Source organism: Anabrus simplex, chromosome 2, assembly GCF_040414725.1.
Source record: "Anabrus simplex isolate iqAnaSimp1 chromosome 2, ASM4041472v1, whole genome shotgun sequence".
NCBI classification, from domain to species: Eukaryota; Metazoa; Arthropoda; class Insecta; order Orthoptera; family Tettigoniidae; genus Anabrus; species Anabrus simplex.
In genome coordinates, this window is record NC_090266.1 from 580,834,444 (window position 1) to 580,906,532 (window position 72,089).

A 72,089-nucleotide genomic window follows, 5' to 3' on the forward strand; every position below is an offset into this window, starting at 1 on the left:
TAGCCATGGAGCCGAAGGTCGTAGTATTAAAACGCTACTACTTATGTTTCTGTTTATCACACCATTCATGTTACAGTATTGTTGGTGCTCATAATAGCAGTGAACGTAACCTGGGATCGAAATTCCAGAAAAGAGCTGGGATATACTGTATAGCGGAACATATTGCACGTTTCCACGGGTTCCTTCGCATGATATAAGGAAGGACGTAGGGAGATGGTACATAGCCGTATCACAATGATATGCGAATTTTATGACAAAAACGTGCACTGGAAAATTGTATAGTATGATTAAGCAGCCCCTTCCAATATCGTTTGCTGCAGCCCGACTGACGTGCACATGGTTGTATGGGTGCTATTCCTCTGCAGGTGTACGGTATGGTACTTATGTTCAGTGAGCACATTTCGCACACGATTCTGAACCCTAGTGAAATGTTATATAATCCGTTCGCAAAACATGACGCCTTGAAGTCATGTAGCAACGTCCTGTTGCAACGTAACTATGCCAATGTGTCGTGCCTCGTGACCGGGTATAACGAAAACGGGAATCAATGCATAAAACTAGGTAACAGTGGGGTAATTAATATTTTGAACACCGAACCGGTTGGAGTATGTACTCTTCTCTCGTCATACTACCACCATGCTTCCAGCAGTGTAGCGTAGAGAATGTGGTTAGGCGTTCGCCTAGCAATCGAAGGAATGTGCCAGCGGCAGTTCGAATCCTGCATCGTTCAAATATTATTGCATCAGCATGATGTTTGAATACGTAAACAGAGGCCCACGTTTGCCACATTCAAACAGTAGAATGACGCTGTTATTCATCCTGTGCCCTGCGCACACTAAGCTAGTTAGTGCCCGAATGTAGTGTAATCTCTGCTGTCATTCGGCATATTTCCACGGAGGAATGCGTTGACATGCTCTTCATTTTTGGGGAAGCAAGACAAAACGCGTGCGAAGCACTACGTCTGTACCAGGAACGGTATCCCGGCAGGCGACACCCGGATGCTACGATAATCCACCGTGTTGAATGTCGCCTAAGGACAACAGGCGTGATTTCCAACCAGGCCGCGATAGGCCCGTTACATCGGGTGAAACAGAAGAGGCCGTTCTGGGGGCAGCTCGCAATAATCCACACATCAGTACAAGGGCGAATTCACTTCAGATGAACACCAGCCAGCTGTCCGTCTATCGAATACTGCATGAACATAAATTTCACCCATACCATCTTGAGCTACAACAAGAGCTCCATGCGCAGGAATTTGAAGCTCGAATTGAGTTCTGTCGGTGGCTATTAGGCAGACTGGACAATGATGCAGCATTCGTATCACATAACTTGTTCTCGGGCGAATCGCGCTTCCAAAATAATGGGAACGTCAATCGCCACAACATGCACTTTTGAAGTCCGAACAATCCTCACTGGGTGCGACAGGCGGCCCATCAAGTACGGTGGGGAGTGAATGTGCGGTGTGGAACTTTGGGGGATCTCCTGATTGGACCTTATTTCTTTGAGGGCTATTGGACAAGCCCACGTTACCTGCACTTTCTGCGTAATGAACTCCCACTGCTGCTGGAAGATGTGCCGTTGCACGATCGTTTGACGACGTGGTTGCAACAGGATGGAGCTCCACCACATTCGACTTTGCCCGTTCGTAACCATCTGAACGATAAACTGCCAGGGAAATGGATAAGACGAGGATGCCCTGTTTCTTGGCCCGCCAGATCACCGGATTTAACGACGTTAGACTTCTTCTTGAAGAATGTCGTTTACACTCAAGCGCCGGGAAACCCCGATCAGCTCCGGCAGCTCATCACGGACGACTGTGGAGTAATTACACCCGGAATGCTTCAGCGCGCAAGACAATATATTGGACACCGGCCTCGTATGCGCATTAACCAAACCGGTCATCACATCGAGCATTTCCTGCGGTAAAACATTGTCAGGGCAGTTGTGTTTCTATTATTCCCGGTCTGTATGTGTCCGGCCTGCTAACTAATCGGTCCTTCTTAGGGCCACAAACACATTCATTCACATAAAATTTGCATGAAAGCGGGTATTGAACTGACATTGTGTGCGGTACGTATTAAACAAATATTTAAAAAATTAGCAATCTTCGCCGCGGACTCGAACCTCCCACCTGACATGCAAGCCTATTCCACCACGTCTTTACCAACTTCATTACGGTTCCTTACGGTAGATTGGGCAGTTTATAGCAAATACTAGGTTTACTGCATTCACAATATTACTTTTAGTCTTTCGCTGGCGAGTCAGGTTAATATGATCTGGAAGGCACACGCATGCCTTTCAGTGTTTAGTACGAGTATAACATTACGGTGTCCTATCATGGTGAGGCGGTAAATACCAAGATATCCGGTTATGTTGTCTGATCATCCCGGTAGGGCAGATGATTTCAAGACGTAATGAATATTGTGGTTTGCACCAAACTACATTGGAAGGGGCTCCTGAATCACGCTGTATTTCATACTAACATTAAGGTGACATCCATTCTCCTAGCAAGGATAAGTATAATAAATTGCATAAACATTATCTCTCAATGGCGGAGGAAAATTTGTCAAAAGAGGAACCCCTAAATCAATTTGAGAGGAGACAACTCCTCTGGGCCGTAGAGAGATAAACCCAAAGGCATTGTCCAACGAGGATAGGTTTTTATTTATGTGGATTAGTGTTTGAAAATGCTGGTTTGTGTCCAAGAACAAATGCAGAGGCTTTACTTTACAGAAGGCGCTCAGTTGTCAACAACTTGACAAGCATGAAAGAAGCAGGCATTCTTCCTTTCTTAATCTGTTTACCCTCGAGGGTTGATTTTCCCTCAGACTCAGAGAGGGATACCACCTCTACCGCCTCAAGGGCAGTGTCCTAGAGCGCGAGACTTTGGGTCAGGAGATACAAGTGGGGAGGATGACCAGTACCTCTCCCAAGCGGCCTCACGTGGTATGCTGAACTGGGTCCTTGCGGAGGCATGGGAAAATTGGAAAGGACAGGCAAGGAAGGGGGAAGGAAACGGCCGTGGCCTTAAGTTAGGTACCACCCCGGCATTTTCCCGGAGGAGAAGTGGGAAACAACGGAAAACCACTTCGAGGATGGCAGAGGTGGGAATCGAACACACCTCTACTCACTTGACCTCCCGAGGCAGAGTGAACACCGTTCCATCCCTCGTACCACTTTCCAAATTTCGTGGCATAGCCGGGAATCGAACCCGGGCCTCCAGGCGTGGCAGCTTATCACACTAACCACTACACCACAAAGGCGGTCAGCAGTCATTCTTATGGTGCATTAAGTGGTTGCTGGTCGTGGAGAAGTAGATGTATACGGTTATGAACGATGTGGAAGACGGGAAAGAATTGTTATTTATGTATGACACTTGTGGTGGCCAGAATGTAATATTTAGCGTAGCAGCGATGTTCTGGTCGACAGTATGGTTCTCAATGTCCCATAAATTGACCATCTCAGTTTTTGAACGCAGACACTCCCGAGTGGAATGTATTAGCGAACATGCACATCGCTGGCGCCATGTTCAAATAACGAATGCCAAGAGAAAGAAAATGCATTTTCCATTTCTGACAGTTTCCAGTGGTATTGTAGATCACACATTCCTTGGTGAAATGTTCAATCGCCAGCTGTTACTGAAGGGCTAAAATGAACTCTTGTACTTTGAGGAATATGAGGGTTTCCTAAACGTGACCATTTTAAAGTCATATTAGTAATTTTTCATCGCTATTTTAATTCTACTGTTAACCTTTGAAGCGTGACAAACTAACGAATGCGCCACACCCGCGTATTTTCAGTAGCTGGTTTGCATTTAATTACGATGTTCTTGCAGAAAACTAAACAATATGCCACATTCTATACTTTGTCTTTTTTTTTTACGTCGCACCGACACAGATAGGTCTTATGGCGACGATGGGATGGAAAGGCCTAGGATTTGGAAGGAAGCGGCCGTGACCTTAATTACGGTACAGCCCCAGCATTTGCCTGGTGTGCAAAATGGGAAACCTACCGAGCTCGATAGCTGCAGTCGCTTAAGTGCGGGCAGTATCCAGTATTCGGGAGATAGTAGGTTCGAACCCCACTGTCGGCAGCCCTTAAAATGGTTTTCCGTGGATTCCCATTTTCACACCAGGCAAATGCTGGGGCTGTACCTTAATTAAGGCCACGGCCGCTTCCTTCCCACTCCTAGCCCTTTCCTATCCCATCGTCGCCATGAGACCTATCTGTGTCGGTGCGACGTAAAGCAACTAGCAAAAAACCCTCTTCAGGGCTGCCGACAGTGGGGCTCGAACCCACGATCTCCCGGATGCAAGCTCACAGCCGCGCGCCTCTACGCGCATGGCCAACTCGCCCGGTATACTTTGTGTTAACAAGGGTAACTAACTAGCGCCGTGTCATTGAATTTAAGGGAAATTATACCTGCCGATGAGTATTGTTTTTGAAATCTCACTGTTGAATATTCAGAGGACTGTTTATCAAAACTAATCTCGAATATCAATATACAATTTCTTTTGAAGAAACCAAACTCATTGATATTGTTTGTTGCAATTGGAGATTGAACATTTTAATTTACTCACATTAGGCAGATTATGATCGATATCTATTTAAGCAGAGAGTATGGATACTATTCACTGAATATTTCTTGAAATATCCAATCTAATATGTTAATCTTCAGAACAGTATTGTACTGTAGTCTCACATTGTTTTACATGTTATGTTACACTGTTTGTTACGGTGCTGCGATATAGCGCAGTGGACAACACTCTGAGATTTTTCGAAACTATAACTAGAAAATGAAAGCCTCCAAATGATAAAATATTAAGCTACTCCCACAATTGGAAACGAGTCACTGCGGTGACGTTGACTGGTGGTGATACTGCATATGTTGGCAATGCTACAGCCAATCTGATTGGGATGCAATGCTGTTAAAGTGAAGTTCGTGGGAGTTAGTCTGTAGCATGCGAGACTTAGGATGCTTACTACAGAGTGTGAACGCTTCTATGGTGTGGGTTTTCCTGAAAGTAGACAAATACACGGATGCAGTGAACGGTTTCCCAACTAAATTTATCTTCTTCTTCTCCTTAATCAGTTTACCCTCCAGGGTTGGTTTTTCCCTCGGACTCAGCGAGGGATCCCACATGTAACGCGTCAAGGGCAGTGTTCTGGAGCTTCAGACTCTGGGTCGGGGATACAACTCTGGAGGATGAGCAGTACGTCGCCCAGGCGGCCTCCCTCACCTGTTATGCTGAACAGGGGCCTGGTGAGGGGGATGGGAAGGTTGGAAGGGATAGACAAGGAAGAGGGAAGGAAGCGGTTGTGGCCTTAAGTTAGGTACCATTCCGGCATTTGCCTGGAGGAGAATTGAGAAACCACGGAAAACCATTTCCAGGATGGCTGAGAAGGGAATCTAATCCCCCTACTCAGTTGACCTTCGGAGGCTGAGTGGACTCCGTTCCAGCCCTCGTATCACTTTTCAAATTTCGTTACAGAGCCGGGAATCGAACCCGGGCCTCTGGGGGTGGCAGCTAATCACACTAACCACTAAACCACAGAGGCGGACACGCAGTTTATCTGCGTAGTGATACTCTGCGAGATTAAATTACGTAGCTACGGTGCCGTATTCGATGCTCCGTAGAACCGTCGACTACCAATCTTAACGGAAGCCAAACGTTTGGATACCTTCGTTAGACTCCTTAAAAGTCGCCAACGGCAATAGCCGTGTTGAAACACCGGATCCCGTGAGATCTACGAAGTTAAGCAACATTGGGCGTTGTCAAGTTGGATGAGTTGGTGGGTGGTAAGGGAATGGAGGAGCGCACAGGAACTGGCCACCCTACCGTACGTAAACTCCGGCTCAGGCACACCTCTGTGTAAGTTAGGACCTGACTTCGGGCAGAATATACCCTTACCTTACCTTAAAAGTCCGCCTGAATCCATGGGGAAATTGGTACAGCAGACTGGCGTATAATTCCCGGTACCATCTTCAATGATCCATAGAATAGATAAATGAATAGATATATTGATGGATGATTTATTTTTCATAGCACTTGCCCCTATCTTACACTTTACCTGTACTGTAAATACACAAGACACATGAATCTACCCAATATGTATATTGAACCCTCGGGCCCCTATGAAGGATACCCACCTTCCTTACCTATTAGCAATTTTCATGGGATTTGTCTCTTGGGTCGTTTCGGGTTGTTCGTCACTTGCTGAGGTAAAAGGTAGGCTTCAGTAATCCTAATTTATCTGCTTAAATGAAAGGTCTATTCACCAAAATATCTGTATTTTTATTTTGGAAATTACGGAAGAAATATTAAATCAACATTTTGGATTCAATCTTGTCCACTTGACACCACAATAATTTAACACAGAGGAGAAGAATACTGGTTTGAGCCTTTGACTTAACTGCCTGATGGGCATCCTTAATTGAAACCATTGTCTCAATTATTAAATAAAGAAAAGAAAGTCTGGAGATCCTTAAATACGACTTCCATGTGAGACTGCATATACCATCATTATGATTCTTGATGGTCCAGCCCTCGTAACTCGAACTTTGTACTCTGGGTATAATTAAGGCAGTCCAATCGGTGTTGTGCCACACAGTGGTTGTACGGCATGGACCCTTAATTGAATCGATGGGACATGCGACTATGTCATGGACCGACATCTAAACTTCTAAGTTACTTTAGAGTCATTGTGGATGATGACCGCAAGGAGAATGATGCTACAGTGGTATGTGGCCCTAATCTAAGACACTGAGGTTGATGACCCATGACCATCCATGTTTATAAGCTGAAGACTAAACACAATTAAGTTATATCGGTTGATGACCAAAGATTCCACTTTACTAATCCCAGCACATTTAATGCTCAATCAATCAAATTCAAAAAATGCAACAACAACAAAAAACAACGCTCACAATACTTTGTGGCAGTAAAACAATCCATTACCTTCGGATATGTGCCCTTAAGCGTTACGATAATATTAGAACTCTCTCAGAAACGTAAACTAAGGTTTCCAGAATGCATCTTCAAGTTATTCACTTGGTTTAAAGTTATTTCACAAATACGGCTTCCACTGAATTTAATAATTAAATGATTTAATGAATCTTAATAAACAACAAATTCTATCTCCGCGGACGAATGGTTTCTTTCACAAGTCCCTACTCAAATTCTGACATAATTAAATTCAATTCATGTTTATCGTTTGTTATCGTGCAGCTGGAAGAAAATTTACATCATTTATTTCCAGTATTAAATCTTATCTCGTGACATCACACATTAAATCTAATCTAATACTAGCCATTATTAATACTTGGATAACCCGAATAATTAAGTACAAAGCAAAAATCTGTATAAGTAACTCGCCGTACAATGTCAGCCGATTACGATGTCATATCTTATCACAACATTTCCACAAAGCTTTGTACATCCCTCAAAAATATATCAGTCATCACTACCACCACTCTATATTTTGGACAACCTTGAAATTGGCTAACCTCGCTCATTATACTCTAACTTTGTGGTTTAAAATATACATTACGATCTCAATTAAGCAAATTCACAGTATCTAATAAACTACACGTTATTCCCGGATGAAAATTCAACTAGTTCACGCAATTAATGATCTCCGTTGCCAAGAAATGCAAATCTAATGTTCAACACGTAACACACTACACAACTCCCGTTATTCGAACTGCCCCCTCTCGATCAGCTGGCGGCATTGAAAAACACACGACCCTCCTAGCTGTCAGCTTTGATATGAAACACATGTTCAGGTTATGCTTGACTGGCCTCTAAGGATGAAATCTTTGACTTCGCAAATAGAATTAAAATACGATATTCCGGACCAAACAGATATGCACATAGCTTTTACTTTCAAATGTCCTTCAATAACTGAACACGTCACAAATTAATACCTGCGTGGATACTCTCGAAATTATCCATCCCAAACATTATACAAAATCTGCCTCGGGCTCACATAAAATCCCGGCATCATTACAGGCTTCCACTCACCTGATTTGCAAATCCTATCTCAACTCATACGGCAAATCTAATCAAACTCGACGACTCTCACTGACAAAAGAACTGGAATAAAATTCTTCGAATGCACGACGCATTACTACGCACAAATACTTTTATAATGAACAACCTCGCATAAAATGATCTCGTATTTAAAACTGGATTTTTACAAAATGACTCACAAACATTAATGTTATTTATTGTCACATAGACACAGTTTAAACGGACATAGAATAGCATTACACTTCGTGACAGATATTCCATGATCTACATTACTCTACACTACAGCGCGCTTCCACCCGACTGAAAATGGGTAACCACGGATCTCTTGTCACCAATTCCATCAAAATTCAAACAGAAAATTTTTACGTCTAATAAAACAACTTAATTTGACATCACAAAATATAGGCAATACATTCATGGAAATGACGATCTACTTTGGACGTTATATTACTTCGTAACCCTCACTAATAACTTTTTACTACATGTTACACGGCGCTCATAATACTTTAAAAATTTATCCAAGCATTAAATTAAACAAATGAACTTTCGTCATATTTCTGATATTCACAAAACATATGGGTGACCAACTGCGTCATAAATACCCATTACTAATACATATATGCTTCACATCATAAAACAAGGTATAGTAGGTGGTAGAATGGCAGTTTCATCTACCTTAATTGTACGTCAGCTTCCATTATTGGGCTCACCAGTAACCCTCCTATATTTATTTCTTCATTGTTACACTTCTGGTTTCAAATTTTGTTTTAGTCATATTTCCTGAAAAACAAAGCTTAAAAAAAAGAAATATCCTTCACTTGGTGTTTCGTTGATCGAACTCGACTGATTGTATTTGTTTCCCGCACACGAATTACTTCTCTTTACAACACAATATTGTAAATTTTACAAAAACTACTTCGGTATCTTGACCGTCTTTTATCACATTACTTCCGCTCTGAACACCTACCTCCACATGGAGTCAAAACCCAGCCACATCGGCAAAATCTAGGTTTGTAGTACTTAGTCTACTTTTTGACGATCGATTTACTGAACCGTTCAACCATCTCTCTCATGCTTCAATGATACAAATGCAGGGGTTTCAATATGGTGTCCCTTCTTATTTTATAGGCGTTATCCCCTCTCTCCAGGCATTCTCCCTTGTCGCCAAGAAATTTGCATACTTTTTCCGACTTAGTGGAACTGTATTTAAAAGAGTTTTCGCTGTAACCACGTACTTGCTAACTTGCTAGCGGCCGTGTTCATGAACATTTAAAATTTATTCTCACCAAATTAACTGGTTAAATTACCTCATTTGATAGGCACTATTTTCTGTCAACTCGGCGTGTGTAAAATAGACACGCGCGTCTCTTCTGAAATAATCCACAGAAATAGCTTAGCAGTCTCAAATCTGTCTTACTAAAGACCAATAGTCTTATAGATAAATACAGGACGCTCATTATACTGCGTTCACTACTCATTTATTTATTTAAATATACTTATTCAACTTAAACTTTCTTGTGTATCCCTCCACTTTCGATACGTGCGGTTGACGTCACATATCATAGCGCGGGAAGGAAGGTAGCCACGCCCTTGCCTCGTGTCGCCTCTGAGATATATAAAAAAAGATCGAGATTCTTATTACAATTGACATGGGGCTTCAGGTGGTAACATTAATACTTAAAATTCTTAGGGCACAAAGGTCATGGGTACAATATTGAGCCCTTTTCGTAGACTGCCAGCGAAATAAAAAATATCGCCGGACTAAGTCGATGGCATGTATGACCACTGTTACTTTATCAGGTGTTCTTCTGGTTCTTCTTCTTGGCTTGCTTACACGAGTACTAGAACAGTTAAGATTGAAACTGTGTGAAATCAAAGGTTTGTAGGAGGTATTGAAATCCAAAATCAATAAAGTAAAATTGAAAGTTGTTAAGTCATCAGGATTGATGAACATATTGATTAAATCGTTATCCCATATTATTTTCAGAGTAGTATGGTCACGTCTTCTAGTAATACTGCACAAAGAGCGAATAAAACATCTCCAAAAAACTACCACAATAACAACCTGAAAGTCGATCTGTCAAATTCCATTGAGAAGCGTGAGTTTTTCCATAAGATTCTGCAAATTTTGCTCCCGACTTTCTCTTAATATTAAAGTGGCTCACTAACTTCAACATTGTGTAGGATCATTGGGAGTCACATGAGCCCTTAATCGAGTCGGTTTGATCTCCGATGTCCCTGTGGATCAACTGTCACAAATACTGAATTTATGTTACCAGGGCTGATGGCCAAAGGATAAATCGAATCGACTGATTATCGGATTGAAGATCCAAAATGAAAGTTAGTTGCATCATCATGCCAAAAATACAAGTTAATAGTAGATCATTTAATTGTTTAATAACTTCTGAAGTCCACTTATCAACAACAAAACTCCAAAAAAGTATTCAAAGTTAATCATTTGGAAGTGAGGCTTCCAATAAAACTCTCAGACGGGCACCCGTTTATCACTTCGTTTTAAGTTACTAACTATCGTCATTACGCTTGACCATTATATAGCCACGGGCTCGGAGAACTTAGGAGCCGTCTCGGACTGGCCTTTGCCAAAAAATAAGCGAGACCTCAGGATTTTCCTCGGCCTTTGAACGTACTACCGCAGGTTTATAGCCGGCAATACGGAATCTCAAAGCCACCTCAGCGAGGAGAGGAGGCCTTTCCAATAGTTAAGTGAGGTAGAGGCTGTCTTCCTTACACTGAATGAGTCTCCGCGTACGGCACCGATCCTGCGATACCCCATGCCTATTGAGTAGTTCATTGTAGACACCGACGCCGGCGACGTGGGAAATGGTGTGGTGCTGTCGCAGGTGCAGAATGGCTAGGAGAAGGTGATCGCCTACTTCAGCTAGACGATGTCAAAATCCGAGCCAAATTACTGCATATCGTGAAGACCTTGGAGCACTTCCGCAAATATCTGTATGATAACCTTTCCATTTACGCACCGACCACTCCGCGTAGATCTGGCTCCTAAGCTTCCGAAAGCTAGGACAGAAAGCTTACTGGAAACGACGCCTTCAGGAGTACGCTTTCACCGCCAAGTACCGACAAGGAAGGAGGCATTGCAACACAGACGCTCTATCCAGAAGACCCCGCCGTGAGAACCGTGCACCCTGCCAGTAAGAGGAGAGACAGGTGGAAAACGTGGACTTCCGGGCGGTGAGGGCCACCACCTCTCAAGGATGGGATCGACCCACCGTGAGAAGGGAGCAGCTGAAGAACAACGACATCGGGAAGATCGTACTGGAAATCGAGTCAGGGCAGCGGCCGGGATGGAAGGGCGTCGCCTAACGCAGTCCAAACTTCAAGGCATACTGAGCCCGATGGTGGTCTCTCAAGGTTAGTGACTGAGTGCTTTACTGCGTGTACATGTCTACCGACGGAAAGAATCAGATTGCCCAGCAGGTAACTCTCAGGCGCTTGAGAAAAGAAGTGCTAACAGTGTTACATGCAGCCGCCACTGTCAGCCACCTGAGAGTGAATAAGACGCTAGGCAGGGCCGGACAGATTTATTACTGTGTGCACCTGAGGAACGATGTTAAGAGGACGTGCCTGTTGTGTGAAACCTGCGCGGTCAGGTACACGTACCAGGATTAGGGGCCAGAGGATGCACTACATCGTTGAAGCACCATTCGAAAAGTATCACTAGACCAGTCCGCGAATACGACGCCGGGTGCCGTTACCTACTGATTGCCATGGACCACTTCACCAAGGGTCCAGATGTCTACTTCATCCTTAACAATGAAGCATCGACAGCAGCCGATATCTTGGTAAGGAACTTCTTCTGCCTATTCTGTGTACAGAGGGAACTGCACAGCGACCAAGGCAGGAATTTTGAATCGAGGCTGATGCAAATTGTGCAGAGCTTGGGTGTGAGGAGGGCTGCAACGAGCATCCTTAAGGAGGGGACACAGTTGTATAGAAGACCACCGAAGCGCCATTTAATCGGAGCGAATCTGGGTTGGGCAAGTAAGGCTGGCTCCTCAGCGGGCGAATCGCCGAGTTGTACTCCCCATCCTCACGCCACTACGAGACAACTCGTCGGAGAAGAGACCGGCTGTCATCGCTGCCAACTCATTTACCGCCTTAGCCGGTGGGAACGACAAGAAACACGAACGGAGACCCTTCCACATTCAGGGGTTTCCACGGGGTTCTATGTGCCCGACGGATCTCGAAGCGTTGGTCCCCTTATACGAATATACTGTAAAGGCGGCGGACAATTACGAGATGATTCAGCTCAGTTTGAGCTCAGTCAGTGAGCGACTGCCAGAGATCGTGACAGTAAAGTGTATCAGCGAGACAGTCCTGTGAGTGTGTACCACTGTATGGTGGATTAGTGTGCTACAGAGTCAACGGTGATCTGTGAGGGGACAGCAAGGGTTTCTGTGGCGAAGCGTGACTGCTGCATGAGTGCGAATCGTGTGTCTCATACGGTCCTGTTAGACACCGGTACGTGTGCGTAAATTGCAAACAGTGCGGCCGCTTAAGCTTTATTCTTAACTGATCTAGGGTACATGCCATAGTTTACAGTGCGTGTGTACGTGAACTGTGCAGCATAAATGTTTTAGCCTGTAACACTAGTGTGAACGAACAGTGAGAATGATGGGAGAGCGCTAACGAGTGTAAATATGTGCCTGTGTGTATGTGGTTATTATAATTAATAAATCTTAGTGTAGAAGCTACTAGTAGAGTCTTTACTTATCTAATATCCCGCGCACTCATGACAATATTATTATATCAGATTAAATGAAGTCGTTATTTTCAATGAATAATTTAGTTTTCCTAGCCCTCTCTTGTACTTAGATGCACACTGAACCCAGCTTTCGTCTGGAATGAACAATGAACGATCGATATTACAAATACTGTATAATTGCCGCAGATTTTTGTCCCTTATTTTGTTCAGAATTCATTCAGAAACTAACTTTGTACATCTACTGCCAACCCATCATCATCATAGGCATTTATTCGTCAACGAATATATAGTAAATAAATTCAAAGCCTTTTGGACGTATTAAATGTGTCGTCTCAGATGGCTGAGCAGTCCTGTTCTGGATGCACAGATTTTATTGCAGTGACAGCACACACTAGTTGTTGCAGCAGATGGTTGTGCAAGAAGACCATGCCTCTCATTCGCTCATTCTTTCCTGCGGTTCCTCCTCTCAGCTTCTAATCTTCTTCTATCTTGTTGTAGATGTTCAACTCCGTTGTATGTTCTACCCTATTTAGGCCTATCCTCTGCTGTAGTTCAGCAGTTGAACATATCAATTTGACACCTGTTGAGATTACACTTTAGAACATTCTTATAACGGTTAAGCTGCCCTCCATGGTTATGCAGGTCATTCTTTAGTTGGGAGTAGGCCTACGTGACCTTTTTAGGAGGCGTGTATCTGGCATGCTGATGATATGCCTGACTATCTTTTCCTCCATGCTTGTAGTGTTGGCTTCCTCAAGAATGCGAATGTTCGTTCAACGATCTCGCAATTTAACTTTCAGTTTTCTGCGCAACGTATGTTAAGAATGTGTGAACGGTTCAAAAACAAGTTTGTGGATTGGGGACAGTAGATATTAAACAAAACCCGTCAAATTGAACGTAGTTCAGTGAGACCTACAGATTATTATAGTGTGTATACGGTGCATGTATTAATATCAGCGCACGGGATTAACTTATTTACTGGCGTTGTTCAAAATAATCCCTCCTGGCTTCTCTCTAAATTTCAACGAATCAATACAATGGAGATTAAATCGAGTAAAATGAGTAGAACATTTGAATGTGAGATTATAATATTTTTAATAACCAGAGAAATCTCACCATATATGACAATTTTATTTGTCGTTCGATCAACATGCTTCAATATGAACAGAGTGCTGGGGTTTATCTCTTACTCCTGCTACACATATGACTACGACGTTTTCGGAAGATAAGTGTTACGGTATTACCACGCCATTCAGTGTGGAGGCCAAGCTGGGTTCTCAGTTCTTCTAGTTTACAAATTTTGAGACTTCCACGCAAGGATCACCGAAATCAACATCGGAGAGAAGAAATCCAAGGATAACTGCGTGATATCATCAAGGAATATCAAGGAAGAATTTAAAGCGAATGTAATTAAAATTGCACCCGGACCTTATAACATACCATCAGAATTACTGACTGTCTTAGGAGAAAACAGCATGGCGATATTATTCCATTTAGAGTGTAGGATATATGATACAGGAGAAGTGCCGTCCGATTTCAGACGGAATGTTGTTATACAGTACCTGTTCCCAGGAAAACAGGTGCTGATAAGTCTGAAAACCATCGCACCTTTAGTTCAGTACCCCACGCCTGCTGGCATGGAGATCTGCATCAAACAAGTTTATGGACTGATGACCCAAACAAGAACAATATAATTATTGAGTAACATTTAATTAGCATTCATATTATTAACATTATTTAAATATACGAATTGAACAATAAGAAACTTACGTCGCACCGGTTAGATCCATACAATAATCAAAGCTATTTGTAAGCAACTTCTAAGCATTTGCCTCGTTCGTGTTTATAGTATTAGCAGTACGTGAGAACCTGTTTTAAATAAAACTGAACGGGAAGCAAGTACTCCTCCAGAGTACAATATACAAAACGGTAGGTGCCTTGTACCAGTAGCTTTGCCCATCCTCTATACTGTATTTTGAGTTGACTATTCGAACAGCGATCCGGCGACAGTCTGTATAGAATTCCTCAGGTAACCCAGACCTTCACGCATTCCCCTGAGTATCCGACGTTATTAAACCATTTCAGCAATATCTCTTCGATCGATTCATATGCCTTTTGTTTTGGAAACGTAGCAAAATTGTCAAGGATCTGAAACGGTTTCAATCGACTGTATAGCTTGTTGAAGACTCGGCGAGAAAAATTGTTGGGCGAGTCGCGTCTCCGGCACCATTTCTGCGATATTGCATTTCCGCCTCTGTTCTTTTCTGCTCTGTTCCTCCCTCTGAGTCCCGCTCTTCTACTTACCTCATCTGCACTTCACCTTCAGCTGAATCTCTATTCTCATTTATTTCTACATCGCTTCATATGCCTTGTCATTCTCTTCTTTGGAACTATTTAAAGCAGTCAGTACATTTCCTTCATACGTCGTTATATGTCCCCGTGTAGCGAGTTCTAGATCCTCACTTCTGGTCTTCCTTCACGTCTCTCTCACTCACACTCTTATCTGGGAAGATATTTCCGTGGGGGTTTGGTCTGGTATATGAAAGACAATCTATAATAGTTTTTTTTTTTTTTCCCTTAACCTTTCCATTATGTTGCCGAATCGAATGTACTACGGCACAGATCGGGAAAAGTACTATTGTATTTATAATGCTCTTCTTCGTGAATGATTCATTTTCATTCCAACACTCTTAGCCTCAGTATAAATAGGTCAACTTCAGTACGAATAATCTGAAATGCAAGCAAGGTCGGTAGATGCAGAGTGGGTTTAGGCCCTTGGGTTTCGTCCCTTAAGAGGCGGCTTGTCCGTGGTCCAACAGCTCTCTACTCTGACCGGCCAACCGAGCAGAGGAAAGGTGGCCACAGCTCTAGCATTCGGGAAACGGGACAGGGGCACAGGGCTGGACTTCACGCCTCGCCCCACCCGTCGGCTGTCCTGAGCTTGGTTTTCCGTGGTTTTCCATTCTCCTGCACTAAGGCGAATGCCGGGACAGTTTGTAGTATAGGCCACGGCCACCCACCCCCTCACCTTCTCCGCACATCTCCTTCACCGTAACAAATCTCTCGGCCTGACGGATGGCGTAACCGTCTAAGTGGCCCGCCTGCCCCTTCAGGGGATGGATAAAAACGTTTGGATCGAGCTCGATAGCTGCAGTCGCTTAAGTGCGGCCAGTATCCAGTAATCGGGAGATAGTGGGTTCGAGCCCCACCGTCGGCAGCCCTGAAGATGATTTTCCGTGTTTTCCCATTTTCACACCAGGCAAATGCTGGGGCTGTACCCTAATTAAGGCCACGGACGCTTCCTTCCAATTCCTAGGCCTTCCCTCACCCATCGTCGCCATAAGACCTATCTGTGTCGGTGCGACGTAAAGCAAATAGCAAAAAAAAAGTTTGGTAATAGTAGTATGCAAGCAAACCTTCAGTTTCGGTTTATCCTTGATTTAGCCTCAGAATTCTACATTGTACGAGGGACCATATGGAATGTGGCTTCTCATTTTCAAAAACCTCGTATTCATAGAGCAGGATTAATATAGTGCTCGCTCTTGTGAGAAGCCTATGCCGATATCACTCGGTTGTGAGTTTTTCTTTGAATGAAACTCTTTAAATTTACTGGCCTTTTCCCATACTTGGTTTGATACACCAGTCCATGCCACCTGTCCTATACTAAACTTTTATTTGTACCTAACTTATTCTTCATATATGTACTGTAATTTGTGAATCTCTTCTTCTTCTTCTCCTTCTACTTCTTCTTTTTCTGTTTACCCTCCATAGTCGGTTTTGCATCGGACTCAACGAGGGATCCAACCTCTACCGCCTCAAGAGCAGTGTCCTTAAGCTGCAGACAGTGGGTCGGGTGATACAACTGAGGAGGATGACCAGTACGTCGCCCAGGCGTCCTCACCTTCAGTAATAGGTGATAACTTGAAATTTATTCTTTTTCTGATGGGGCATAAATCCTTTTGTAGTTTGGAAAGGGTTCATATCGAGGGGATTCTGGAATTTTATATGGCCTTTCTTCGTGATAACAAATTTTCTGTTTCCTTGGTCGAATGTTTCATACAGTTTTGAAACTTATTTTGTATTCCTTTGTTAATGTTTTACTTTTCATTCTATAGCCACCTTTTTATCAAGACTGTTGTGTTCCCTTTATCTGTCTTAACGGAATTTAGTACACATAGGTAAACCGAAATTATACGTATTTATTTAGCGGCTTGCTACTCAGAACGGCATTCTTTAATTCATTGCTGTACATAAATTTCTTACAAAAATAATTATCATGCATTAATTTTTAATACACGTTAAGATAAGTAGACTGCAGCCATGTAGCATTTTTCCCTCTCCGCTGAACGGAATTGCTTCCCACATAGCTTTCCCTTACCTCTTCTACATACATCTTTGTGTTAGCAAGCCACAGCCGAGGCTATTGACCTGAAAACTTTTCAGCTGGAACGTTGGAGGTGATGGACGTGAAGTCAGAGCAGGTTTTAAGATAAGTGCAGAGAACGTTCTGAAATTCACTAAAATTTCAATTCCTGACTTCCACACTCATATCGTTGCCAAATAACTATATGGCACTATCCCAAAAATGACGGGTCAAGAAACATCCGAACAACATAAATTTAGAAGAAGGATATAAAATCAGTAATTCTTGGATGCCTATCATTCATAGTTTATGACATACAGACCACAACATAAACACACGGGCCGCAACCCCATTACATAGCAGTGCGGGCAAGCCCCCACTACTTGGCTGTGACACATACCTTCCAGAATACTCACGAGACAGCCAGGGCTTACGTCAGCCAGAAAGGCTAGGATATAAAAGGCCAAGGTCAGGGCCACTCTAGTTGTGTAAATTTCTGCCTGGGAGACTGATTACCTCGGATCGAGTAGGGGTATTTCAGTCGCTTTGATAAAGAATACTGCAATGTATTCGAAACGTCGGCAAACTGTACGTGATGTGCAGACAAGTACAACACGGTTAAATCCGGAAATTAAATTAAATAATTCTTCACACCGTGGAAGCTTCACTTCAATTTAAGTTGTTCAGAAATGGTTACTCCTGACAAATGTATGGTTTTAACTCGCTCAATATGTGCATTATTAATGTTATATATACATTTCACTGGGTGTCGAGACCTACTTAACCTAATCTATTTACTGTACTTTTGCCAGCATTAATGTTGAGACCGTTGACGTAACAACACGCCGCTATAGTGTCCAAGTCCGACTGTATCTTCAGACAATCATCTGCACATTGTATATCACTGTACGTTACAGTGTCATCAGCGTACTGGTCTATGGTTGAGGTCACACATTTAGGTAAATTAGAGGCAAATGCATTAAATAATAATGGCCCCAGGACGGTGCCTTGACATACTCCTGAGGTTACTTTAACGGTCGGTGATCGAATTCCATCAAACACAACACGTTGAGTTCGACCCTCGAGAAATGACCGCACCCATGCTAGTACACTTCCCCTAACATTCATTTGTCTTAATTTTAACAACAGTCGTTCATGAGGGATTTGGTCAAAAGCTTTAGCCCAGTCCAAAGCAACGCAGTCTACCTGAGCAATTTTAGATTTGTCCAGAGAGAACTGCCACTCATCAATAACCTTTGTTAATAAAGTATTACAGGATCTTCCTGGAAGAAAACCGTGCTGGTTTCCAGTTAGCAGGTTACCTTCCCGGAAGTATTCCCATATATTAGAGGCTACCAGTCGTTCCATACATTTACATACGTGGGATGTGAGAGACACTGGCCGATAGTTGTCAATGAGTGTTTTGTCCCCTTTCTTGAAAATCGGAACTACATCAGCACACTTCCAGTCTTGAGGTAGTGATCCACAGTGAAGCGAAGGTTGAAGAGTTCGCAGAGAGATGGTGCCAGTGACTCAGCGCAGTCACGGAGTATACGGCTGGGTATTTCTTCAGGGCCGCTCGCCGCATGGGGTCGAATCCTCTTCAAACTTGCTAGTACCTCATGTTCGGAGAAGTAAAGTCCGGTGAGAGGGAGGGGTGGTACGGGTGTGTTGGCTATATATATATGTCCCCAGCTGATTGTGCCTGTGAGAAATTCTCTTTAAATTTTTCACTGAAGGCTGAGGCAATGTCTGCAGGCGTGGAGATGGATTTCCCGTTAGCTTGAAAGGAGCTTGGTGCAGCGCTGCCACAGTTTCTTTTTAATAGCTTCCACAGTTCTTTGGTATCTGAGCAAGCCTTGTGAATATACTGATCGTGAGCCTCCTTGATCCTATTCTTAGTGTCTTCCCGAGCGGATTTGTACTTTTCCCACGCTTGTTCCGTTTGGCGCTGTTACCACTTTTTGTATAGATTGTTCCGTTTCCTTATTAACTTCAAAGGTTCTTTATTAATCCACGGAGCTTTCTTCTCTCTTTTTATAATGCATTTCGGTACAGTTTGTTGAACGCACCAGAAAAATGTATTTTTCCAGGCGAGTCACAAAGAGTCTACGTCACAGGTTGATAAGGAGGTTGGAGTTGGTAGGTGATTCAGTAGTAAGGTGGAGAGGGATTTCCAGTCAGCTTTCCTGAACTTATATTGAGGCCTGGATTTGTGTTTGTTAGGTTTTCTGCAATCTAGGGTAACTAGAGTCGCTTGAATGGCGTGGTGATCACTGAAGCCTGGTATGACTTCAACTCGAGATACTGACGAGGGATGATTGGTGAGAAACAGATCTAATACAGAACGGGATGTTTGGGTGATACGTGTTGCTTCTAAAACAAGCTGTTCTAGAAAGAGATCGTAAAGCGCTGTTAGGAATGTGTCTGCCAATGAATTTCCAGGGATGGGAGCAGAATCACGGGTCCATATTATGTCCAGGTTAAAGTCGCCTTGAGATAGACGGCATTGTACTTGTGCTGAATGAGTTGCACTCGTCAGCCCGATATATGCTACCTATCAATAATTTGTTGCCCCTACATGTCACCTCCATCCATAGAGCTTCACTGTCAGTCTCCAAGTATCCTAGTCGGATTGGTTGTAGTTCCGGTCGTATAGTCAGGAGAACACCCCTTCCAGACGTCCAGGTTCTATCCTTCCTGAAGACCAAGAATGGTTGCGGAAAAACTTCACCGTCATAAGTAGCACTGCTCAACCACGTTTCACAGACACTTACGACTGATGGTTCGATATTGGCCAGTGATGCTCTCATCTCCTGCTGTCTCCTATATCCCATTATACTACGGGCATTAAATGAGAGGATGGTGATGTTTCGGCAGCCCTGTACACTGGTACCTGAGTCTTTACTATTTACAGAGTTATTTACATAATTTACTTTGTCTGGCACTTCGAAGAACGAGTCCGATGGTACCGGGAGACAACACTTCAAGCACTGCCAAGACGACAAGCCACGTTTAATTTCATGGTAATCAGATGGAGAGATTTTGGCGCAGGTCTTAAGCGTGGACATTTCACACGACACACACTTCACGCACAGCTGATTGATGCGGCCTTTAGAACAGCAAATATGACATTCTGTGTTACTCACATTTCTGTTTGGAGGTCCTGTATTTGTTTCTACATCTCCACACGCAGCTATGGTCAGGAGAATGAGGTGAAATGTTGACGAGGGTGGTCTGGCTAACCTGCGCCTCGCTTGAAGCGCACTGCCAGTACCAGCAATCACGTACACATTTTCACTGGCGCACCAAGTTAAGCACGATATTTTACAATTTTTCAAAATTAGCAAGTTCTCTTGGAGGATTGAACCACTAGGACACTCACTGAACACCCCACCGTTAAAGATCACTTCGTTACTTCCACACGTGACGCGTTTAACCACTATAAACCATAAGAAAATACGGAGCACTTGGAACACTACATGTCGACCTGCCGCCATTTTGTCTCCCGAAACTTTCAGAAAATACACAGTAATCACCAGCTTTGTGAAGTTATAATTGGAACGGCAGTTCAGATAAATACACCAAAGCAGCATTTAAAATTAATTTAAGTTATTGCTTTTAACATTGTACTGAGCAGAGTTACTACACTGGACTCTGGAGCCAAGCTCTTCTTTCGGCAGACGGGTAGGCTCGAAGAGATTGGTTTTCTCTTGTTTCCCATTTTAACTTCCGGACAAGTATAGCGACAGTTCAAATTCATAAACGACAGCTAATTTCTTCCACCTCCTAACCCAATCTCATTCACCATCATTCATTCTGCTTTCATTATCTCCTTAACTGAATGTGTCGTCAGAAAGTCCATACGACCACAAAATCATGCCGTATTATTTCATTTCGCCTCATTCCCCACTCCGTATCAGGTAACGAGACCAAGAGGAAGCAGTTTAATGTAAATACAATAACATATTTATAATAATATCTCCCATGCATAATTCACTATCCAAATGTGTATGCTTTAAGTAAAGTATATTCCTCAATCCAACTACGAGGGTAGCCGCTTAAGCGACAAAAGGTCTTCTTGCTTGCAATGGACGTGTTTTGTTGATACAATATTCAGTGTGTAACACTGAACTGGCCAGAATACACATTTTCAGAAATTATCTTTCAAATATATACCTCCTGCCAACTGTGCGTCTCAACATCCTTGTGTTTCATTGAATTTACCTTGGTTTTCTAACTGTTTTTAAATTTCATACCGTTCGTTGGTTGTTATAGGGGACTAAACTGACGAAGAGAAAGTTTAAGATCCAGAAATCGTCGACGGGTAATGAGAGTTCACTCATGTCTCGTCATTACAACTCTGCTCTATAGACTGGTTTCTTGGTGAAGCGGAAAGTGACACATATGCTACTGAGGACGCTGCAGACAGAAACATTTTCAACTGTTTGAGGGAAATACCATAATCCTCCCATTTTATGGGTTACCGTTAATGTACAAGTTGATAGCAAGATAATTTTCTTTGTGTCAACATCACTGTTTTGAACTACCTTCATTTAAGTTTTTACCTTTATTTCACCGACGGTTTTTTTCCAAAATAAATAAATGTATCTGCTTATTTTGACATTTTGTGATGCTGAATAAGAAGTTATGTTTGTTAGTAAGGAGGACGCGATTATGATCATACGACTATTTTTCCTCCTTAAGGCTGCTACTTAAGCTCCAAAGATCCTTTTTAAGTCCAACACAATGACTTTTCAAGCTGATTAAGGACACCATAATTGATATATTTTATGAAAACCATTTGCTGGAATTCCTAACTCTAATTCACTCATCATCTTGAATAAGTTACCAGTGATTTGCTGTCATCGCAGTTATTACACTGAATGATGACTGGTCAAATTTTAGGCTATTATTGACAACCCATAGAGCAAATTTATATGAAAATATCTTTCCCCGTCTATCAACGGGCGTTTTCAGATTTGATCAAATGAACCAATTAAGAGAAAAAAAATTAAATATCCGTCCTTTCCAGGTTAAGCTTCGAAGGATCATTTGAAATCCAACCCAGAGACTGGAACATTCCACCACAGACGCTTTGGTTTTATTCCGATATATCCGCAGTATATCTTTTAGATACCAATTTGCGACATTGTGACATGAGTTCCACTTAACTGTCTAAGTATTCTAACATGACCTCCACATCAATCACGTAACTTTGATGTGAAATTTGATTCACGAAATGGCTGACCGAACTTTTATTCACCAACATTACCATTTAGACGTTGGTTTAATAAGCGTCTCTAATGTTTGTATTGCTCTCATTGTGTACCCAAGGAAACTCAATCATCGGCCTCTGTTTCAACCGCACCTCGCTCAGAAACTCCAATTTCAAACTTAATTACATCACTGCTATCCCACAAATAGTGTTGAGTCTATGGAAGCAAAAGTGAAGAGGTGGACACCATGTATAAACTAACTTAAATTCGAAATAGAGTTGTCTGTGAAATGAAATATCATTCGATTACAGGTGATCCTTTTACGTGCCTGCTGAGTATTGTAGGTGCAATTGTGATGGAGGGTTGCGACATATGATACGCATTTAGATGGAATGTAATATAAGCAAATTTAAACGAAGGTAATGGAATATGGTCAAATGAAATCAGATGAGACAAAATCACCACACTGGGAAATGGAATTCTAGCTGAACGTGATATATTTCGTTCCTGGGGCAGCAATGTAAATTTACGATGGCAAAAGAAAGTAAAATATAATTTCTAAAATCTCTCCAAGCAAACCAAAACTCATTTCAGTATTAAATCATTCATCTTCTAAAGTACTGATATTCGTATTAAGTAGTTCTGGAGCATTTCCTGGGGTTTCTACCACGTACGCTATTGTTCGAATCACGATAAATCCGTAGGATCTCTTTTAGTTATCAACTTGTGACTCTGGGACACGAATTCAATTAACAGTGTAAGTATTCTAACATGTTCTCCAGATGAATCGCATAAAAATGTAAGTTCGCTGAAATAATTTATGAAAGTTCATTCCTGAAAGGTGTTTTGATGGAGTCTAGCACTGTACCGGCAATAAACATGGACAATAACTTTATGAGAATAGAACTAATTAGTAGTCACGGAAGTATGGTTCTGCAAGTGGTGTGGAAGTGTTGAGTAGTTTCTTTTTTGATATTCACGAGGTAGTTACTTCGTCGTACCTGAAGAGACAACATCGAAAACCAACTTAAGGGAATTCGTTAAAGAAGAATTCGGGAGTGATGTGTTTTTGACATACGGTAAATCAAACTCTGTAAATTGTGTGATATGTCGGTGAACTGCGTGAGAACGTGAGATTTTTTCAGCATGTAGAAGCCACGAAACATACATGTGCTTTGTATGGATGGAAAAGAAACACTGATCTCTTCGTTTGCAATATCCGAATGTCAAAGAAAAATAATCTACCAATACTGCATTAATGTGAAACGAAAGAACATTTACGTTGAAGTATTACAGTACTTATATTTAATTCTGAGTTTAAGGATTTTTAATTTCTTTGATTGTTCGTGTTTCCAAAATTTTCAAGTGCTTCTTTGCCGGCCTACTTGACCGTTACTTAGTACACAATATCCGGTCTCCAACTGTGGCATAACAAACGTATAAGAATTACACTCGTCACTTCGGTAAATTTAGGATGTATTCGTATATCATATATCAAATATGATCAATATCAGCTTTAAAGGATTATTTTAGTAATGTCTTAATCATAATCATCGTGTTGGATCCTTTCTTCTTCTGGTTGCTCTCTATATTTAGGTTCCAAATTGAGGAGAATGCACCAGAATTTTAAACAAAGTTCACTTACTTCTTGGAAGATTAATAGTGGCACTGCTGTTGCGAGGCACCTAATGGTATTTGTTGCTTTTTGGGCAGCAAAACAAACGTTTTTCGGGAAATTGTGTACATGACCTGCTAAAGGTTACATGTCCAAAATTACTATAATCTGCCAACCGCTGACATGTCTCTTGCAAGCCTCTCCAAAAATAATTGGTATGAAATTAGATAATACGTGTGTACTGTCACTTATAGTAAATGGCAAAATCTAATATGTGTGACTCTTCATGGTATGTCCATAGCGTACGGTAAACGGACCGATATCACAATGTCGTGACAGTGCGTGCATGCGCATGAACAGAGAGACATCTCGACATGCGCCACGAAACTTAAGGACACACGGAGCTGAAGTAGATATTGTGCTGAGCCCTATCGAGCCTAGTGCGTGTGAAGACTCGTGTCATATTGCGATGGAGCAACGCATAAACATCACGTTTTGTTACAAATTGGGGAAAATGTCGACGGAGATAAATGCCATATTGGTGTAAATGTACGGGACAGAAGCTGAAAATACGTTTAAGACCGGCACAAACGCTTTCGTGATGGACGGGAAACTCTTGATGATGCACCACGAGTGTTTACCTTCCTGGCGGAGGTGAAGCCTTAGGTGGATGTGGATACTTATAACAGGAGTGTTGCCTATTAGGATAGAATAACGAGCGTTCGGCATGTTGGTCACTTGTTACATGCTGCATCTTGCATGTGTGTGAGAGAGGGAGAGAGAGAGTCTTCAAAGTCATTTTCAAAATGCGTTAACGCTGGTATTCACATGACAGTCTGATCTCTTTATAAAAGGGATTCAATTTTTGTCATTCTGACAACCACTCGTCAGTTAGCAGTTAACTACCTAAAATGAACGCATTAGTATTAAAACATCCCTTAAGTTTAAGTGTGATCTGTGTGCTGATGTATTTTCAAGGCGAGAGAGGCTTCAGCGACATAAAGTCGTCAAACGTAACTTCAGAACATCCACATGTGGTCAGTGTACTGCTACACTTAACAGGTGCCATAATCTTGCAAGTCATGTGAATTCCAAACATTGTCGTTCAAATCTATTACGATTTATCTACGATACCTATTACCATAATGTAGATGAGAATAAATCTCATATGACAAATTTACAACTACAAGAAGTGATATGTATCATCTCGAAACAAGTAAGTAAAAAGTGATTTACAGGTAAAATGATCAAAAACTGAGCCCGAATGTGAGCAGAATAATGTAAGGAAGCATAAGTGTTCTGATATGAACGATGAATGCTGTACTGCAAACAAGACAAAAAAGTTCAGAATAGAGGTATTGGCCAAATAATTACTTACTGTAACCAGTGTGATGTTGATGTACATTACTCTAACTTTCATAGCCATTTACGGAGATATATACATAGAAGTAATGCATGCAGTGAAATACATGATCTGAATATGAAATTGATTGTTTTTGAAAACGTAACAAAGTAAACCTGTACATGAGGTCCTTAATTCTACCCCATCATCTAAGTCTACTAAAAGATATGTCACCATGCCAACATCTCAAGATGAGGAGAAGCAGGGTTAGGAAGAGGAAGAAGAAGAAGAAGAAGACGAAGAAGAAGAAGAAGTACATCTCAACGTCTCTTTAGCATCATATCATGTTCTGTTTTTACCAACAGGCGACATTGCAGAAACAACCTACTACGTCAAAACGAGATTTACCTTCCTTGTCTGAGGTTATGATCACACCATAGTACAATGATCGATTAAAGCAATTTATTCCTAACACCAACAGTTCATTCTTAGCTCCTTACGTAGATTAACACTTTACAGTATAAAACAAAAGCACTTACGCTATTCGCTATAAGGACGTTCGTTTTCGTATAGGTAACGCTGTTATTAAGATTTATGGCAACAGTCTTGTCGTAAAACATGTGACCTATAAACCTACACAGGTTCCCTTTGAACTTCACCGGTCTCCGAAGACCGTAAAAGTAGTTAGTGGGACGTAAAGCAAATAACATTATTATTATTATGAACTTCACCTCTCACGGATACCTGGCAATAAAGTAATTTCGCGAGATGACATTTATATATAACTAGCAAGATACCCGTGCTTCGCTACGGTATTATACTGAAATTTATAATTGAATGCTTATTGTTTTAGATATATAATCCTCCGAAATTCGCGATCTGACTCGTTTTCTGCGAGAATCCACCAAAATTCCCGATCTGACTCGTTTTCTATTATTTTACGGCACGTTTCCTCCCATTTTTCAATCTTCCTTTTCAGCAATCGATTTCGTACTTCCCGGGTTAGGCTCAGGTATTCCTCCCGGTCAGTTGGGTCCGTAAATCTGTGCCATCTTTTCCTATAATCATTTTTAATATGGATAAAATCCTTCAGGAGATCCAGCGTGGTGTCATATTGGGTGCCTTGGCGGCACTGAACCCGCGGCCAGGCTGCATTCTTAGTCATTACCCGTCCAGGAGCCGTTTCCAGCGCGGTCCGCACATTTGACGACGGTCCGGAACATTATTATTATTATTATTATTATTATTATTATTATTATTATTATTATTATTATTATTATTATTATTATGTGTTGCTGGAATGGCTGATGATAGGGAAAACCGGAGTATCCGGAGAAAAACCTGTCCCGCCTCCGTTTTGTCCAGCACGAATGACACATGGAGCGAACGGGATTTGAACCACGGAACCCAGCTGTGAGAGGCCGGCACGCTTGCGTCTGAGCAACGGAGGATCCTTATAAGTACATTAATAACAGTAAAATAAATTGGTCTCACCTCCTTCTACACCCCACGGCCGTTAAGTTTATTTACCGCCACCTCCCCCCTCCCACGAAAAATTAAAAGAAGGCTTGTTTCTTTATGTTTAAGGGAGATTCCAAACACCATTGTTCACGTCTATTACCTTCAGCTTTGAGATATAAGTATCCCCATAAAAATAATTTACTTTTTGCACTTCATATCACACTACTCCCCCCCTCCCCAAGTGAATTTTTCCGCAAAAAATACTTGTTTCTTTATTTATTTATTTATTTACATATTTTACGCCCACATTGGAGCACTGAAATCAATACATTTGAGTTAATTTCTTCTTCTTCTTCTCCCAGAACTTTTTCATCCTCTCCGACCTGGAAGCCCTTTGTGTGTCCGATATAGTATATTGTTTCCGTTCAACTGCTTTTAGTTTGAGACTTATGCTTTTGTTCTTCAAAATCCTCTTCTCTTTTCTGTCTTTGATTTGTTGCCGAGTTATACCCAATTCTTCCAAATCGTCCTGAACTTCTTTGAACCAATTATTATTGATTTTATTCTTCAAAAAGTAATCGAATAGTTGTTTCAATATCCTGGTGTCTGCTAATCTTGATATGTGACGGAAAAAGGAAATTCTTCTTTTACGCATTGTAGATATTATTGATTCACATTCACGATAGACAATGTTGTTAGGCAACAATCTCCACTGTCCATCAACTTGGTGTTTTTTATTAATAATTGTTCTAAGAATTCTTCTCTCAGTTTTCTGTAATTTGTCTGTTGTAGATTTTACATTTAATTTGAATAAAGTTTCACTAGCATAGGTTGCCTCTGGTTTAACTATGGAATTATAGTGTTTCAGCTTAGCGTTTATCGAAAGAGATTTTTTTTTATAGGTTGGCCAGGTAAGTCTTTGTGCTTGTTTAAATTTAGTTGTTCTGTGTTCTATTGCTTCTTTTTCATTTGTGTTCCATGTTATTATTTCCCCAAGATATTTGAATTTCTGAACAATTTTAATCTCTTTATTACTGTTCAGCTGAATAACTGGTAAATCAACTTTAAAAGTTGGCATCATTTCTGTTTTTTCAAATGAAATTTGTAATCCCATTTTTTTAGCTATAATTTCTAGTTGTTCAATTTGAAATTTAGCCTCTTCTATTGTATTTGCAAGTAATGCTAAATCGTCCGCAAAAGCAAGGCAGTTGAGTTTAATATTTCTACCGATCTTGATAGTTGGTTGGCATTTCTTGTTCCATTCACGCATAACCTTCTCCAATGCACAATTAAATAACAATGGTGAAAGTCCGTCTCCTTGTCGAAGTCCAGTTCTTATAGTGAATGATTCTGATAATTCACCTCTAAATTTAACTTTTGCCTTCGTATTTTTAAAAGTCATATTAATGAGGTTAACAAGTTTTTGATGTAAGCCAAATTCTTTAAGGCTTTTTAATAATGAGTCACGATGAATACTGTCGTATGTTTTTTTTAAATCTACAAACGTGATGACCAGACCCTTACTTCGAACTCTTTGGTGCTTCATTATCCATTTTAAACTAATGATTTGATCTGGACAGCTTCTACCTGGTCGAAATCCTCCCTGATATTCTCCAAGTTCTTGGTCGAGTTGTTCTTGGATTCTTGTGTATATAATCTTGGATAAAATCTTGTATGTAATATCAAGTAAGGATATCCCCCGATAATTATTTGGATCGGAGCGATCACCTTTCTTGTGCAGCGGGTGGATTATCGCTGTATTCCATTCCTCAGGAAGCTTCTCCGTGTTCCAAATATCAATGATGTATTTATGTAGGTTTTGAATAGTCTGATCATTAGCATTCTTCCATATTTCTGCTACTATTTGATTCTCTCCTGCTGCTTTGTAGTTTTTAAGTGCATTAATTGCCGTTTTCACTTCATTGTAAACTGGTGGTATAATCTTTTGTAATGGAGTTTTATTTTTTGGGTTAGGATCAAATTCTAAATGTTCCACAGGATCCTCACAATTAAGTAACTCTTTAAAGTATTCTGCAAGAATGTTAGCATTATCCTGATTATTGTGTGCCATTTTACCATTTTTATTTCTTAACATAAGTGTGGGAGGGGTAAATTTAGATTGATATTGCTTGAATGTTTTGTAATAGTCTCTTGTTTTATGCTGATTGAATGTTTCTTCTATAGTGCTAAGCATTTCCTTTTGATAATTCCTTTTAATTGTCCTAATTTATTTAGCTGTTTGTCTTCTGGCATTAATTAGTTCTTCTCGAGATTTTTCCGTTTTCCTCTGTTGATCATTTATCCATGCCTTGTGTCTTGCTTGAATTGCTTTGTCACATTCCTCGTTCCACCACGCATGTTTCTTTCTCCTTTTGATTGGGGCAATTTCTTCAGCTATGGTTTTAAGTTTGTTGATCATTGTCTCTAATTTGTCATTTAAAGGTGTTTTGGATCTCTCTAAATATATTTTATTATTTATTAAGTAACTGGGATCATAATTTCTCCTTGCTTTGAGATGATTATGTTTGTGTTTCCTTTTTGGTGTTAACTTGATTTTTATTTTTGAGATATAATGATCCGTGTCAATGTCTACCCCACGGAGGACTCTGACATTATAAATTTCTTTATGATAATCTTTATCCATGGCAACATGATCAATCTGAAACTCTCCCAATTTTACGTTAGGGCATTTCCATGTCATAAGTTTATGTGGTCGCCTCATGAATCTGGTGGTTTCCAAAACGAGTCTATGATCTGCACAAAGTTCAATTAATCTTTGGCCATTTTTGTTCGTTAATTTATGAGCTGGCCATTTTCCTACAACTGTGCGATACTTCTTTTCTCTGCCTATTTTAGCATTGAAATCTCCAAGTAAGATTTTTATATGCTCATCAGGGATCTTCGCTAATATGTAATCAAGTTCCTCCCAAAAGTTTTCAACTCCTTCTCTATCTTTATTGTTTTTGTCATTTGTTGGTGCATGGACATTTATTAAAGTATAAGTTTTATTCCCTACTTTAATTGTTAGAAGTGCCATCCTCGAAGATTTTGAAGAAAATTCTTCAATTGAGTCTATTATGCTACTATGAACAAGAAAACCTACACCAAATTGAGGGACATTCTTCATTACTCTTTCTCCTGGAGGTCCTTTGTAGAGACGATAACCTCCTGATTCAATTGGGTCCTGGTCTGTGTTCCTAAGTTCTTGTAAAGCCATTATTAAAATCCTATGTTGGTCCATCACATCAGTTAAATGTTTCAACTTGCCCACCTTACTTAGTGAATTAATATTTAATGTTGCAAAGTATGAAAATTTTCCTGATTTGTTGAACTTAAGTCTCTTCTTACATTGTTGGGTTAGTCCACTGTCTGTCAGCTGTCTGTCGATTGTCTGTTGGGCTTCCAGGCGCTCCGATTCGCCTAGGTCTTCTACTTGACACCCCACCGATTCCGAGTGGTGTCTTTGTGCAGATCCTTGTTGTTGTTTGTCCACACCGGTGGATTTATTCATTAGAAGACTCATCATCATTGATTGTCTGATCTTTCGATCGAAACATTTCTGACCAAGGTCAGGCTTTACAATTCCAGATGTGATCTGGAAAGGTGATTAATGAAGTATGAATTGGTGATGAATGAAGTGCTACAAGTTCATCCTAGTTGTTCAGGACTGGGAGTAGGCATTTCCTCCATACTCCGCATATGTTATGGTTTTCCCGCCAATACTCGGGTAGCTGATTGCAGTGGTTTCCCACTGGGCGATGGGGTCGCCACATCCCTACGCCATAACTTGTTTCTTTAATAGTAAAGGATCTTCTAAATACCAATTATCACGACTCAAAATTCTTCAGTTTTTGATTTATGTGTCCTCATTAAAGGAATTCAACTCCTTTACACTCCCGCCCTCCAAGATGGTCCTCCCCCCCCCCCCAAACGCGTTTTTCTTTGTTTTTAAAGGAGATCCAAATACGAATTATCACGTCTGTAACAACTTTAGTTTTTATTAGATGTATGTATTCTCATACAATTAAGACAATTAATTTTTCAATTCTTTCACCCCCCCCCTTCATTGGATTTTCCGACAATACGTGTTTCTTTACTTTTAAAGCAGATTCCAAATATCAAATTTCACGTCTGTAACATCTCCATATTTGAGATATCAGTAGCCTAATTAAAAGAATTCAACACCATTTTCAGTCACTTTTACCCCACCCCCCCGCTCCACACAAGTGGTATTTCCGAAAACTAAAAATACACGTTTCTTTATGATTAATAGAGATAAAAAATACCATTTTTCACTTCTGTAACATGTTAAGTTTTTTGAGATATACTGTAAAAATTCTCATTTTAAAATTTCACCCCTTTTGAGTTCCCCTTAAGTGGAGTTTCCCAAAACAAATCACCTATGTTTCTTTACATTTACAGGAGATTCCAAACACCCACTTTTTACGTCTGTAACATTTTACGTTTCCAAGATATTCTGTAGAAATAGTCTTTCAAAAAATTCACCCCATTTTGTCACTCCTGTTTAACCGCCATTAATTGGATTTTCCAAAAACTTAAAAATACGTGTTTCTTTATTTTTAAAGAAGATCCCATATACAAATTTTCAGTTCTGTAATATCCTTCGTTTCTGAGATATATGTATCCTTATTAAAGGCATTCAACCCATTTTTCACCCTTTTAAACCCCTCCTATTGGGATTTAAGGAAACAAAAAAAGACGTGTTCCTTTATTTTTAGAGGAGAATCTAAGTACCAATTTTACATCTGTAAATTTTAAAGTTTTAAGATGTAGACACACTCATTTTAGAAATTCACCCCCATCCTTTTCTCCCCCCCCCCGCCCAATATTTGGATATTCCAAAAACGAAAAAATACGTGTTTCTTTACTTTTAAAGTAGATCCCAAATACAAATTTTCAGGTCTGTAATATCTTCAGGTTCTGAAATATAAGTAGCCTCATTAAAGGCATTCAACCCATTACTCACCCTTTTACACCCTTCCTATTGGGATTTTCCGAAAACAAAAGAATACGTGTTTCTTTATTTTTAAAGGAGATTCTAAATACCAATTTTTACGTCTATAAACTATAAAGTTTTGAGATATAGATACACTCATTTTAAAAACTCACCCCCTTTTACCCCCCATTAATTGGATTTTCCAAAAACAAAAAATACGTGTTTCTTTATTTTTAAAAGAGATCCCAAACACCAATTTTCAGATCTGTAATATCTTCAGTTTCTGAGATATAAGTAGCCTCATTAAAGGATTCAACCGCTTTTTCACCCCTTTTCACTCCTCCTATTGCGATTTTCCGAAAACAATAAAATACGTATTTCTTTATTTTTAATTAAGATTCTAAATACCAATTTTTACATCTGCAAACTTTAAAAGTTTGGAGATATAGATTCACTCATTTTAAAAATTCACCCCCTTTTCACCCTCCGATTAATTGGATTTTCCAAAAACAAAAAATACGTGTTTCTTTATTTTTAAAGGACATTCTAAATACCAATGTTTACATCTATAAACTTTAAAAGTTTTGAGGTATAGATACATTCATATTAAAAAATCATCCCCCTTTTACCCCCCACCATTAATTGGATTTTCTAAAAACAAAAAGTACGCGTTTCTTTATTTTCAAAGGAGATCCCAAATACCAATTTTCAGGTCTGTAATATCTTCAGTTTCTAATATATAAGTATTCTCTTTAAAGGCATTCTACCCCTTTTTCACCCCTTTTCTCCCCACTTATTGGGATTTTCCGAAAACAAAAAAACACGTGTTCCTTTATTATTAATGAAGATTCTAAATACCAATTTTTACATCTCTAAACTTTAAAACTTTTGAAATAAGATGCACTCAATTAAAAAATTCACCCCCTTTTCACCCTCGCATTAATTGGATTTTCCAAAAACAAAAAAATACGTGTTTCTTTATTTTTGAAAGGGATCAAAAGTACCAATTTTGAGGTCTGTAATATCTTCAGTTTCTGAGATATAGGTACCGGTATCCTGTTTAAAGGCATTCAACCCCTTTTTCACTCTTTTTCACCCCTCCTAATGGGATTTTCTGAAAACAAAAAAATACGTGTTTCCTTATTTTTAAAGAAGATTCTAAATACCAATTTTCACATCTGTAAACTTTTAAAGTTTTGAGATATAGACACATTCATTTTAAAATTTCACCCCCCTTTTTCACCCCCTTAGCGACGGAATATCCAAAAACCCTCTCTTAGCGAGCACCTACATCTTAATATGAATATATCCCCAAAATTTCATTTCTTTATGTCCAGTAGTTTTGGCTCGGCGATGATGAATCAGTCAGTCAGTCAGGACAAGCTACTTTATATATATATACTAGCAAGATACCCGTGCTTCGCTACGGTATTACACTGAAATTTATAATTGAATGCTTATTGTTTTAGATATACAATCCTCCGAAATTCGCGATCTGACTCGTTTTCTGCGAGAATCCACCAAAATTTCCGATCTGACTCGTTTTCTATTATTTTACGGCACGTTTCCTCCAATTTTTCAATCTTCCTTTTCAGCAATCGATTTCGTACTTCCCGGGTTAGGCTCAGGTATTCCGCCCGGTCAGTTGGGTCCGTAAATCTGTGCCATCTTTTCCTATAATCATTTTAATATGGATAAAATCCTTCAGGAGATCCGGCGTGGTGTCATATTGGATGCCTTGGCGGCAATGAACCCGCGACCGGGCTGCATTCTTAGTCATTACCCGTCCAGGAGCCGTTTCCAGCGCGGTCCGCACATTTGACGACGGTCCGGAACATTATTATTATTATTATTATTATTATTATTATTATTATTATTATTATTCATATTGTTATTATTATTTGTTGCTGGAATGGCTGATGACAGGGAAAACCGGAGTATCTGGAGAAAAACCTGTCCCGCCCCCGTTTTGTCCAGCACGAATGACACATGGAAAAACCGGGATTTGAACCACGGAACCCAGCTGTGAGAGAACGGCATGCTGCCGCCTGAGCAACGGAGGATCCTTATAAGTACATTAAGAACAGTTAAATCAATTGGTCTCACCTCCATCTACACCCCGCCGCCGTTAAGTTTATTTACCGCCACCTCCCCCCCCCCCAAGAAAAATTAAAAGAAGGCTTGTTTCTTTATGTTTAGGGAGATTTCAAACACCAATGTTCACGTCTATTACCTTCAGCTTTGAGATATAAGTATCCCCATAAAAATAATTTACTTTTTGCACTTCATTTCACACTACTCCATCCCCCTCCCAAGTGAATTTTCCAGTAAAAATACTTGTTTCTTTAATAGTAAAGGATCTTCTAAATACCAATTTTCACGACTCAAAATTCTTCAGTTTTTGATTTATGTGTCCTCATGAAAGGAATTCAACTCCTTTACACTCCCGCCCTGCAAGATGGTTACCCCCCAAAACGCGTTTTTCTTTGTTTTTAAAGGCGATCCAAATATGAATTATTACATCTGTAACAACTTTAGTTTTTGTTAGATGTATGTATTCTCATACAATTAAGTCAATTAATTTTTCAATTCTTTCACCCCCCCCCCCCCCTTCATTGGATTTTCCGACAGTACGTGTTTGTTTACTTTTAAAGCAGATTCTAAATATCAAATTTCACGTCTGTAACATCTTCATTTTTGATATATCAGTAGCCTAATTAAATGAATTCAACGCCATTTTCAGTCACTTTTACCCCCCCCCCCCCCCGTTCCACCCAAGTGGTATTTCCGAAAACTAAAAATATACGTTTCTTCATGTTTAATAGAGATAAAAAATACCATTTTTCACTTCTGTAACATGTTAAGTTTTTTGATATATACTGTAAAAATTCTCATTTTAAAATTTCAGCCCTTTTGAGTTCCCCTTAAGTGGAGTTTCCCAAAACAAATCACCTATGTTTCTTTACATTTACAGGAGATTACAAACACCCACTTTTTACGTCTGTAACATTTTACGTTTCCAAGATATTCTGTAGATATAGTCTTTCAAATAATTCACCCCATTTTGTCACTCCTGTTTAACCGCCATTAATTGGGTTTTCCAAAAACTAAAAATACGTGTTTCTTAATTTTTATAGGAGATCCCATATACAAATTTTCAGTTCTGTAATATCTTTCGTTTCTGAGATATATGTATCCTCGTTAAAGGCATTCAACCCATTTTTCACCCTTTTAAACCCCTCCTATTGGGATTTAAGGAAACAAAAAATTACGTGTTCCTTTATTTTTAGAGGAGATTCCAAGTACCAATTTTACATCTGTAAATTTTAAAGTTTTAAGATGTAGACACACTCATTTTAAAAATTCACCCCCCTTTTCACCCCCATTATTTGGATTTTCCAAAAACAAAAAATACGTGTTTCTTTATTTTAAAAAAGAGATCAAAGGTACCAATTTTCAGGTCTGTAATATCTTCAGTTTCTGAGATATAAGTATCCTCATTAAAGGCATTCAATCCATTTTCACCCCTTTTCACCCCTCCTATTGGGATTTTCCGAAAACAAAAAAATACGTGTTTCTTTATTTTTAATGAAGATTCTAAATACCTATTTTTACATCTGTAAACTTTAAAAGTTTTGAGATATAGATGCACTGTTTTTAAAAATTCACCCCCCTTTTCACCCTCCCATTAATTGGATTTTTCAAAAACAAAAAAATACGTGTTTCTTTATTTTTAAAAGAGATCAAAAGTACCAATTTTCAGGTCTGTAATATCTTCAGTTACTGAGATATAAGTACCGGTATTCTGATTAAAGGCATCCAACCCCCTTTTTTACCGTTTTTCACCCCTCCTATTGGGATTTTCTGAAAACAAAAAAATACGTATTTCCTTATTTTTAAAGGAGATTCTAAATACCAATTTTTACATCTGTAAACTTTCAAAGTTTTGAGATATAGATACACTCATTTTAAAATTCCAACCCCCTTTTCACCCCGTTAGCGAAGGAATATCCAAAAATCCTTTCTTAGCGAGCACCTACATCTTAATATGAATCTATGCCCAAAATTTCATTTCTTTATGTCCAGTAGTTTTGGCTCGGCGATGATGAATCAGTCAGTCAGTCAGTCAGTCAGTCAGTCAGTCAGGACAAGCTATTTTATATATATAGATATAGATATTCATACTGTTGCTATGCGACATAATTACAGTATGTCAGAAGCTGTGAATGCAAATAAGAGGTTTCGTTTCTAAGCTTCGTTTCTAGCTTTGTAAGGGCACCGTGTGCGCAAAAGCTTCTGTGCAAGCTCCCTATTGTTAGCCTTATAAGAACAATATATAGCACTCAACTACAACTCCCCTCCTCCTCAATTGAGGGGCAGTTTTTTACATGTTCGTACTCCAGCTCCGGTTAGGATCTACCTTATTCCCTCTCCGCCATCTCGTATCAAAAAACCAACAGGCCGCAGGTTACAAATTGTGAGAATTAGTCACATAAGAGCAGCATGCGCTCATTAGCGTCTGTCACAAGTACAATGCATGCTCATTTGTGTCCACAATAACAGCAGTGTATAGCAGCCGTTTGGCCAAAAGTTAGTCCTAAACGAGTGATGTATCCTCATCAGTGCCATTGCCAGTTTTCTCCATAAGACCATCGTATAATACAACTTCCTGTTAGCAAGTGTTCATAGATTCGGTAAAACGTATTCGATCATCCACTTTCCAGTCGAAATTTGTACACATACATACATTTATTCACATATCTTCATTATGGACTGTTGTACCGTTCAGCGTTCAGTCTGCACGCCTCTGTAAATTATCCGGTGCGCCTTCACAATCCTCTGCTTCTGTGTCCTCATTTAGCTCCTAATTTTGAATAATTAAGAAATGGGTATAACGTTCACCGTCTTCGCCTTGCTCTGATTCTCTTACACTCCAAAGCAAACTATCGTCCTCTAATCGCGTCACATTTTTTCTAAAATTGTCACCAGATTACACGCATAGCTTTGTCTTTCGAGTTCATTCCTAACTTAGCCTTTATCGTCTCATTCTGAGTGATAACCTCAGGCTATTTTTCCCTTGTGTTTATACGAGCAATGATTATTCCCTCTCCTCTAATTTCCGTTAATTCCTATTTACGAGTAAGCTTTCCTTAGATCACTCAACTTTCACTCCTGCATAGTAAAATTCGTCTTAAATGAGAAGAACGTACAGCTAATTTCATCAGAGAACTCGCTTCTTTCTCACAAAACTGTGATCTTATTACATTACATTTGCTGCACTTCGTCTACTATTCTACCATCCTGAGGTAACACACGTTGTACGTACTACCAACCACCGTAGCAAAGTTCAGTAGTGAATATTCCCCTCTGCACACAGCTAGCTTCGATATACGCACGGGGTCGTAAAAGTGGGATTAATTCACATTACATCCCACCCCTGATAACTGTGAGATACCTAGGATAAAAAAATAATTGCGTGTTATTGTTTTAAATTATTGTACTTTATTTCCTCCCGAAGTATCATTATATTATTGTATTTACGAAACAAAATGACTATTTATCTTATACTGTGTTCTAAATTACCTAGAGTAGCCATCACAACTCTCATTGACCAATACTTGTATTCACATATTGATTTCTGACTCCGTTCACACTTAATAAGATAATCATTGACCTCTGCATTAAAAATCGCTTGTCTCGGCAGATTACAATCCGAACCTATGAGATCGTCACATTTTCCTACAACCGACAAAACGTGCCACTGAGAAGAGCTAGTATATATATTTATCTCACCTATGAATGAACGCTTGTATTCCATATCACACACATTCAAAGGAATTCAATGCACAAATCTCTGAGTGATTAACTCATCAGTGCTAGTTGAATTGTATGCCAGTAAAGATGCTTCACGATACTAACGGGGGAGTTATCTTTACCACTGATGCCGATGGCAGACGTACTGGTAAACATCCCATCACCCTTGGCTGACCGCACAACAACCTACATCGCCAAAACATTTAACTTCACCGATCTCGAGAACCAAGCCTTCAAACATGGGTTAAAGTTTGCTGGCGCTGGATTTAACCAGGTGTGCCAACCGATGTTCAGCGGTATGGTCAATGAAGTTTAGGATATATCCATAGACATCGTCTATACTCTGGGGGAGTGTGCGGGACGATATCAAGGACATTGGTTGCGAGTATGCATCCTACGGGACATGTTGATATTTATGCATTGCCTACCATTGCGATGCAGTCTATCTACAACCCAGTTTGCGCAGTCGATTCTGCACCAGCAGCCATGACAGCGTACACCATTTCCACAGTTCGCATTACCGCGGCCCCCACTACAAACTCTGCTCAACACTCCGGTGACACTCCACCCCATTGATGTCAACTCTGAACCGGAAGCAGCACCTCCATCGTAAACAACATCACCCCATCGCCGACAGTAGCACCCTCTTCACCATTTCCGACAGCAGCTCCATCATCGATAAAAGCGCAGGAAGCATCTCCCCAGCACGTTTTTCATATTGCTCATCGTCCCTCTCAAAAAACTTCCGAAGTTGTAAGAGGAGAAGTTCACCCCGCTATTCACCAATACCACCACTACCACCACGAGTGAATGCACGTAATAGTATCTAAAATGTTATGAAGCCAGTGCCAAGACATCGTCAACAAGAAGAATGTGCACCTCCAGCGTAAGATGACATTGTTAAAAATGCTTTTCATGTGACATTCAATTTTCATAATTAACGACTTTTTAAGTTTCCATGATCGCGTGTTTTGTGTGTGTATTAACTGACGTTGACGTTTATTTAAACTTTTCATTTTCACCTAATTTGTGTATATATTCTTGGTTTCTTGAATTTCAAGTGCGTATTTGACTTTTCATTTTCCGAGTGTTTGGTGCACATACCTTTGCTTGTTCAATAAATCCTGCTCAAACCAAATATAATACTGCAGTACCGTTGCCCTTGATATGCTTCAACTCTAAGTTTGATTGTCAGCATAAGCTTGTTTTTGACAGTCCATAACTATAACGTAGTAAGTACTGTATGTTAATTGTAAATGTTAAGTTAAGAGGGAGAGAGAGAGAGTAAACTGTAATAAGTAGCAAATTTGCCTGTATTTGCGTGTGTTACGTTGCGTTGTCGCTACGCTGTAACAGTCTGCACTGAAGAACCTACCTCCTCAATACCGACAACACGTTCTCCCTTGTTATATAAATGTTTTGCAAACAAACTTAGCATGTTCAGCAAGCCTACGTCCTTTACCTTCCTACGTTCCCCTGTAACAACAACAGCCGTATTATGTTTCAGAATGTCTACTTACTTTCGTATAAATTACCTTATTGATTTTTTCAATTTTGCTACTTCACATAACAATGACCTCTTCGGTTTGTTGCATGTTTGTGTACAAGCCCAGCTACTCATAGGTAGAGCATAAAAACACACTTGCATATTCATTACCATTCTACTATTGCTATAAGTACAAGTGAATGCTTACATTGTAACATTTCATTCGTTCGAGGAACAAAATAAGACTAAGCAAGCCGGCTGTGCATTTCAATCTGTGATGCTGTTAAGACGTTAGATGATACATCCAAACTCAACAACTCTACAAACATTTTCTATACATCCTCATTTTTACATCTGGTGATTGCTGTGGCTGTCTTAGTTCTAGCTACATGTCTCAAGAATACCATACGTAGATCACGAAAGTATGCAATTTCAGTTCTAATTACGATTCTGCTGTTTAACCGTACCAGTTATTACGTAAATATTTAAAATGACCTGTTTGAAACCCTTCGTATCTCCTCATCTGTAAGAGCTCGCCAAAAGTTAATTTTAGGTGTAATAATCAATCATAATCATACGTTAAATGGCTTAAGAGCAGAAATATCTACAGTAAATATATCCAAAACGGTGCGTCCTAGAGCTTACTTCGTCTCTCTCTGCATAAATATTTATCATGAACTCAAAAAGAGAACGACAGCCAACTATCAAACTGAGCAGCACCTATGAATAGATATAGGAAAGAATATCCCACTCTGAATTTATGCTTATATCAGAATGTCAAACAGGAAAGGGCAGCCCATTTTAAAACTACGAAAGATTAAAGAAACAAACAGAGAAGAACAGCCCTCTATCAAACTACGCTTTATCAAGGAAGCAAACACAGGTAAAGATAACCCGCAGGAAAACTAATCTTTCATTCATCAATTGAAACAGAGAAGGGCAGCCCACTGTTAAACTTTGATCATCCATGAATTCAAACAAGGAAGAGCAGTCCATTGTAAACATTCGTACCGTCGATGAACTCATACAGGAATGGCTGTCAACAGTAAAATTCGGCATCATCAATGAACGCAAACAGGAAGAGCCTCTCACTTTAAACTTGGCGCCATGCATTTAGCAAGCGTGAAAGGGCAACCATCCGTAAAATTTCCATGAAATGAAACCGGGAAGCGCAGACAGCCATAAAACTGGGGATTCACATTGAGAATTGGAGGAGTGGACCGAGATAAGTTGGGTTGTGAATGTAGAGGGAAGGCATGCAGCCGTCGCAATCTTGTAGATTACAATCCCCCACTGCATTAGTGCCCCCTCGTGTCGTTAGGTGCCAGCACTGGGGATGTAGAGCGAAGTCATGCAGCCGTCGCAATCTTGTAGATTATAATCCCCCACTGAAATAGTGCCCCAACGTATCGCTAGGTACCAGCACTGTCTCCATCACGCAGCGAAATTTCCATCACATGAAAGGAAATGTCGTCCCGTCAGGTTTACAGAAAAGGAAACTATTGCCATCAGGTTGCCAGCGCTGCACAGCAACCTTGGTGGGGTGGAACACATAGGCCTGGTGGCCACACTGCTTGGTTACTCTCCATTGTACAATGGCACGAGTCTTTACATGCACTACGCTCTACTGACCGCAGCACAATATCCTGCTACAGCACTGTGAATTCTAGCTAGGTGGCGCTTCTCGAGATATTGCTCCATTCACATGCACTTGCAGGCAGTGCTGTTACACGTTGTACTGCGAAATCTGCCTATTCGCCATACTTGTTTCAAACAAAATTTGTGCTTTGATTCTCCGTTTGTGCACAGTTCATTGTGCTGATGCTAATGTAAAGACGTAATTCAATATGCTATTGCATACATTGACACTATCCAGCTCATTATCTCCACTAAAAATTACTGCTCGGCAGGATTAGATACACGTCCAACTTTGGCATTGTGCATTTCAATTATTTTATCGATATTTAAAGGCTATTTTGTGTACTAAACCTACTGTGAGGCAACTCCATTCCACGGATTACAATTGTTCTGTCCCTATTAATATTGACGGTAATATACCCTACCAGATGTTGCCGGTTCATTATATATATATACCCTTATGGGATTCGATGGGGGGGGGGTCCAAGCATAATAATGCATCAGCGCAACCTGACAAACAAACACGGATGATACTATGTCGAAGACCGCGCCGAATTGCCAACACGGGCTTCGAAACCTCCTCCTCCTACTTTCTGTGCTAGCCTCGGCATGCTCGAGCACTTGGCGGTGGTAACGTTCGTAGGAAAAAATGTAACTAAAAAATATCCTTAAGATGGGGTCTTATCTAATGTGAGAGTAGGATTTTTGGGTTGAACTTTTTACTGGATATTGCTTAGCATGGCTAGAAATGACAAGAACCATGTAATGGGGTCACGAATATCAATTTATTCCTGAATCGTGACATAAGAAAAAAGACCAATATTACAATAAACTCTCCGCACACGGAAGAAAGAAGGAAAGAAAGACGCAAGTTGCACTGACTCGCCTAAAGGGCGTTCACCGATCTCACTCAGCACAACCTAAATTTGCCAACGAAGTATAATTGAAGTCTGGCTATTAACATCAACTCTCTTTCTATTTTCAATTTACTTGCTTCGGTCGATCACCACCATGTAATCTGAGATGTCCCATACATAATAGATTCTATTCTTAGCACGGAATACTTTTTTTTGCTATTTGCTTTATGTCGCACCGATACAGATAGGTCTTGCGGCGACGATGTGGGATACGAATAGTCTAGGAATTGGAAGGATGCGGCGGTGGCTTTAATTAAGGTATTTAAGGCATTTGCCTGGTGTGAAAATGGGAAACGACGGAAAACCATCTTCAGGGTTGCCGACAGTGGGGCTAGAAATCACTATCCCCGAATACTGGATACTGGCCGCACTTTAGCGACTGCAGCTATCGCGATCGGTAGCACGGAATTAATCGGCCCCTACACTACACAGTTAACACACAAGAGAAATGTTTACTTAACAAAAAAATCACACAATACTGAGAAAAACTCCCCAGACTTTCCGTAGCCTGACAACAAGACAGACAATGACGAACATCGGTTCTGCTTGAACTCAAAGAAATACACAATACACTGAACAAAATCATATGTACACTTTCTATTGTAAATGGGATCATTCCTGTAAGAGAAAACATGGATATCACTCTATTCTTCTCCAGGCGATAGCTTAATGCTAGCTTGCGCATGACGGTTCATTCTGACCTGGGTTGGAACCGGGCTCCTCCTTACTGAAAGATACAAATAAAAAAATCCCTAGCTACCTGTTGTCTCATACTACGGTACATTGAGGATGTATAATTATTTATAAACTACCTTCTAAATTATCGTGTTATCATTTAACACAAGTGTTCTTAAACCGAACCATTTGATGAAAAAGACCCAGTGTGAAACCCAAGGGTCCATAGCTTTTAACTTCAGTACATAGCAGTCTACACGAATGGGGACCTGTACAAGGAAGCCTGTTCCTTTGTCACGCCTCGAGTATGGTCACCCGTCGCCCTGTCCATTCATGAGCCATGGCGAACCATAAACCTTCTAATTACAACCAATAATTCACTTCCTAGGATACACTTATTATCGCCCAATTCATTTGGTTATTCCATTTATTTCATATTACCGCAGACATCCCAAGGAATATTATTCATTTATTCTCTATTCTCTCATCCTTCTCTTTGATTATCTTGGGGCAATATAACATTCGAATTCCTCATTACATATCTCATCGTAGACTATGTTGGGCGTTCGGACCTCTCATTATATCTCATACCGCGTATGCTAGCTCCTTGGGCATAGGGCTATCATTATTCCTTTCTAAACCCTTCATATTTCTCTTCGCTCACTATAAAAAAATTCTGAGCACTCTTCCAAGCATCCGGTACCACCGCACTTCACACTGGTTATGCAAACAAGAACACTCCATATTCTTGTAAAGTAATCAACAATCAAGGGGAATTTTGTACATTGTCCATAACATAATTTACCTAAATAACACCGTTTTTATCTCACTCAGTCAGGACACTTCTCTCTTGATGTTTGTGCCTTAAGAGTATGTATTAGCTAAGCTTACATTGTCCAAATGACCCTAGAGCTCCCCACCTATTCTCAAAGACAACCATATTGAATATTAATAGCAACTTCTTGGACATTGTATGCCTCATTCATCGCTCACTATTGTTTCCATTCCACCTTAGGGGAACTAAAAAAATACTATTCTATCCTTGTTTCTCATACTTGCTGGGATATTGTTAATTATTGACAATAAACTACTCCTCACGAAAGACTTATCAAAAAAGAAATGGTTTTACGTTAATGTGACCAAAGAAAAATCAAATTCCATATTAGGTCATGCATTCTTTACAGCATTTATGTATTAACAAAAGTAAGTCCTACATTATACCATTCCGCTTATGCTTTATCGTGGTAAGAAATAAAATGACATCAACTCATCTGTATGGTAGTCGTTTTTCCTTCCACGGGAACCTATGGTAGAATTCTACTCTTCCATCCTCTCGACGCTGTAAATGAGAGCCTTCGAACCTGGTATGCGACAGTCCATCATCCTGGTTGGCTCGTTCAACTGCTACAAATCTTGAAGTAATCCAGTTGGTATCAGCTCCAGCCCTCGGCATAAGTTCCCTTTGTCTACAACTACACACACACAGAATTTACACAGGATTTTCCCTTATATAGTCAGGTCTTCATAATCAAGGGCGGCACGCATTAACACAGCGTGTCGGGTGATTTTACGCTTGAGGAACCCGGACTCCGAATAGCGGATTGTCCCTATCGACGCTATTCTACTGCTGAATGTTACCGCTCCGAAGTGGATACCATTAATTTACCGATAGCACGTACTAATGTATGCCGGCATTGTTCATTGCCGGCTCCCGCTTTTCATTTACACAAGTGTTTCTAGCGGCCTACTTAATTCATACACAGCACTGAGACACTTGACTAGGATCGATTGGCTCTTAATCCAGTTCCTAACACACATTTCAAAAGCTTGTAAAGTTTACGATCGCGAGGGGCACTCACTTCGTCTTTATAAGTGGTCAATTGACCGTCCTCAGCGAGGGGCAGGGTCAGCTTTATATCGTCAACTCGCTGCTCCTTGGGGTGAGAGATTCTTCACGCTTAATTAAGGAAATCGGCTCCGTTAATAACCGAAGTTCAAGACATTTAAAGGGTGCGTATTGTAGACCTCGATTTCCTCTTCTATTTGAGCAAAATGTGATCATAATCCAATCAGCAGTTCTTAAGTAATCAGGCTCCCGCCATTAATGAGATCACTTGCGTCCTTTCGGGGGACGGGCTAACTTTGAGTGCAATTCTTGGCTTCAGAGACGCACGCCATTCACACGTATTAGCAATATATTACAGACGGACATCTGGTGACCTCAATTCGCCCCGTAAATAAAATATTCCATATTTTCAGTCTTGGACACGCAGAAAATTCAGCTCTATTCATTGGTGTACCTCACATATTTTTCTTCTGCCTTGATCAAAATATCACATATTTTTGCTTTCCAAAATTCGACGTTGCCACCCGTAGAACATTCAGAAAGAACAGAAAATTACTTCTGTTAGTGTGGAACCCTGTAAAATAGGCCTCACCTTAGGGCGTACTAGACTGTGGTTGCATCGCGCCTTATCTCCTACTCTGTCTTACACTTGACAAGGCCTTTCCCGCGGGGCTCGGTATCATCCACATATTTCCATTGTTTTCCTGGCTATCATTCGCGGGTACGGTTCTGACCACAAGGTAATCGAGTCCCGGGGATTTTCCTTCTGCCCAACATGCGACAGACAACGCGATTTCTGAGTGATTTTAAATAGGATATAAAGGTGCAGATGCGGTCAATGAGCTGTACGGGTAACTGTACGGTTTCAGTGAGGAGAATTAATTCAGCCTCTTCCCACTTACTGATGCAGCGGCTCAATAACATATAATGTGTCTATACGTTTATTAAAATTCATTACTTAAATTTCAAAATAATGACATCTGAGTGCCATACAGAATAGCGTCCTTTCCGTACAAATTATACGTGAGTTACGTACATTTACAACTTACATTTATATAGCAATATTTTTGTAACACTAATTAAAATTTAATTAGATTCTTCCAGTTTAGAGTGGTACTATCTGGGAACAAGTTTGTTCAACCTACGCACTTTTTTCTTTGCCCCGAATGGTCGGGTTTTCCTTTGCTGTAACTCCATTCATCCGTGTGAAATGGTGGGCTACTGTTCTTCTTCCGAGGATTATCCTGAAAATAGGGGAATTTATTCAGTATCTGCTTCATAGTTTGCCCCTTCTGTAAGTTTGTCAGCCCCAGTTACTTTATGATTTTCTTACTTTGCTTGAGCCCTATAGTATGGAATTCCTTGTTTTGCCAGACGGTGAACAGGCTGTTGGTCAGTCTGTTGTGAGGTAATGTTTCCATATGACTATAAAATATACCTCCCTTTTGCTGGTACAGTAAGAGATCCTCTCTCTCGGTGAGTAGAGATCTGAAGTTTGGCATCTCCGGTACTGCCCAGAATTTTTATCTCTGATTTAGAATTTCTCATTCAAGCCTTTCATGTTTGGTGTCATACACTCCTATGTTTACAGAGCTTCCGGGCAGATGATTGTTGTGTTGTGTTTCACCTTTAGATTTTCAGAATCGCATCGCCTTTCTTAAATGATCTGAGTCAGTTGAAAAGCCAATTCCAGCTTATTCACACTCGTGGAGAGTTGTTTATATTTTTTTTTAATATTTATCAATCTGCAAAATTACTTACAGCTAAAAATATTAATGTACTATTATTAAAGCACAATATTGTTTTTATAAAACTTACAGGCGTATTGTGATGTTGGAATAAATTCATAAATAAATAACTCTCGATGTCACGATCAAACTATCACTATTAACAATTAACGAGTTAAGCGGTAGTTATAAAGATGCGCTTGAGAGACTTGGGATGACTCAATACGACTTTAGACTGTCTAACTTTGCTATACTTACCATTTTTTTCAAATATGACCATTAACAGGATGGGAAAAATATTTTAAAATGTCTGAAGCTATTTCTCTTCACTTTCGATTCAGTAAATTTTAACTGCTGAAAAGGGAACTCAATTTATTATGCTAGGAAAAATGTGTTCAGCGCCTGTTGTATTATTGCTCAAATTTCTGTAGCTTTGAATCTGTACTACATGTGTTGAGTTCTTTTCGGACTTGAGTTTCCCTTTGCGATCCTTTATTTTTGGGCTTTTGAGTCAAGGAATGATCCTTAGCTCATCGGCTGACACAGGTGAGGTTTTTATAAATGCAGTTAGTCTAAGAAAAATTTGAAATCATGTTAATATTTTTAGTTATCTGCATGCATTATTTGAAAACTATTATAGTTAATAAGCACTGTACCGTACTGCCATCCTGCTTTCTTCATCCGGCTGCCCACTGGTAGAGATTCGTGTTCGGTTCTTCAGTGGGTCAAATATTCTAAGGGAATCAAAGCAGGACAGGAACTAATATACCAACTCGTGAATGATAAATCAACATGTTACACTTGTACAAAATTTTATTACAAAAACATAGACATTCACCTTTCTGAAGATTAATAAACATGATAATCACTGCAAAATTTTATCAAATGATGGGTGTGTTCCCCACACAATTATGGTTCAATACAAGTTTTACGGTGATGTGAGATACCTTATTTCTCTTGTGGAATTGTCAACTTCTTATTCTGAACAGGTATTGAAACTTACGTTCCTAAACGTTCGTTAAACATGAGCAAAGATAAGCAAGGTTCGCGTTACAAAATTCCCTTATGAGCAAAGACACAATCATACAAACATTCGTCTACGAACCATAAGTTTATAAAAAAAATCACTGTCTGTACTGTTGGCACGAATTTCAATATGCAAATGAATGAGTCCAGAAATTCTCATCCCTTCTGTAAGCATGCGGGCTTATTTCCCTTGAAGCAAAGGTACTACCGTACTAAGACAAGAATGATCAAAACAAACAAAAACACAAAAGAAATATACACATTAAACACTGCACCTGTAAATACACATAAAGAAAATGCACTTATCTTTAGGAAGTAGGTAACATCTGCGTCATTCAACCATCCCTTGGGAATCCGGTCATTGGCCTCCAGCAATAAATACATAAAAGGAAGGCCACCACCGAGTTTGTACATTGCTCTTTAAATGATACATAAATAACTCCCCTTTCTAACATGGCGAGACTTTACACAGCGACCTTCATCTTATCTCCGTGGCCATCCTTTCCTGGGGGAAACTCAAGCACTATACCAACGCTGCTTCTTTCCCTGAACCTGGAGTTTCAATATCTCTTGGCAATCGCAGCCTATCTCATAACGCTTAATATTTCATTTCATTATCTAGTACATTTTTTCCTGATCAACGACTGGCAAGAAGTATGCCTCGTTGTCTTACCTCGCCACAGGTACTCTGCACATTTTCATTATTCACATCTCCCAATAACTCGCACCTAACAGGCTCTGGTTCGTTACTCTCGTGGAGCTGTGTCCATTGCCTGCCGGTATTTCACTGAAAACTCTAATTCAATAATGTTTGTGACACCTCGTCCACAGCCATCTCTGGACCTCTGAAATATCATGCTTATCATTTATCTACCGTGCACATCCTACTCTTTAGTTTGGCTACTCCTCTCAAGGATCTTCTTCCAGTTCATGTGCTATAAGGCTCTTTCGTCGTTATCCTCTGGATGATCTTAGCTCTCAAACTACTATAACTCCAGACAAGACAAGAATAGTATTAGATAATATGCAGTAAGTCAAAGATCGCTAACGCCTATCCCACTATAACCAACCACAACCCAAGCAAAGCTATATACACCAAAATTACATATGCAATGGTCCTAAGCCTATCCAAACTAACACATGGATTGCCCTAGGTAGATTAATGATTTATTTACAGTACATTAAAAATTCATGAACCATCATTATTCTGTTCCATGCTTATATCTGTTCAGACTTATCTTATTCAGGTGTTGTCACTCGGCCTCATCTCAAAGACTTAACGCCTCATTACACCCTGGGAGTCCATGGTTCGGATCTCCCTGCCACATCCTCCACTGTAATACATGGCGATTTCATCTACTCGGTTGGAATGAAGTTGAATGATCTTCTTCTCCTCGTTTAATTCGTTCGCTTGGTTCAGCTCATTCTTCTGGATTGGGCGCTGTTACTGAAATTAGCCTAGAAGAATTTGCTGTTACCTCGGCGTTTCTAATACTGCCATTGATTGCACTGCCACGTAACAAGTTGGAAAGATATTCCCTGTTACTTTAATCGAGCCAGTCCCTGCTTAAACACTATAATTGCTCATAGTTTACAGTGTCGTTCCCTCATTACTTTACACGCCCTGTTCTAACAGCATTAATGCCTATGAATTTGATTCTTTGATTTTAAAGTAATTCAGTATTCCCACAGTCCTTTCCGAAAGCCTAAATAGTATTAACTCTTGTTCTAGTGCACTGCCTTACACTTTAATTGTGTCTTGATTCTTGTACCGTAACACAGACACAACCTCTTCTTTCTACAACTATTTCAGAATACCTCTGTGTACCCTCGTCCTGCTCCCTTATTGCATATCCGTTGGACGACGCACAGCTAGGGAAATCACAGACAGACCTGCGCTCTTTGTGTAGAACGGGCTTCGGTTCCCACGCTACGTTATAGAATGACAAATTTTGAATAGTAGAAATAACTTAATATATATAATCAACTTGAGACACTAGATAAATCCAAACGATATTTTCTGTCTTTACAGTCTTCTGTCATGTGGCTCGTAGGCGTAAATGCCCATCAATCTCGCAAGCATTACAAGACTGTTCCTTACCGCTTTTTATACTTGCAGTTGGCATCTATTTGTCTCGGGTAGCAGAGTTGGAGAGTGATCTGTGAAATTCCACTCGCGTATTCCCTTCGCTGGTCTACCCGTCCTCGTCGTGGATGGTGGTCTAATTCTAGCGCGCTTTCCCTTCGTTCACGTCCCCGCATTATTTTTAATATATGCATGAGATATTCAATAAATGACAACACCACGCAGATGTGGTACGGTACAGTATTTATGTGCTAAAACAATTCGAGATGATGTCGAGTAGCATTCTGTAAAAATTCAAACTGTAAATAGAATATTTTTTATAAAATCGAGCCGGATATTTGATTTCATTTTCTTCGGCCATGGAAAATGTCTTACAAATTTCTAATTACGAAATTCCGCATCGATGGCTAAATGGTTAGAGTAGTGGACTTAGTTTCATTTAGCCCTGGGCTCGATTACAAAGCGGGCTGTATTTTTTAATCACGTTTTATTTAGTACCCTAGCTCTGAGGTTTTTTTCCTAGTGGTCACTTTAATACAAGTCTCCACCTACATACAATATATCATACTACTGACCGCTACATAAACATACAATTTTGAATACTTCCATTCATACAGGATTAGAATCATTCATATTTAATATCTTTCATGTTTGTACCAATGTCCTCTTCCCCATACTGACATGACTTGCCATTACGTTCATTATTTTGTGTTTTCCTTTTCCTTCCCAATCTCTCTTTACGTGATTTGATTTGACCGTGGGTTGTTTCCTTGCTATACGTACAATATTAGGATTATGGACTTCGTGTTTTCCGTTTTCTTATTTGTACGAAGCTAATAAGGTACCCATGCAATATTTTGGAAAATAACCTGCTCTGGAGAGAATGATAATTGAATAATGTTGCACAATGTGTTAAGGATATTAATAAATCAATCCATATATCGCGCCTAAATTTAAATTTATATTTATGTTTTATTTAATTAACTCTTTTCCCCAGCCAAACTCTAAAGTACATTATTTATCTGATCCTGTGAGTTACGTTGTAACTGCACCTATCCTCAGTTAAAAATTGTCCTCTTGCTGATATATAAATAAACCATTCTGTACTATAATGATATACACATATAATTGAAACTAGCTTAGCTGACTTACGTTTTAAAAAAATCTTGGGAAATTCTCAATGATATTAGTGATGAAATTTTAGAGCATGACTCTTGTCACTACTCTCAAGGCGTGGGTCGATAAGCTCCACTTGGCAAAACGCTAGATTTCGGATCAGGAAAAAATATCGTGGTCGCAGTCCCTCAAGTTCAGATTATGAATTGTAATTACCTCAATAAGCATTATTTGAAAGATTGAACTCATATATGTACCTGTAAAACATTGGACTGTTTTAATTTAATAAAAATTACATCTTGCTAGTATTTTTGTTACATTTTATGAATGTGTTGTGGATATCGAGAAGCAGTTGGCATTGCCGGGAATTCTACTTGATCGCTGCTGAATATTCATGTCGTCATTTTACGTACGAATAACATGTTTGTGCTGGAATTACCTTGTGTCTTTTCCTCAGTTTTCCCAGGATTTGTTCCGCTGTGGAAAACTCGGGACTTGTTCGCTGGCTGCTGCTGCTCTTTCTGGAGATATCATCTTCTTCCTAATATCGTCCTCACCGCCTTCCCCATTTAGTGTGCAATGACCATCTATGATCAACTTCACTCATATTTATTTGTCATTAAGGAAAATATTATTGATGAGCTTGCAATTCTCGGGCTTTCTTACTCAGCTAATTTCACACGTCTTAAAGGCTTATAGAGAGAATCTTTATAAAAACACGTCTACTAGATATTACCTAGCACTATTCAAATCTCGAACATAGTCCGCCAACTGTATAATTGAAGTTCATCATGAATTCGAAATTATATAGCAACTGCTGTATGAATGTAGCTAACAAATTATACACTGATTATAAATCTCCAGAAAGCTGAACATACCCCCTTAAATGTGGAGTATAACGTTCAAGACGATTGGTGAAAATGAAATGGCGTATGGCTTTTAGTGTCCGAGGAAATGTTCGTCTCGCCGGATGCAGGTCTTTTGATTTGACACCAGCAGGCGACCTGCGCGTCGTGAATAGAATGAAATGATGATGAAGACGACGCATAAACTGGGCCCCCGTGCCATCGAAATTAACCAATGATAGTTAAAATTCCCGGCCCTGCCGGGAATCAAACCCAAGGCTCCTTGAACCAAAAGCCAGCACGCTAACCATTTAGCTATTGAGCCAGACAAGACGACCGGTAACCAGTCAAGAAAGGTTTAACCAAACCATTAAATCAGACGAAGTGATATGAAGTAGGTAGAAGTATCAAGAAGTAGAACCTAGAATCATCCTGGCCTGGGCTAAAATAAAAATCGTCATGCCACGTGTTTCCCCTTAACAAATTCATCCCTTCCACACTAACTGACTGGTGCGAGCTAACAGCTGATACAAAACCCGATGCACTTGGCCACGCTTCTTCCAAAATCTAGCCACGAGACTCCTAGAGTTAGCACGTTTGTAAAGGGGTTGAATCTTCTTTTTCATCGTGATCTTCCTCTAGCCTGTCACAGTATCTTCTAAATTTGGAATTGTTTCCCAATACTATGCCAGCTTCTGTATGTCTTCAGCTACAAGTTGAAATATTTAATGTAATTTAAATTCAACAAATCCCACTTATTCACATACATAATTTCATGTCACTTATCATAAAACTTGAAATTTTTCAATACGTAAACTCTGTATACTATACCGATTGCCGTAATAAAGTTGTTCATGGAGTTGTAATATATACGTTCAAGGTTATGGGGTAGTAGCCTTATAGAGTCGATTGATATCATCGAGTGAATAAATGCGAAAAAGGTATTGCAGTAGATTTATTGTGATATAAAAATCACTTCCCACATTCTAAAGTCTCAAAACCAACGCTATTTCTGCTAGTCTTTCTTTTTCACAATTTGTTTTTATATAGTACCGACACAGACCAGTTTTTGGCGACGATGTGTTTGGAGGGTCATAGAAGTGGGAAGGAAGTGATCGTGGCCTTAATTAAGTGAGGTACAGCTCCAGCATTCGCCTGGTATGAAGGTGTGAAACCATGGAGAATCATCCTCAAGGTTTGAACTCTCAATATCCCCAATGCTAGCTCGTTCCTTAGCATCCATTGGGACGTATACGCAAATGCTTATTATGACAACGATAACAATAAAGAGGAAACTAATAATCAGAAATAAGGCCGATTTTTCATGACCTGGGATCGTTTTACTGAGATTTCGAATCTTGGCACGTCTTAGCGTGATTGAAGAGGTTCAAGAGGAAAACTGATGTTATCAGAATTCCGCCAAGCAAAGAACAGTGAGGGTAACGTATTTTATATGAATGAGAATTGCTGTTTTAAATGAAATATATAGACGGAAATTCATTTTATAATAGTTAGTTTTTCTAATGGAGTATTGTCGGACAACGCAAAGGACCTGATTGTTATTGAAGGATGGGACAAGTCTATCTGGAGAGTAATCCCTTTTTGAGTATAATAATGTACGCAACAGGAGGGAGAAATCAGATTCTCTATTGTGGTGCACGCGGCAAAGACGAGGGTTGGCTGTGTAACAATATTACTGACATTGCTGACATCAATAGCAATTGCTGCACTTCTCCAAATTGGAGGACAGTTTTTCAATATTGTTTGTCAGAGTCACACACATCCTTTTCCTCCCTTCATCTAACGTCCCCAACCTGTTGACCTCACTCCTGCATTCCGCCTTCAACGCTAGCGCTCAATAAATGTTTGACGTACAAATCTCACTTTGATTCAGTTCAAATTTTAAATTCGTGTTGTTGTTTTGGCTTCATAAATGAACTGGAGACACTGACACTGACACTGTTTTCATCAATTGTGTGTAATAGTTTGTTCGTATCTCATCTTGTAATATGTCATACTAATTGTAAGTGATATAGCGGGTTATTCAACTAAAGATGTTACAACAAAATCAATTTATAATCCAATGAAGATATGGATATTCGGTTATTGTTATGTAGTATTAAGGGGCTCAGGACACATAGTGTTACCTTTTTATGGGGTTATTAATGACAGAGATATCGTTGTATAATGGGAATATCTGACTGTGGGAGAACAATTCGTGCTATTCCGACATTGGGCATGTAATTGATACATTTATCGGTATTTTATTTTTAGAAAAATGAATAGTAAGTTAGTTCAAGTTCCAATTCTAGTACCTGAGAGCGGGCAATAGTCTTGCCGTATCAGATAGCTCTCGCTTCGTAAAAACATATGGGCAATCAATCTGTTCCCTTGTTGTTATCCCAGTCACACAATTTGTACTGTACAGTACAACACAAGCATGTCTCATACAAACCCATGTGATGTATCCCTTGGGTATGCAACGCGTTTATGACAGGCAAGCTAAAGTTTGCTATTGGCTTTACGTCGCACCGGCACAGATGGGTCTTATGGCGACGATGGGACAGGAAAGGGCTACGACTTGGAAGGAAGCGTCCGTGGCCTTAATTAAGGTACAACCCCAGCATTTGCCTGGTGTGAAAATGGGAAACCACAGAAAACCATCTTCAGGGCTGCGAACAATGGGGTTTGAATCCACTAACTCCCGAATACTGGATACTGGCCGCACTTAAGCGACTGCAGCTATCGAGCTCGGTAGCGAAAGTTTGAATGCTGGTGTTTATGTTATGTTATGTCATGTCGTGCCATGTCTTGTTATGTTAACTCCGCCTGAGGAATGGTCTAGTAGAGCTCTGCATTATTTATAGATGGCGGCACATAGAAACGTGCAAATCGGTACGCAGACCGTATTAAACCTCACCACTGTAGAAGACCTTCTGGCTTTTAACTGAGATTAAGAGTTGTATTTTTTTTTTTTTTAGTTTCTGCTATTGGTTTTACGTTTCGCGGACACAGGCAGGATTTTTGGTGATGATGGAAGAGGGCAGGGTAAGAAATGGGAAGGACGTGACTTTCGACTTAATTAGCCTTCATTCCCAGAATTTTCCTTGTGTGAACATGGGGAACATGGGAACTACCGTCAGGGCAAGTCATGAGTGGTGTCCAAATCGACTATCTTCCGAATTCCACCTCATGGCTCTGCAATCCAAACCATGTTCTTCTTCTATTATTATTATGATTATTATTATTATTATTATTATTATTATTATTATTATTATTATTATTATTATTATTATTATTATTATTATTATTATTATTATTATTATTATTTCCAGAAATATCACCATAGCTTTGATACCAGTTCAGTTTATAATGTAAAACTGAACACAGGAAGACTTTTCATTTCGTACACTCAAGAAGAACCAATGCCGCTTCTATGTCCGACATGTCATTTGTATCACTGAATGCGCCACATGAAGTCTAGTGCGCAAGCACATTATTAGTGCAGTAGTATAGTTTGCAGATTCTAGATAGAAGCGTGGCAGGTACGTGGCTTTACGGGGAAGGTGGATGCGGGAAGGGACAATTTCGGTTCCGGGCATTCGTGTTCAGTTTGCGTTGATGGGAGGTGTGACGTGGTCAGAAGAGGAAACGGGAATTGTGGCACTTGGACTATTACACAGTATAGGTAAGCTGAGTTCAAGGATAGCGTGAGCTTCGGTCTGATGTGGTGCGTCACCGCGTGTAATTTTAATGAAGAACAGCAAAGTATCTTTATTGAGTTTTGTGATCTCATATAGGTACGCAATTGATGGTTGATATATTTCCGCGTAAAAATCAGTGACTCTATTCCTGCGTTAGTTGACCTTCGAGGCCAAATGACTTCCGACGCTGGACCATACAGTAAGGCGATAAGTGTTCAAGGAAAGCACAATCATAGCTTTGGTTGGGTGTGGTGCGTCGCCACATCTTATTTTAATGAAGATCGGCAAGGTACCTTTCTAGAAGATTTGCGATCTCGTATAGGTATTTGATGGTTGTTCTTCACCCTCGTTAACATGAATGACTCCATTCCTGCAATAGTTGGTCTACGCTTGCACATGCCCTCTCACGTTTGGCCGTTCACCGAGCTAAACGCAGTGCTTTATAAATCGACATGAAGGTTAGCAAGCTATCTTTGGTTGGAAAATTGTATGTTCTTTAGTAACGGAGTTTAGCTAGAACAATATTTAATCTTGACTTCGCATATATATACACCCAGAGACAGGGAGTTAATACTGGAGTTTAGGTAGACACAGTGCATTTCGTGCTTTCTTCACAATGGCTTTGTACATTAATGGGTTGTTGAATATTATTAATATATTTGAAGAATTGATAAGCTATTTGAATTTCGATAATCAATGAAAAAAGTTTAATTGGATAGATATCAGTCGAGTGTGAGTTATCAAATGTCAAGAACATGTAACATTTCAGCAGATGAAAAATTGAATTACGTATTAAGCAGGAAGTTTCTAGTTAAGAAGTAACCGCTACTTTTTGAACTGCTTGGTGTTCGAAAGGTGCATTGGAGAATTTCTTAGAGGGTGCCCAACTGCAGGAAACAGCTTTATAATTGCACACTTCTCCACAGGTAGAAGAAGAAAGCAACATCTCTTTTTTCCTGGTGTTGGAAGAATTTGGGACATCAGACATACGAGGGATAATTCATATCCAAAGCCAAATCATTTCATGGAAAGGTATCTGACGGGAGGGAATGTTACTAATAGTGATATCGTAATGATAGATTAATATTTTCTTCTCTTTAGTTATCATTCCATGTTATTAATTTCTTAAATGTAATGTATTGTACCAGGAAAAGTATTTGGGGAAAGGTCATGAGTAGGACCTCAGCGAGTGGAACTTGGTTTTGGAGCCGATACAGAGTAGGATAGACTCGCAGAGCGTATAATAGATGGTTAAATTTTTTTTAACAATTTATTACTTCTTCACCCTGCAATATGATTATTGGACTCAAATCTGGCATTGAAATTAAAAGTTTAAACGTAATCTTCCTGAATTCTGTTCATGAAAATTAAATGAATATCACTGATTCCAAAGTCTTTCATATGTGAGAAGACGAGGTATTAGATTTCCACCTAAACTCTTTCTAAATATGAGCACACACTTGTAATTGCAAATTGACATGAGAAATTAAATTTCTGTTAAATGTTTTCAGTTTTTCACTTTGTAAACGTTGATGTATAGCACACTTGAAGAGCCTAAAGTCTCTCTATCAGATATGAAAATTAAATTTGAAAATTAAATTAATCACTTCTGAGAAACTATGAGAACTCTGAAATATTTGTTCACACGCGGCACAGAAGTTTCCACTGTTCAAAATTAATGAGAAAATTTTAGTCAGTTTGTTACTACTCACTTAATGAAAGAAATGTTGCTACAATTGTTGAAGGATGGACATCTGGAATGTTCCGTGGAGAATCAGGGTCGGCGATGTTCCCTTAACACACCATGTTGACGTCCCCCGATGAGGTGATGATGGCTGGAACTGGATCGTGTAGAATTGCAGCTCGTTAAGGTGATTTTTCGCACATGAAAAATTCACTTAGTGCGAGTAGTTATCACTGACACTGTCATTTACTGTTGAACACAGTTTATTGCGTAATTGAACTTTAAGACGTTAAATGAATAATCACAATCCTTCCTGTATGAAATACTATTTAAGGTCGTTACTGAAACGTCCATAATTACACAGTTCATACTTGAAAAGGCAAATCATAGTCTATAATCACAGTTTTTGAACACGATCATTAAGTCACTAAGGATTATTTACTGATTATCTTATTATAAAGTCATATTACCTCAGAAGAAGTTCTTAGTATTCACCCAGATTACTACTGTAAGTCGTATACTAATATGGCGTGAATAAAGAAATACAGTTCAATAGTCGAAAAGAAATGAGTTCTGTTAATTCTACACGTTAGTTTCTGTAGAAGTTCAATATCATGTGAAGTAAACTAAGTCTACACGTAATGATATATTCTGTGAACGTGAAATATTTGGTATTTGCACTTCAATAAGTTCACTCGTATTATATTCTCAAATGTCTTTAGAATTAGACTGTAGTCGCGACGCGATGTACTAAATACAGTGCGACGTCTTTTATAATTTTGTCGGCGATATAACTTCGTGTTCCGGAAGCGCGACGGCAAGTACTTTCACCGTGACTGCGCGGACATACTGTACGAGGGTCGGTCTCTCCTCTGTCTCACTCACACACATCTGTGTACTCGTCCTTGTACTGCGCTGCTCTGCTTGTTAGCCTTGACATATATATGCCGGCGCTGGGAGGGGTGGTTTCTCTTGGCCATGTGACCGTGAGTGTATAATTTTCTTAGAATTTAAATTATTATAACTCAACAACCATGGGATGGATTAATTCGAAATTCACAGGGATTAGCTTTTATGACGTCTGCTACAATTCAGCGTTGTCACGTTGAAATTGGTTAAGGCGTTGAAAAGCTTGCGAAAAGAAAATTATTTTCGAGAAATATCTCTAGGGGAGGTGAGCTTCGAGCGACAGGTGACGTCACTTGACTTCGCCTAGTGCACTCGTGAAGTCTGGCACATGCTGGAACATTCCTTTATTTAAATGTTTGTACGTCGGACGGATATTTTATGCTGGAATAACGTTTCTTTCGATTGATATGGGACAGGAAATAGGCTTTCCTGGTACATCATGTGTTTTATGAAATTAATAAATAAATAGTGATACGTTCACGAAATAATTTTGTATACATCTTAACATTTTTTAGAATTGAAACAGTTGTGATGCATCTAGTTGATTTCACAAAAGAAGGGGTAGAACTGATTTTTGCGCTCTTTGTACCTCTTAGATCTAACAAAATGGACCTACTATCAAAATATTTTAGATCGTCGGTAACCACGCCTACAAATGTTTTACCTTTCCTTTTTGATGTTAGATGATGTTCTTCTCTGGATTCCAGAAATTTTTGAATAGAAGCTAAACCTAACCATGAAACGTAAACGTTATCTACTCTCTTACGTAATATATTTTCTATAAGGTAAATGTCAGGTTGATTTTGTTTTCCTCAGTACTCGCTCATACAAGTTCAAGAGATGGGTTGGTGTTTGTAGTCACGTAGAAAATATGTTTGCGCATGTGTATCTTGAATGATACACAGAACCGGCCTTAATTATTTTGACATTCATATTTTCGACCATACATAGCGTAAATGATACTCATGATGCAAAACAAACAGGAGACCGGTTCATTACGTTACCTGCTTGTGTCTGAGTAGACAGTTCAATGTTGTTTATGTTCCGAATCTAGGAGCAAAATGAGAAACTGTTCGCATGGAAACCGTAAGCATTTTGACATTTGATATTTCGTTGTTCATAATGAATTAATTACGTCCGATTTCCGGTTCTACCACTCACCCAAACATATATTAAAATGGTGTAAATAAAGGGTATTCATTCGATCTTAGGCAAACAGTGATTCCAGCTTTGAAGAGAGAGAATAGCCAAGCACAAGTTGTAAAAGACTTTGACCTCTGTAGACAAATTGTAAGTGTTCGGAAAGGAGTCCAGAAAAGTAGAGGAACACTTTTAAATAATCGTATGTCTGGTCGCGTTAGAATTCTTACCCCTGCTGTTGAGAGACTCATTTGAAGGCATCGTGTTGCTGATCCTCGTACGACGGCAGTAGATATACGGAATAATTTAGAATACAATTCTAAAAGCAAACTTGGCTTAACTACTTTCAAACAGTACATCAAACACCAAAGTTTATTGGGCCGACGACCAAGCAAGTCGTCCTTGATATCAGCAAAGAACAGGAAGGCCCGACTTGCCTTCGCTAAGGAGTATGGTGCCTGGACGAACGAGTATTGGAGTAAAGTTCTGTGGAGCGATGAGAGTAAATTCAATATGTTAAATTCGGGAGGAAATTCCTTTGTCAGACGTCCAGTTAACACACGAAATGATATACGGCACAAGAAATGCACAGTAAAATATGGTGGTCATGTAATGGCCTGCTGTTGCTTTTGCTGAACTGGAGTTGGTCCACGGTTAAAAACTGATGGCATCATGGATCAATTTCTATATGGCAGGATCATTGAACTGCATACGGGGCTGTACGCTAAACAAAACTTTATTGTGTCAGCATGAAAATGATCCTAAATATAGCTATACGTTAGTCAAAACATGTCTCAAGAAGAAAAGAGTCAAAGTTATTGATAGGCCAAGTCGAAGCTCTGACCTAAACCCAATTTAGCATCTATGAGATTAACTCAAAAGGCCTGTTAAACCAAAAGGGGCACAAACCCAGAAGGCATATTTCTAAGGTTTAAATGAAGAAATTTACAAAATTCCTGTCTCATGCCTAGATAAATGTGTGGACTCAACGCCAACTCGATATGTAGCAGTTCTACAGCCAAATGACCACCCGACTAAAAACTAGATGATACGAAGTATATATGAACTTGTGGAATGAGTTTTCTGCTTAGTTATATGTGTCAAAATATTTATGGTCTCCATGTATTATCATAGGGGCTGCCTGGTCGAGGCGGTAAAGGCGTGCTCGGTTCTCCCGGAAGGACGTGGGTTCAAATCCCCGTCAGAAAGTCGTCAAATTTAAGAAAAGACATTTCCATCTGCGGAGGTGCATATGGCCCAGATGTTCACTCAGCATACACCAATAATGGGTACCAGGTTAATTCCTGGGGGCAAAGGCGGCCGGGCGTAGAACTAACTACTCTACCCCATCACGTGCCGCGGTTAACAATGGTGGAAGCCTTTAACTTCATGGACTGTACGGAGGTGACTTTGTCTTTTGTTTATGTATTATCATAGTGCAATTATTTCAGTAATACATATAAATTAGTATGAATGTGATGGTTTGGTTGAATGTAGGATTGGTGAAATTATTCGTGTTCTACAAGTGCACGCATTACGTTAATAACAAAGACACCAGAAAAATTTAATCGTTTGTCAAAATACTTATGACCGGCACTGTAAATTTTTAATAATTAGGTTGTCCAATTAGGTTTATTTCATTTTGTGAACTTATTTTAAGCTTGCTTATTCGATCAGTATCACCAAGTTTAACCTTTGTGTTTTTAGCTTTTGTTGTTTCCTGTTTGCATAGCTAGTAAGTTGAATATCAATTTGTTTCATGTCAACTGTACGATGCTTTCTGTTGTTACATGTTTGCCAGGGTTGTGGTAGAATGTTAATCCAACTATTGGAACATTTTGTTGCAAACGTTTTCCGAATACATTCCTTTAGTGTTCGATTAAACATTTTAACAACGGTGGAATTAATACCGCTGCCCGTTGTATAACGTTGTACGTATCGTTTCTGACGCCACTTATCAAGAAATTATATTCCTCTATCCATCTGAAAAAGCCAACAATATCGGGTATTTTTAGAAAAAGTATCATCTAAATTTCTTACCATCTCAGTCCCCTTCTACGTTATAAGTGACATTGCCGATGAGAATATTGAGTAACCATCTATATCTGTTATTCCATCCTGTAAGCTCAGACATATATCGATGGCCTAATTAGCAAACCACTTGCCCTACGCATTATTTTCCTAAAACTGGTCACCTCTCCCAGACACATATAGACATGTAGTCCATCAGAACAATTCCGTTGGGTTCATTCTTTTACGCTAATGTGTAAAGGATAATTAACCTTAAATCCATTTTACTGACGGAGTGTGTAAATAAGTCACGCAAACATACATTCGTATAGTACGGTACGGCAGTTTTCGCTTTCCCACGTTCTCATAGAAAAATGAACCTAACAAACATTCTTCTGGTAGACTACGAATCCATATGTGGCTAGAAAGCGTGACTAGACATAAGGAAAGTAATTGATAGGAAGAGCAGTGGGAGTTACGAGGTTTTCTAATTAGGCCACCGATATACATGATCACCTTGGTGGAGTTCATGTTTTCCCGTATTAATGGCACGTGTCCTTTCAAGATTCATTCTGAGGGATACGTGAAGTTCTTGTGCAATATCTTCTCGTATTGCATTCATTTAAAACCTTTTCTGGGTATTATTTATTTGATATTCAAAATATTATTCATATTTTACGATAGTTATTATGACTATTCACTAGAGAATAGTCATTGTATCATCCATTTCGTGAGTAATTTTCTATTGTACAGATATCGTTCCTGTACGATGTATGACCAGGAGATAATGACACAATCAACACTGTTATATTCACGGACTAAATTTGTTTGAGGTAAGATTGTTTTACTACCGTTTCTATTATGTTTTCTTTCCCATTTGAACGTCATAATAAAGGTTTAATTATATTCTTACATTTATAAGACCATGTTGATGTAAACAAATATTCTCATCATAATACTTCTTATGAACTAATATCTCTATAAGCAATTAAAGAATCTTGAGTGACTAAACTATCATCAGGGATTTTCATTCTACCCATTTCAAGTAAACTTTTTATTATAGGAAAGCTAAATTTATGTATCCTTAAGATGATATGATTATTTCATAAATACAATTATTTTCATATCATACAAAATGTCTGTAATTTAAGGGACGAACAAAATGTTTCCGTTCGACGGCCGTACAGTCCTGAATCAGGAAAAAGTGCCGTGAGCATTAAGGCCCTAATCCAACCGACACATTTGATTGAAGGTCCCCGTGTGGTGAAACACTATGTCCTGCTGCGTGAAGAAATCCGTAACCGACTGCTGCACTTCCTCGCCCGATACAAAGCGTCGACACTTCAAGGGATTTTGGAGGGGACCGAAGGCGTGATAATTGCATGGGTTGACTATAGGCCACATCCACTGCCCGCTTCTTGTTGTAGCAATGGATGAGGCTGGCCTCCAGGATCGACCGGCGTCTTGTGTCGAAACGCGCCCCACAAGGAATGTGGTGCAACATTCCACAACGGTGGTTTTCGACAGACATGCTACCCCACACACAGTCTTCATTCTCCGATAGATGTCAACCAGTTTTTGTCCTTGATCCTGTTTGGACGCATCTGGTAATTACGTCGCCATAGTTCACGTGGCCGCATTTAACGAACGCACCTCGGCATTACACGATTGACACACTGATCCATTTCCCTACACGTCCGTGCTTATATCCCCGCATATGTTGCACGTCCACTGATGCAACACCTTCAAACAGAAACTTCCTGATCACGCATTATATGTTTCACAAACGGATCAAAGTACACCCGTAGAGGGTTAATTGTTTGCACACAACTCTCATCTTGTTCCAACGAAATTGGGAGTAACTCTGATTATGCATTCAATTTACAATAGTACTTTTCTTCAAATTCTGCGATAATATTCCAGTATTATTCTGAACTTCCGAGTAACTCAGAATTGTCATCGAATTTACTATATTTTTCTTCGAAGTTGGCGATGTTTGCAACATATAATACAAATTCCATTAATGGAGCAGAATGTGGTTTAAATGTTTCTTCTAGATTGTTATGTCTTTAAGAAATATCTGCTTTAAGAAACGTGTATTTGTTCCTAACTTGTTTCGTTAAACGAAAGAGTTTATTTTTGATCGGAGTTTCATATTTCATGTTTGACAGCATCTCGGAGACAGTATTAGATTCCAGAGTATTTTGTTTTATAGTATATTCAGTCTATTCGACGAGGATAAATGTAATTGTTGCCTTTTCCTTTATCTCTAAGTCGCAACTGTAGTTCATTTTTCTTTTAAACTAAAATCGGAGCTCCATTTAGTTCATTCTCGTTCTGGAAATTCATGATTAGCCAAATACATGGTTACGGGTGTGACCTTTTCAACAGTAACATTTGCGATAAAGTTTTTATATGAATTTTGATTTTCGTTACCCTGAAGACAAATAACGCATTAGTCGTTACTGCTATAAATAGACAGGCTGTAAACACGAATTACACATGGTTAACAGCGTGACAGAAAAATATCTCAAATTCGTGTCTTAAAAGTTCAATGCCTGATTTTTGTCAACCATTCCACATCAAATCCATCATTATTTTTTATACATCCACCCATAATCTTACCAGTATTGATATCAATAGTAGTTGGTAATGAGAAAATCATCTGATATATGAATTTTGTAATGAATGGCTACAGGTATGAAAGGAAGTTACAGGTGTAATATATATCTCAACTAAACATTATTTTCTATCCAACGTAAGTGTATTTTCTGTATGATATCGAAAGGAAATGTTAGGAAGAGCTCTTCCATTACATTTTATTTGGGTGTCATGTGATGCCTGATATTCAGAACTCTTGGGTGAGGTGATTTGCACACGACTTGACACTGTGACTTTCGTGATATTTCATAGGAATATACTCTATGTTTTCTAGTTTCTTCAGATTTGTTAATTTCAATTGTTCATTTTCCATATCTATGCCAAGTCTACATACCCGTTATTGTTTCCAAAACATACGGCAATATGATTTGTTATGTAATACTACTAATACAGTGCAAAATTAATCACTTAAATTTACAGTAAATACTAGCACGTACGTAATGCGGTACAGTAGACTGGTTTAATCCAATATTTCATTTAACACCAAAAAGAAACTTTAGGATGTTGTGCCACCGCCAGGTAACACAGCTCGATGAAACTTGAAACATGCATAGGAAGAACTGCTACAGTATGGTACGATAGGCAACTGAAAGGAACATGCGATGATACGAACAGAAATGACGCTTCTATACAGGGACAACACATTACACGTAAGTCGCTGCAACACTTGATGGAACCCTGGGCATCACAAAAGAAGGGACATGGTTCTTAAAAGGGTGTGTGATAACCACGGAGAGCAACGTGTTCCAATGCTGGCCATAACATTGGTAAGAGTTCTTGTGATATGGAGTTCCATTCTTCAACCAGCGCGGTTGTCGACTTCTGGATGGTAGTTGGTTAGTTGGTGCATTTGTACGTACTGCAGTACATGCATTGTCATCCATAAAAATGGGGCCTGTGCCGAATATACCCATAAAAAACGCACATTTGGAATATTACAATGTCTCAATAACGTTGACCGGTGAATGTATCTCGTTCAAAGATTTGGAGGTTGGTACGCCCTTTCAACAATATGCCTCCCCCACACCATAACACTTGGACCATCAAAATGAACATATTCGACAATGTTTCTGGGTCCATTACGTGTTCCCATCTCGCCAGCCTCCCCTGCGAACCATGTGACCTTGTCGCGGTGGGGAGGCTTGCGTGTCTCAATGAAGCAGATAGCCGAGCTGCAGGTGCAGCCATATCGGATGGGTATCTGTTGAGAGACACGACTAAGGAATGGTTCATCGAAAGGTGGGGTAGCAGCTTTTCGGAAGTTGCAAGGGCGGCAGTCTAGATGATTGGCTGGTACGGCCCTTGTAATAATACTCAACATGGCTTAGCTGTGTTGATACTGCTACACGGATGAAAGCAACGGGAAACTACAGCCGTAACTGACTCCCGAGGACATGCAGCTCTCTCTGTATGAATGATGTACTGATGATGGCTTCCTCCCGGGTAAAATATTCCGGAGGTGAACTAGTCCCCCATTCGGATCTCTGGGTGGGGACTACACGAGAGGGGGCAATCATCAGGAAGATAGATACTGACATTCTGTGAGTCGGAGCGTGGAATGTTAGAATTTTGAATCGTTGTAGTAGGTTAGAGAATCTGAAAAGGGAGATGGATAGACTAAAGTTAAATGTAGTTGGAATAAGTGAAGTACGTTGGCAGGAAGAACAGGATTTTTGGTCAGGTGACTACCGAATCATCAACACAAAATCAAACAGGGGAAATGCAGGAGTTGGTTTAATAATGAATAAGAGAATAGGGAAGCGGGTAAGCTACTACGACCGGCATAGTGAAAGCATTATTGTCGTCAAGATAGACACCAAACCAATGCCCAACACAATAATGCAGGTCTATATGCCTACTAGTTCAGCGGATGATGAGGAAATCGAAAGAATATATGAAGAGATAGAAGATTTAATACAATATGTAAAAGGTGATGAGAATCCAATTGTGATGGGAGACTGGAATGCAGTGATAGGCGAAGGAAGAAAAGGTAATACAGTAGGAGTATTTGGATTGGGTCAAAGGAACGGTAGAGGAAGTCGGATGGTTGAATTCTGCACTGATCATAATTTAGTCCTTGCCAATACTTGGCTCAAACACCACAAAACAACGGCCTGATTGATGAACGACGAAAATACAAGAATGCTAGAAATGAAGAGGGCAGAAAAGAATACAGGCAATTAAAGAATCAAGTGGATAGGAAGTGCAAAGTAGCTACGGAAGAATGGCTGAAGGAGAAGTGCAAGGGTGTCGAAGGTTGTATGGTCCTGGGAAAGGTAGATGCTGCATACAGAAAAATCAAGAAACGTTTGGAGAAAGGAAATCTAGGTGTATGAATATTAAGAGCTCAGATGGAAAGCCACTTCTAGGGAAAGTAGACAAAGCAGAAATATGGCAGGAGCATATCCAACAGGTGTAGATTATTTGGTTCTGGAACATGAAGAGGCTGTTGATGCTGATGAAATGGGAGACCCAATTTTTCAGGTCAGAGTTTGATAGAGCTGTGAGTGACCTAAATAGGAACAAGGCGTCTGGAATCGATGATATTCCCTCTGAATTACTGGCTGCCTTAGGAGAAACTAGCATGACAAGGTTATTCCATTTAGTGTGTAAGATATATGAGACAGGAGAAGTCGCGGCCGATTTTCGGCAGAATATTGTTATACCTATTCCCAAGAAAGCCGGTGCTGACAAGTGTGAAAACTACCGCACCATTAGTTTAGTATCTCATGCCTGCAAAATTTTAACACGTATTTTTACAGAAGAATGGAAAAACAAGTTGAAACTGAGTTGGGAGAAGATCAATTTGGCTTCAGAAGAAATGTAGGAACACGTGATGCAATCCTGACCTTACGTCTGATCTTAGAGGATCGAATCAAGAAGGACAAGCCGACGTACATGGCATTCGTAGATCTAGGAAAAGCATTCGATAATGTTGATTGGAACAAGCAATTTAAGATTCTGTAGATGATTGGGATCAGATACCGAGAACGAGGAATTATCTAAAATCTGTATAAAAATCAGTCTGCAGTGATAAGAATCAAGGGGTTTGAAAAAGAAGCAGCAATCCAGAAAGGAGTGAGGCAAGGCTGCAGTTTGTACCCCCTCCTTTTCAATGTTTACATAGGACGGGCAGTAAAGGGAATCGAAGAGCAATTTGGAAAAGGAATCACAATCCAAGGAGAGGAAATCAAAATCTTGAGATTTGCCGATGATATTGTTATTTCATCTGAGACTGCAGAAGATCTTGAGAAGCTGCTGAATGGTATGGACGAAGTCTTGGGTAAGGAGTTCAAGATGAAAATAAATAAGTCCAAAACAAAGGCAATGGAGTGCCGTCGAACGAAGTCAGGTGATGCAGGCAATATTAGATTAGGAAATTAAGTCTTAAGGGAAGTAGATGAATATTGTTACTCGGGTAGTAAAATAAGTAACGATGGCAGAAGTAAGGAGGACATAAAATGCAGACTAGCACAAGTAAGAAAGAGTTTCCTTAAGAAAATAAATTTGCTTACTTCAAACATTGATATAGGAATTAGAAAGATGTTTTTGAAGACTTTCGTGTGGAGCGTGGCATTTTATGGAAGTGAAACATGGACGATAACTAGATCAGAATGAAAGAGAATAGAAGCTTTTGAAATGTGGTGTTACAGAAGAATGTTGAAGGTGAGATGGATCGATTGAATCACGAATGAAGTGATACTGAATCGAATTGGGGAGAGGAGATCGATTTTGATAAATTTGACGACAAGAAGTGATAGAATGATAGGATACATCGACATCCAGGACTACTTCAGTTGGTTTCTGAAGAAAGTGTAGGTGGTAAGAACGGTAGGGGTAGACCAAGGTATGAATATGATAAGCAGATTAGAGCAGGTGTAGGATGCAATAGTTACGTAGAAATGAAAAGGTTAGCACAGGATAGGGTGGCATGGAGGGCTGCATCAAACCAGTCTATGGACTGATGACTCAAATACAACAACAACGACACATCTCGCTAGATGAGCGTACGTCTAGAATCACTACTCAGACTGAATCTGCACTCATCTGAGAAGAGCACGCTACCCCACTCCTCGTCGGTCCAGACCTGATGCTCTTGGCATCATCGCAAAAGTTGCCTCCGTGTTGCGGGAGTCAACGAAACACAACGTAATGGTCGTCGGGCAAACAGATCAACCCCGTGCCACACTGGAGCGTGAGATTTGGTGCTTTGCAATCCTGTTAAATGTGCTTGCAATTGCACCCGCTGTTTGACATGAGTCTCCTCTTGCCTATTGCAAAAGGTAGTGGCAATATGCTGCCTTAGTTGAACGTGGTCGAACTCGTATTCTCCTTCGGCCAGCAGTGCCTGTGGTTCGGAATGCTCTCCATGCACGTTAAAAAATGCTGTGAGCAATAACAAGCTCTTGGGCTACACTCTTCACACTTCGTTCTTTTCCCATTTTCCCGATGATTCGTTCCCGTGTGAAGTCATCCAAATATTGTCTCCGCGCCATGTTGTAATGAATAACACCACCACCACAGTGCACCGTAACAGCCCGCTGATAGACTCACACTGTCTTGTTCCGTTTCTTCAACTGCCTCGTTTTGTGGACTAGACTCATTTGGCGTTATAGTCGCACTGACCTCATGCCAGGTATCTATGCACGTGTGGGAGACCACTGGAGACATGTTACCACATTTTCATTCATTCCCAATGAGTAGTTATTTTCTGTTACTTTATCTATCTCGTCCTTAAGTTTTGCACAGCGTTGTATATAACAATGACTGATTGGATGGTATGCTAGATTGTTTAAAATATAATTAGTATTTCTGTTATAAAGTTGTTTTCTTAAGAGCTCTAAGTCTTCTCTTGATGAAGCATACGCTTCAATGTCATGCTTGTTAAAAAGATCATGATCTTCAAAACGCAGTTCAATACTTGAAATTATTTTATGTTCCACATTTAAATCTCCATCAGTTTCAAGAAGGTAACTTTTCTGACATATTATATCATTCACAGTTTAAGTTTCTCTACCTTATTTCATGACGCAGCATATTGTTCTACGAAAATGTTATGCTCTATACCATATTCATCTAAAGGATTATATAAGTTAGGAATTCGTTTTCTAAATATTTAACTTACCACCATCATCAACGTTTATTGCATTCTGGAGAATCTATCTACAACAGATTTGGATCAAACATTTTAAAACTCATTATTGTAGATCATTCAGGTGTCAGACCTAACCGAAGCTGCTGCGGACAAGTACTTTCATTAACATCTTACTCTGAGGCCGGATACCAGCAAAAGCTTCTGCTGTCTTTGTGGATCTCACTGCTGCCTATGATACCGTATGGAAGGAAGGATTGATTTATAAATTACTCAGAGCTATACCCTGCAGAACGATTGCACAGCATATCAACAACATGATCAGCGACAGGAAATTCCAGGTCTGTTGTCTTTTTGTCGCCACTACTGTTTAATCTGTATACTGTATCTCTGATCTTCCAGAAACAATATCCAGGAAGTCCTGCTATGCTGATGACTTGACCCTGGAAACGCAACACAAGATCTTTGAGAAAACTGAAGACATTTTTACTCAGGACTTATCCACATTGGCAGAACATTTCATGAAATGGAGACTCAGACCCAGTACAACCAAGACGGAGGTTTCTTGCTTCCATTTGAGTAACCGTCTTACTAACGTATAATTTAATATTACCTTCTCCAATCGAGTACTTAAACACAGTAGGTATCCAAAGTATCTAGGTGTTACCATGTAAAATACTTTATCATTCAAGAAACACCTTTTGAACTTATCGAAGAAACTGAAAACCCGAAACAATGTTATTCCGAAGCTATCTGGTACTACTTGGGGATCTACTGCAAACATCGTGCGCTCTTCAGCTTTAGCACTGGTTTACTCTACTGCAGTTTGTTGTGCTCCAGTGTGGCTTAATAGCTCGTATACAAAGTATGTTTACACACAACTGAATACCAGCATGCGTCTTATATCTAGGACCATCAGAAAAATTCCAATTCATTGACTTCCACTGTTGTCTGGAATAATGCCACCTGACTTACGAAGATCCAGTGCTCTTGTTCGAAAGTACAACAAGATCTGCAAAAAAACCTCTGCTACTTGTTCTGAATGACATACCAGTTCTTAGTCTCCAAAGACTGAAATCGCAACATCCACCGCTTTGTGATGCTACTCTGAAGATATCCACAAACGTCAATGCTTTGGAGGAGTGGAACATCCGCTGGAATAACTCTCCTGAATTGCCCCTGCACAACACCTTCAGAAGGGAAAAATTACTAACAGATCCCAACTGCCGCGTGCAACTTTCTCCAGACTGAACAGGATCAGGACAGGTCACAGTTGGTGCAGAAATTCTCTCTACAAGTGTAAAATTTTACCACCCCCAAAATGTGTCAGTGGAGACCCTCGACAGACTATTCCCCGCATTGTAAGCGAGTGTCAACTACGGGCTTATCCATGTGGATTGAAAGACTTCTTATCGCCAATAGCGGAAGCACTACAGTGGATTCAAAAGTTGGACATTCACATATAAAAGATAACACTAATGCCTGAAGTGAATCGATGTATTTTGTTATTGTGTATATATTGTATATTATGTATGTAATTTCCTTGCCATACGCTGATAATAATAATAATAATAATAATAATAATAATAATAATAATAATAATAATAATAATAATAATAATAATAATAATAATTCAGGAGAAAGAGGTTTCGAACCCCAATGTCGGCAGCGCTCAAAATATGTTTTTGTGGTTTGTTAAGAAGAAAGCCATACTTTCCAATATCGACTTCATTAAATGTAACATAAAATCTTTCCAGTCTGTCAAAGACACAATTTCAATATAACTTATAACACTATAACCTTCTATAAAAATTTACAACGGTTATACAAAGAATGGTATGTTTTACTCTACAAGAACATCTTCAGATTCTTCCAAATCACTTAAGTCATGCGTATATATGTACAGTATTGCTTACGTTGCGTAATCTTGTCAATGATTGAGAGTTTGGTGATAATGTGAACAAGTATTTCCAAAAAAATAATGATTTCATAAGTATTCAACCGTCCTGAAACAGTACTTTGTGACAACGGACTACGCTTCAGCAGACTAGATAATTACTGATGTATTTCATTAAGTTGTTACGGTGACGGTTGAATACTGATGCAATCATTATTTGTTAATACTTATTCACATTATCACCAAACTATCATTGAAAAGTTTACGCAGCGTAAACAATACTGTTCATGTTTGCACACGAGTTAAGTTATTCGGTGGAATCTGAACATGTTCTTGTAGAACGAAACATGTCATTCCTTCTATAATAGTGCGTATTTTTTTACAGGATGTTATAATGTTACCACTTATATGGAAATTGTGTGTTTGACAGACTGGAAATGTTTTATGTTATCATTTTTCAGCAGTTTCACATTTTTACATCAGGAAAACGCTGAGATTGTACCTTAATTAAGGCCATGGCTGATTCCTTCCAATTCCTAGCGCTTTCCTCTCCCATCGTCGCCATAACGCCTGCCTGTGCTGGCGCAACGGACTGTATCGCGATTGACGTGTCTAAAGCATCATGGGAGACTACTGGCAAAATTGAGTACAATTGGACCAGACTAAAGAGTGGTTGAATGGGTTGCTATATTTCTAGAAAATACTGTAGATCTCAGATTTAGTGTAGGCGAACCTTTATCTCACCCTGTAATAATTAAGACGGGAATTCCCCAACGCAGTATTATTGGACATTTATGTTTCCTTATGTGTATATATAAGTGACATGGGTAAAGAAGTGGAATCAGAGACAAGGCTTTTTGTAGATGATGTTATTCTGTAAAATAAGTTAAAGATTGTGAGCAACTGCAAAATGACCTCGATAATATTGTGAGATTGACAGCGGGCAATGGTATGATGATAAAAGGGATTAAAAGTCAGGTTGTGAGTTTTACAAATAGGAAAAGTCCTCTCAGCTTTAATTACTGCGTTGATGGGATCAAAGTTCCGTATGAAGGTCACTGTAAGTACCTACTGTAAGTGTTAATATAAGGAAAGATCTTCATTGGGGTATTCACATAAATGGGATTGTAAATAAAGCGTACCGATCTCTGTACATGGTTATGAGGGTGTTTAGGGGATTTAGTAAGGATGTCAAGGAGAGGGCATATAATTCTCTGGTAAGACCCCAACTACAGTCTGGTTCCAGATTATGGGAAACTTACCAGGATTACTTGATTGAAGAACTGGAAGAAATCCAAAGAAATGCAGCTCGCTTTATTCTGATGAATCCCGACAAAAGAGCAGTGTTACAAAAATATAGCAAAGTTTGGGCTGGGAAGACCTGGGGGGAAAAAAAGGCGAACTGCTCGTTTAAGTGATATGCTCCGAGCTGTCAATGGAGATATGGGGTGGAATGGCATTAGTAGACGAATAAGTTTGAGCGGTGTCTTTGGAAGTGGGAAAGTTCATATTATGAAGATAAAGTTGGAGTTCAAGGGGACAAATTGGGGCAAATATTCGTTTATATGAAGGGAAGTTATGGATCGGAAAAGCTTACCAAGGAAAATGTTCAATAAATTTCCAATTTTTTTTGAAATCATTAAACAAAGGCCAGGAAACAACAGATAGGGAATCTGCCACTTAGACGACTGCCCTAAATGCATATAAGGATTGATTGATTGATTGATTGATTGATTGATTGACTGATTGATTGATTGATTGATTGATTGATTGATTGATTGATTGATTGATTGATTGATTGATTGATTGATTGATTGATTGATTGATTGATTGATTGATTGATTGATTGATTGATTGATTGATTGATTGATTGATTGATTGATTGATTGATTGATTGATTGATTGATTGATTGATTGATTGAACTGCAAATGTATTTATTTACTCTCGGGAAAAGGTTAAAAGAGCATGCGATACATATATTGTTATATTGAAAAATTAAATACTGCAATTACTATTCGTGAATGCTGTAACATTATGCTAGGTTCAAGTTAATATATATATATGAATCTATGGGAAACAAA